The sequence below is a fragment of the Triticum urartu genome, chromosome 5A, assembly GCF_056163025.1.
Source record: "Triticum urartu cultivar PI428250 chromosome 5A, HENAU_Tu73, whole genome shotgun sequence".
Classification (NCBI taxonomy): Eukaryota; Viridiplantae; Streptophyta; class Magnoliopsida; order Poales; family Poaceae; genus Triticum; species Triticum urartu.
The window spans coordinates 72,730,850-72,791,797 of record NC_141877.1 but is presented as its reverse complement, the minus strand read 5'-3'; the positions used below and the strand labels follow the sequence as shown (position 1 = coordinate 72,791,797).

The 60,948-nt window shown below is 45.6% G+C and overlaps 2 protein-coding genes and 1 long non-coding RNA gene across 7 annotated transcripts; 2 read left to right on the top strand and 1 right to left on the bottom strand.

Moving 5' to 3' along the window:
- Positions 1 to 13,166: 13,166 nt before the first annotated feature.
- Positions 13,167 to 17,580, bottom strand: LOC125507923 (uncharacterized). Of its 5 annotated transcripts, none has more exons than XR_007283140.2 (5): positions 17,137 to 17,580; positions 15,398 to 15,501; positions 13,999 to 15,303; positions 13,661 to 13,763; positions 13,167 to 13,508 (listed from the first exon to the last, which is right to left on the bottom strand). It is a non-coding gene; the product is annotated as an uncharacterized LOC125507923 (long non-coding RNA). The 5 variants fall into 5 exon arrangements; XR_007283134.2 differs by having other exon boundaries at positions 15,458 to 15,501; positions 17,137 to 17,577; XR_015604005.1 differs by having other exon boundaries at positions 13,999 to 14,181; positions 15,135 to 15,501; positions 17,137 to 17,574.
- A 1,780-nt stretch (positions 17,581 to 19,360) lies between these two features.
- On the top strand, positions 19,361 to 23,886 carry LOC147970310 (uncharacterized). The gene is made up of 6 exons (XM_087523390.1): positions 19,361 to 19,799; positions 20,100 to 20,165; positions 20,234 to 20,302; positions 20,388 to 21,389; positions 21,477 to 23,765; positions 23,879 to 23,886. The coding sequence occupies exons 1-6, from the start codon at positions 19,361 to 19,363 to the stop codon at positions 23,884 to 23,886; spliced, it is 3,873 nt and encodes a 1,290-aa protein (XP_087379516.1).
- Positions 23,887 to 23,920: 34 nt separating this feature from the next.
- LOC147970309 (uncharacterized) lies at positions 23,921 to 24,856 on the top strand. The gene has a single exon (XM_087523389.1). The coding sequence runs from the start codon at positions 23,921 to 23,923 to the stop codon at positions 24,854 to 24,856; it is 936 nt and encodes a 311-aa protein (XP_087379515.1).
- The last annotated feature ends 36,092 nt before the right edge of the window (positions 24,857 to 60,948 follow it).

The window sequence follows — 60,948 nt, the reverse complement described above, 5'->3', positions numbered from 1 at the left end:
CGAAAATGCTTCAAGACTCCTGACCGCACCGTCAACTTCGAGGACATTGAGCTCCAAGAAGATCTCTCTTATCGTGAGCACCCAGTTGTTATTCCTGAAGAGACTGAACGCAAGCCTCGCAACAAGTCAATCAAATTTCTCAAAGTCAAGTGGTCACACCATTCCGACCGTGAAGCTACCTGGGAATGCGAGGATCACCTCCGTTCTGAGTACCCGGAGTTCTTTCGGTCCTAGATCTCGGGACGAGATCCTTTCGTAATGGTGGAGTGTTGTAACACCCCGGATGTAACTTTCCCAATTTGTACTCCAACTCTTGCCATTTCCGACGTTAAGTTATATTTATTTCTCGGGTTCGGGTCTTTGTCTCCGTGTGTTGTTTTTGTTTTCATGCATCTCATATCATGTCATCATGTGCATTGCATTTGCATACGTGTTCATCTCATGCATTCGAGCATTTTCCCCGTTGTCTGTTTTGCATTCCGGCGCTTCGTTCTCCTCCGGTGGTCATTTCTAGCTTTCTTTCGTGTGTGGGGATTAAACATTTCTGGATTGGACCGAGACTTGCCAAGCGGCCTTGGTTTACTATCGGTAGACCGCCTGTCAAGTTTCGTATCATTTGGACTTCGTTTGATACTCCAACGGTTAACTGAGGGACCGAAAAGGCCTCGTGTGTGTTGCAGCCCAACACCCCTCCATTTTGGCCCAAAACCCACCAAACTCTGCTCCATGTCCTAGAGCGTTCGATCACGATCGCGTGGCCGAAAACCGCACCTCATTTGGACTCTCCTAGCTCCCTCTATGCCTATATATACACCCCCCATTCCAAATTCGCGGATCCTCTCCCCCTAACCCTAAATCTCAGATCCGCCGCCGCCGGACACGTCTGCGCCGCCACCGCCGGCCTACCACGAACCGACACGTGGCCTACGCCACTCCCTCCGCCGCCGGCCCGGGACGGCCCGCATCCGCCCCCCGGCCCACGAGCGCCAGCCGCCGCCCTCCTCCACGCCAACCGCCGCGTGCCGCCGCCCACGCGCCGCCGCCGCCGCCCCATCGCTGGATCCGCCGCCTCCAGCCGCTGCCGCGCCGCCCGCTACCTCCGGCCGCGTCGCCGGACCGCATCGCCGCCGCCGGCGGCGACCTCCCTCCGGCCGCCGTCTTCCTCTCCGGTGAGGTCCGGTGGATCGGGACGAGATCCACCGGGATCTCATCCAAACGCAGCCCCGCGCCGCCCGGATCCCTCCATCCCGGGATATCCTCGTCCCGTTGACTTTTGCACAGGGTATAAATTTCGTCTAAGTCCCAGAATTCCTGATCCAAGTTGCTCTGTTCGAGGCCCCGTAACTTTGCATCCGTAGCTCCGATTCATGCATATAGCATATCAAAATGTTCATCTCAGAGAGTACATCATTTCATTACATTGCATCATTTTCATTTGAGCTCATCTTGATTCCCGAAATGCTGTTAGAAGAGGGCTACTTGAGTTAATCGTCAGATCTGCTAGTTCATCTTAGACTTTTGTCATTTTTGCCATAATTGTTGTGTGCATGATATGCCTATGAGTCCTTCATATGTTTTGTTAAGGATTTTGTCTTCTTTCCAGAGGTGCAACCCATGCATTTTTGTGATGTGTGTGGTGACTTGTGCAAGCTTGCAAAGTGAGGCAACCGGTAAATCTGTTTTCAGGGACTTATAGTTTTCACTAAGTCTGGGATTATTTAGTTCATGATGCCATATGTTCGTGCTGTTTCCTAGTGATCCGTGCCTCTTTTGAGGATGATCAGTAAAGGAGTTTTGTTAATCTTGTTATTCTCTATCCATCCATGTCTTTGTTTGCAATTATGGAGCACCCTAGCTTGAGTCAATCGAGCTCTATTTTTGCTTCGTTGTGAATCTGGGCAGATCGTCAACTCGTTTGCGATTTTTCCGATGTTATTGTAGTTGATCCGTGCACGCTATGCCATTGTTCTTGCCATGTCTAGCTAGAATTTTGTGCCTTATTAATGGATGTATGCTTTCCTTGCCATGACTTGCACCGTAGTGAGTGCATCGAGCTTGTTTACATGCCTTCGTGAGTTATATTTCAGCATGTCTCAGTTTTCACTAAGTCTGAAAACTGATTGTGTTTTAGCTATGTTCGTGTGCCCGTTAGTATAATTTGTGAACCCTTTTGGCCCCAGGTCACTTTGGGTCTTTTGTTAAGCTTGTTAAGTAGCTCCATGCCATGTTCTTACTTGTCTTAATCAGGTCATGTATCATGTTGTTTTGCTGCTCCGAAGAGGGCTTCGTGATCTGAAATTTCAGACAAGTGTTAATTTCACTAAGTCTGAAATCTGTTTTGCATTTGCGTTTTTGCCATGCTTGTTTGAACCACATAATGGATGAATTGGCCGTGGCTCAGTGCTAGTATTTTGTTAAGCATCTTGTGTGCATACCTTCCATGCATTTTGTTGTCATGTTTTGGTGCTGTAGCATGTTCATTTCATTGCATTTAGATGCCTACTTGCTGTAAATCGCAGACCGGTGTCACTTTTTTAAACGCTTGCCATTTCCAAACCGTAACTCCGATTCCAATGAGCTTTATATCATTTTCAAGAGATTTCATCTCATCTTTCCAGTGGCACCCTTGGAATTCCAGGTTGAGGCCAGGTTCATGCATTTCCTGTCATATCTTGCATTTTGCACCCCACATCGCATCCCGCATAGCATGTCATCATTGCATCTTATTGTTTGAGCTTGCACGTGGTTGATTGTATCCTTGTTGCTTGTTTGTATTGTTTGGGTAGAGCCGGGAGACGAGTTCTCTAACGAGGAGCCCGTTGAGTTTGCTTTTGAGGATCCAGTCAACTCTGACAGCTTTGCAGGCAAGATGATCATACCCTCGAAATCACTACTATCTTTGCTATGCTAGTTTGCTCGCTCTTTGCTATGCCATTGCTACGATGCCTACCACTTGCTTGCAAGCCTCCCAAATTGCCATGTCAAACCTCTAACCCACCATTGTCCTAGCAAACCGTTGATTAGCTATGTTACCGCTTTGCTCAGCCCCTCTTATAGCGTTGCTAGTTGCAGGTGAAGTTTGGAGGCCGTTCCTTGTTGGAACATCTTTTGTTTACTTGTTGGGATATCATTATATTATCTTGCTATCTTAAATGCATCTATATACTTGGTAAAGGGTGGAAGGCTCGGCCTCTCGCCTAGTGTTTTGTTCCACTCTTGCCGCCCTAGTTTCCGTCATATCGGTGTTATGTTCCCGGATTTTGTGTTCCTTACGCGGTTGGGTTATAATGGGAACCCCTTGATTTTTCGCCTTGATTCAAGCTTTTCCAGCAATGCCCAACATTGGTTTTACCATTCGCCACCTAGCCCCTTTTTCTTTCCCTTGGGTTCTGCAGACTCAAGGGTCATCTTATTTTAACCCCCCCGGGCCAGTGCTCCTCTGAGTGTTGGTCCCACCGAGCGATGTCCGAGGCTACCAGGGGCAACTCTGGGCTGGCCTACCCGACGTCTGGCTCATCTGAGTGTGCCCTGAGAAAGAGATATGTGCAGCTCCTATCGGGATTTGTCGGCACATTCGGGCGGTGTTGCTGGTCTTGTTTTAACCTGTCGAAGTGTCTTGAGTTACCAAGATACCGAGTCTGATCGGAATGTCTTGGGAGGAGGTCTATTCCTTCGTTGACCATGAGAGCTTGTCATGGGCTAAGTTGGGACTCCCCTGCAGGGATTGAACTTTCGAAAGCCGTGCCCGCGGTTATGGGCAGATGGGAATTTGTTAATGTCCGGTTGTAGATAACTTGTACCTTAATTAATTAAAATGAATCAACTAAGTGTGTTACCGTGATGGCCTCTTCTCGGCGGAGTCCGGGAAGTGGACACGGTGTTGGAGTAATGCTTGCGCAGGTTGTTCCTCTAGTTTTTCACGCTCGCGCTTTGCCTCCTCTTCTCGCTCTCTTTTGCGAATAAGATAGCCACCATATATGCTAGTCGCTTGCTGCAGCTCCACATATATTTGCCTTACCCTTCCTATAAGCTTAAATAGTCTTGATTGCGAGGGTGCGAGATTGCTGAGTCCCTGTGGCTCACAGATACTATAACTCCAGATGCAGGTCCAGGTGATTCCGCTCCAGGTGATGAGTACGAGCTCAAGTGGGAGTTCGACGAAGACTCTCAGCGTTACTACGTGTCTTTTCCTGATGATCAATAGTGGTGCCTAGTTGGGGTTTGATTCGGGGCCTTGTCGCATGTTGGGTTCTTTTCTATTTTGGCGCCGTAGTCGGGCCATGAGTGTTTGTATGATGGATGTTATTTATGTACTTTGATGTGACGTGGCGAGTGTAAGCCAACTATGTATCTCCCCTCTTTTATTATATATTACATGGGATGTTGTGATGATTGCCTAACTTGCGACATTGCTTTCAATGCGGTTATGTCTCTAAGTCATGCCTCGACACGTGGGAGCTATAGCCGCATCGAGGGCGTTACAAGTTGGTATCAGAGGCTTCCCCGACCTTAGGAGCCCCATTGCTTGATCGTTTTTAGCGGCCGAGTTGTGTCTAGAAAAATGTTTTGAGTCACTTAGGAATTATATAGCGGAGAGATTAGGAATTCTTTTTACTTCCCAGTCTCCTCATCGCTCTGGTAAGGCATCCTGACGTAGAGTTTTGACTCTTCTCTTCTCAAATTTCACTAAAAAAAATTTAGGATCACGCGAGTATCTTGGAATCGTTCCGATGGCTTATGATGAGAACATTGACTTGGTGCCTCCTATCAGGGGTTTAGTGGAAGTGTCCCGGGGAGTTGAGCTCTGAGGTGTTGTCATCATAATTTTATCGTTGCAATTCTGGAATACTTGAGATATGTTCGCCGACATCGAAAATCTCTTTTATGCAGTTCGTTGGTGAGATAATAATAAAAGCAAAGTGATAATAAAAGCATTGTATTTCCTTGTTCATGATAATTGTCTTTATTCATGCTATAATTGTGTTATCCGGAAATCATAATACATGTGTAAATACTTAGACACCAACATGTCCCTAGTAAGCCTCTAGTTGACTAGCTCGTTGATCAACGGATAGTCATGGTTTCCTGACTATGGACATTGGATGTCATTGATAACGAGATCACATCATTAGGAGAATGATGTGATGGACAAGACCCAATCCTAAACATAGCACAAGATCGTATAGTTCGTTTGCTAGAGTTTTCCAATGTCAAGTATCTTTTCCTTAGACCATGAGATCGTGTAACTCCCGGATACCGTAGGAGTGCTTTGGGTGTACCAAACGTCACAACGTAACTGGGTGACTATAAAGGTATACTACGGGTATCTCCGAAAGTGTCTGTTGGGTTGACATGGATCAAGACTGGGATTTGTCACTCCGTATGACGGAGAGGTATCACTGGGCCCACTCGGTAATGCATCATCATAATGAGCTCAAAGTGACCAAGTGTCTGGTCACGGGATCATGCATTACGGTACGAGTAAAGTGACTTGCCGGTAACGAGATTGAACAAGGTATTGGGATACCGACGATCAGATCTCGGGCAAGTAACATACCGATTGACAAAGGGAATTGTATACGGGATTGATTGAATCCTTGATGTCGTGGTTCATCCGATGAGATCATCGAGGAACATGTGGGAGCCAACATGGGTATCCAGATCCTGCTATTGGTTATTGGCCGGAGAGCGATCTCGGTCATGTCTACATGTCTCCCGAACCCGTAGGGTCTACACACTTAAGGTTCGGTGACGCTAGGGTTGTAGGGATATGTATATGCAGTAACCCGAATGTTGTTCGGAGTCCCGGACGTCACGAGGAGTTCCGGAATGGTCCGGAGGTAAAGAATTATATATAGGAAGTACTATTTCGGGCATCGGGACAAGTTTCGGGGTCACCGGTATTGTACCGGGACCACCGGAAGGGTCCCGGGGGTCCACCGGGTGGGGCCACCTGCCCCGGGGGGGACACATGGGCTGTAGGGGGTGCGCCTTGGCCTACATGGGCCAAGGGCACCAGCCCCAAGAGGCCCATGCGCCTAGGGTTTCAAGAAGGGAAGAGTCCCAAAGGGGGAAGGCACCTCCTAGGTGCCTTGGGGAGGAGGGATTCCTCCCCTTGGCCGCACCCCCTAGGAGATTGGATCTCCTAGGGCCGGCGCCCCCCCCCTTGGCCCTCCTATATATAGTGGGGAGATGGAGGACTTCTCACCCCACGCCTTTGGTGCCTCCTCTCCCTCTCCAACACCTCCTCCTCCTCCATAGAGCTTGGCGAAGCCCTGCCGGAGTACTGCAGCTCCATCACCACCACGCCGTTGTGCTGCTGTTGGAGCCATCTTCCTCAACCTCTCCTTCTCCCTTGCTGGATCAAGAAGAAGGAGACGTTACGCTGACCGTACGTGTGTTGAACGCGGAGGTGCCGTCCGTTCGGCGCTAGGATCTCCGGTGATTTGGATCACGTGGAGTACGACTCCCTCATCCCCGTTCTTTGAACGCTTCCGCTCGCGATCTACAAGGTACGTAGATGCATCAAATCACTCGTTGCTAGATGAACTCATAGATGGATCTTGGTGAAACCGTAGAATTTTTTTTTGTTTTCTGCAACGTTCCCCAACAAATCCCGCAACCCGCGGCGCGTCGTGACGAGGCGTGGCGAGGCGAGCGCAGGAGGAGGAGTGCGCGAGGGTCTCATCTCTTCTCAAGCTCCAATAGCATGAGGGAGAGAATCCCTTATAAACCACTCCAACTCTCCTTCCACTTCCGGGTTGGGACTAAACTTCCCACCACCTTGTCATGCCACCTACATGGGCCCTTAGAGATCAAATCTGAAATTGTCATATGGGCTCTAGGCCCATCTCATATTTCAACATTATTCATCTTTCAAACCCGCAAATTTCCCCCCTTTTTCGAGCCCTCGCGGATGCATGACAAAGAGCCCAGATCTTGCAAACTTCAGAAGCTATTCACAGATCACTTCACAAGCTTCCTTAATGTGCCCATCTGCAGCCTCCTCTCCTCATCCATCACCAGCTTATTCGTTTCTGACATCGGTAAGGTGGAGCGCTTTTCGAAGGAGCAAGAGGATGCCCCTTCAGCTCCTCACCTCCATCCAGAACCTCGAGTTTAATAAGTGCACCAAGCTACAGTGCCTCCCAGCAGGGATACATAGACTTTCCAGCCTCAGACTAGCCACAGTGGGAGTAACTTCAGTAGTAACATCGAGTCCAACTCAGCATATTTGCTTATGTGGCAATGAATTAATGAGGAGAGAGGTAGTAGTAGTAACTTAGCTAGTTACTGTAACATCACATATCCCAATGCAATATGAGTCTATAACATAATAAATGAAGCTCTGCATGTTACCACACTTATGTTACTACCCACTATGAATGTAGTAACATAGTCTAGGGATATGTGTATGTTACTCTCCATTGTGGCTAGTCTCAAGATGTTACGGATTGCATGTTGTCATGCCTTGCAATCGCTGCCCAAAGACGGCCTCCCAACTTCTCTGCAAGTTTTACAAATCGATTACTGCCATGCTTTCAAATTGCTGCCCAATGACAGCCTCCCATGTTCTCTGCAATGTTTAAGCATCGGGAAATGTGATTTCTTGGAATCGCTGCCCAAGGACAGCCTCCCAAGTTCACTGCAGGAATTATGGATCAGGAATTGTGATGCCCTGAAATTTCTGCCCAAGGATGGCCTCCCATGTTCGCTGAAAACATTAGACATCTCTAGCTACCCTGCTCTGGAATTGCTACCCAAGGATGGCTTGCCATGTTCTCTGGAAAAATTGAAGATATATGATTGTCCTGCTCTGAATTCATTGCCCAATGATGGCCTCCCGGATTCCCTGCTAGTGTTAGATGTCCGTAGTTGCAAAAGCGAGGAGCTAAAGAGGCAGTGCCGCAAGTTTAAAGGAACCATTCCAATCGTGATGGATTAATCCAAGGTAGCAAACACTTCCTTGCTTGTAGCCACCCACCATTTTTCCTTTGCTTTTCCTAACCTCGAAATAAGTCAAAGCAATTGTTCTCTTTTTGTTTGGTTGGTCACAGTTACTGTCATTTCACCTGAATAAACCACTCACTGTGATCTGATGTGCAGGGATCGTCGTCTTCCTTTTGTGCATTCTGCTACAAGTTGAGCATTATCTGCGTAGTGGCAAGTGGCAACAGCACCATAAGGCTGCATGAGGAAATGCTACCATGTCGACCATGAACCAGCTAAAATGTTCTTCGCTGAATTCTGGCACCCACCTTGTTTGCAAAACGGAAGAGATTCAACAAGGCTGCCTCAGTGTTTCCCCATTGATCATTACCATGAAGACCAATTTGTAAGCTAGCCCGGCCTTGATCTCTAGTAATTTGTAATCAGATAGCCATTTCTGTGACTTTAACTAATGATTATGTATTGTCTTTGCAAATGGTCCAACAGGGCTGCAGCCGCCACTAGTAAAACCCGTCCCATCCCCTCCCCGCGTCGCTCCGTGTGGCGACCGGGGGGGGGGGGGGGGGGACCCTAGCCACCGGCTTCGGGCCTCCTCTCGCCCCTTCCCTCCCTCGCCGCTGCCGGACCACGCTGCCGGGCAAAGCCCACCGGCGCCGGTGGCGGCGGGGCTCATCTTCATCCCGCTTGAAGGCTGTTGACGCGGGGCGGTGGCGGACGGCGGGGCGTGGAGGCGCGGCGGCGGGGTAGCGAGGGCGTGGTGGCGGCGCGGTGGGCTGCACGGGGCGGCTCGCGCTCGTAGCTGCGGTGGTGGCCAGATCTGGCGGTCCGGCAGGCGCGGGCGACGTGCGGCGCCTCGCCGGCGGGCGCGGGTGCTTCCGTGCTGCGTGCAGCGCGGTGGTCGGGCTCGCGGCGGGCGCGCGTGCTGGTGGTGCGCGCTGGCCGTCCTCCAGTCGGGGCTCCCCTGTTCCAGCCCCTGGATGGCGGCGAGCGGTGCGGGATGGCTCTCCCGGTGAGTGCTCTTGGCTGCGGGTGCGGGCCGGCTTCGCGCTTCTTGTCGATGGTTGGGCGGGCTGCCGTTGGTGGCCTCGCGTCGAGCTGCGGCGGGCGCCATGGTGAGGCGACACGGGGGTGTGTCCGGTGATGGGAGGCCCCGATGGCCACCCGTCGCCGGTGCAGGGGTGCACCGGTCCGGATGCGTTCGCTCCTCCTCCCCCTTTCCTCGGCTATGTGCTCTTTGTTGGGGCTCTGGCGATGTTCGAGGCAGGGCGGTTGCTGGCATCTTCATAGGCGGGGGCTGCCAGTCAGGCCAAAGCCAAGGCCTTTGGGTATTCACGGAGCTGCTTGGATGCTGGGCGGCGGCCCTGGCGGCGGGAGACGCGGTGTTCATGGGCGGAGCGCGCGTCTTGGGTGCGGTCGGGCAGCCATGGCCGCGTGGGTGGCATGGTTGGTGATGTTTGGCGAAGCATGGTGGTTTGGTAGAGGGTTAACACCGGAGTACATAACTTGCCCGGTCTTCTCCGGCCGACGGTGGCGGCGCCGCGGGCGTCGTTTCCTTCATGAAGGCCCCGTCGCGGTGTTCTCTTCTCTCCTTGTTGCTCCAGGTGAAAACTTGATCTCCGAGATCGGGCGGTGGTGGCTTTCGGTGTCGTGCCCTTCTTGAAGGCACCGCCTTGGAGTCCATGCTTCACCATTGTCCCACTTCACTTCTTCTCGGTGGCTAGGTCTCGGAAGGTCCTCGTCGGCCCTAAGTGTTTGGTAGTGTGCTTGGTGGTCGATTGGGTAGTGTTACGGTGCATCGGCATTCTTGTATCTTGCCTTTGGTGTGTGTGGCGTGTGTGTGTGTGTGGGGGGGGGGGGGGGGGGGGGGTGTTGTGTGTTGTACCCGGATTTGTACTTCTGGTCGTGGCTTTATATATAAAGCGGGGCGAAAGTCTTTTTCGGTAATGGTCTAACAGGTCGTTGTTTCTTTTGTGAGGCCGCTGGCAGCAGAGTTGTGCATCCGTCTTCCGGAGAATACTTCATGTGCGAGACACTTTATATTCCGGATAATATAAAGTGCTGCATCTTCTCTTCGCCGTGCTTGTGCTGTAGTAAGTGTGATTCTCTTGTTCGCTTGGTCGAAGGAGGCTCGCAAAGAGTTTCAGGAACTGTCGATGGTTTAAATACTAAGTTAAAAGCAGGGAGTAATGTTGAGAAGTCGTGGTGATTTACTTGGAATTGTTTCTAACGTGGCAAGCAAGGAGTATTGTTCTTTGTCCACTATGAAGTTACAGCCTTATACGGCAGATATGTCTTGCTGCAATTTTCTGAAGGAATGATAGATTGCCTAAGCATTTGTAGAAAGAGAATGTAGCAGATACATGAGTGGTGGTCTTGAAGGTACTGTCACCCAGTGCCATTATCATCCCAAGATAGTCATAAGATCAGATAAATGTTATCTTGTCCACGTACAACCAGTTTAGGATGGATTTGATTAAAATTATTTTCTTATTGCACGTGGTCACAAAATATTCTGCATGCTGATTTCCTCGCTGCTTGGTAACATTTTTCTATAAATCGTATCCAAACATACCCTTTTTTTTAGTTGATATCCAAACATACCTGCAAACATGAACAATCTGTAACTGTGAGTTAGTGTGGCGTTATTTTTCTCATGTACCAACCTATAATTTTTAGAACGCCACAAAATTTCCGTTGTCTGAAAAACAAGTCCATTTCACATGAAGCACGCAACGAATCCCACAAACCACCAAAACATATATTCAAAATTATCATCTCCTAGACATTAGTTTTTAAATATGTGCCATGAAAAACTGAAATGTTCAATCAGTTCGACAACAAAGATGTACATCCATGAAAACTTAAAACTTCAGAGCAAAACTACTTTGAAAGACAAAAAAGAAAAGAAAATAGGAAAAAGAACTATAAATAGACTACGAACAAAGTACTAGTAGAAATTGTTCTTTTGCAATATTTGGTTTGTTTGTGTCATCGGCAACAATTAGCCTTCGACAGTTTAATCTATAGAAAATATAGAACCTACAATATTCATTGTATTGATGTGACCCTTGTGTAGGGTATATATAGAGTACATGAGAGAGGGGTAGGCTTGGAGTACAAGGCAAAGTTGTGTAAACCTATTTTATCTCTAAATACATAGTTATCTCTAACTCTCAAATATTATCTCTAACATTCCCTCTCAGTCGTAGCGGGAGTGAAACGAACGATGGCGACTGAAATTAAAGTCTTCTGCTTCTGTCGTCTTCTCCGCTGCGCCATCATCAACTGCGTCTCTAATGCCTAATGGGTCTGCACCTAGGGCGGTGACTGCGTCCCCTTCTAGTGCCTTCCCTATCTTCTCCTCTCTTCCCTCCCGCAGTCACAGCGGGAGTGGCGTGGATGCTGGTGACGACACGGACGCTGTTGACTGGAGTTGTTGCCGATGTGTTGCTATAGACGTAGTCATGTGGTCGATGTCGAGATCACCGATCGTGATGTATCCATGGTCGTAGTAGTCATGGTCGATGTAGTAGTCGTCGTGGATAATGAAGCCGCATAAAGCCGGAGGCGCAAAAAAATGCGCTACGACGGAGCTGCAGACGTGGACGATACACCCTGCAGATGTCAGAGGGTGTCGTCGGCGATGAGTCCACCGGTTTTGCCAAGACCGGAGGAAGCCCATCGAGCACACATCGGTTTTGCCATAACCGTGTTGCCGTGTAGGGGTCGTCACTATAGTGACGCCGTGTCGATGCAGTCGTATTATTGTGGATGACGCGGTCGATGCCGTCGTCGTGGTTGCGTCTTGCAGAAAAATCTGTCAGAGGACGCTAGTTGTCCATCTTGTGGACAAGGCGGCGGTGGTGTGTCGACGATGATGTTGGTGAAGACCACGTTGATGAAGACCTTGGCGATGAAGTGCCAGTGATGGTGTTGCAACGACATGTCGATGATGATGCGTCGCTTGAAGGCGTCCCTGTGGCGGCGAAGTGTCGATGTCGTGCCGAGTAGGTGAAGTCGATGAAGAATCGCATCTGGTTGCACACCGGCCTGGCGTGTGAACGATGCATGTCGTGATTGCTTCTTGTAGATGTACTCGACGATGATCTTGACTCGTAATTAGCTTGATGAAGTGGTTCGGCCTGGTGTAGTTCCCCTTGATGCAGTGCAAATCGGTCGGTGTAGTCGGTCGGCTCGATGATGTGGCAAGGGTCGATGCAGATCGCTCGATGCAGCAGCTCGGTGTAGGTCGCTCAGTGCGTTGGTGGCTGATGCCGGCGAAGCGCCCTCCCGTGATCCGAGACACAGGGGCTCGGTGAAGCTTGCATGCACTGCCAAAGGCCGTACGTGTAGTACGTACCGGATATAGGGCACATGGCTAAAAGACATGCACGTTCATACCTTGCATCCAGCCGTGCTGGAGTACATGTGCCGCCGGAGCGGCTGCTGTTTGACAGCGCATGCATGCGAAGCTGCTGCCGGCGAGCATGCGGGTTGTGGGGTCGACGAAGATCGCGCTGGCCGGTTGGATCATGGATGATGTAGATGTAGATGCTGCCCGAACCGTGGAGTCGTACACGCGTACTGCCGAGGCAGCTGAGATGCCGATCTGTTGCCGTGGTGATGCGCCGTCGTGTACGCACGTTGCTGCGCGAGAAACGCCGGATCTCGCGCGAGTCGTTGGAGCTCTGGATGCCGTATTTTGCATTGATTTTCACCGGATTTTGAGGGTTGGTGGATTTATTGGTGGCTGAGAAAATTAAACCTAGATTGGAATTCGAAATTTGTAGCTAAGCTAATCTAAAGAACCCATCTAATATTTGATCGATCGGGTGCCGCGTCCTCGGGGAGAGGAGATGGATCTCCTCGGGGACGGCGTGCTGCGAAAATGGGGAAAGGTCCTAGAATCGGCGTCGTTGGACAAACCGCTCTGATATCATATAGAAAATATAGAACCTACAATATTCATTGTATTGATGTGGCCCTTGTATAGGGTATATATAGAGTACATGAGAGAGGGGTAGGCTTGGAGTACAAGGCAAGGTTGTGTAAACCTATTTTATCTCTAAATACATAGTTATCTCTAACTTTCAAATATTATCTCTAACATAATCGATAAGAGAACTTCCAATTTCACATCACCTGACAAAATGGGCGAACACCCAACAACTCAATCGTAACACAAATGATTCCTCTAAGCTCTGGGGCTCCAAGGATAAAAGTGATTCCAGCCACATGATAGCTTTAACAACAGAAACTAAATCCACAAGTTCATTAAGCTACCACAGCAAATCAGATTACATTTCAACAAATAGAATAAATCAACAACTACGCTAGGCTGCAAATAAGTCATGGCAGTTCAAAGACAGAAACTAAATCAACAAGCACACTAGGCTGCGATAACAAGTCAGATGGTTAGTTTAATAATAGCAACCAAACTGAAACCTACATTAGGCTGCAACAACAGTCAACTCCACCGTGTGTGCAGCTGCCTGTGGATGTACTCTGATATTTTCCATCTGCTGTTAAGGTGAAGGCATGAGGCGCTATCTCCTGTACTGCACAGTAGTCAACTCTTGGGATTAAGGATCGGTTGCAACAAGTAACAAACTGTAACAAGTAAAGTTTTCCCCTATCAAACACTACATGCATTAAGATTGTCACCCGAAAAGAAAACTGTACATTGAAAATTTGTTCAAGTAGTACTTACAGCCTGCTGCTCCTAGACGGGCGGGACTGGTCCTTTGGGCAGAATTGGGACTTCACGGGGAATTGGGTTTCCGTTCAGTACATACGAAACACTACCCAATGCACTACAGAAAAGAAAATAAGGAAAGATGTAAGCAAAAGCTGTTGCCACATTTATTGGAACCAATAGTAGAATTAATCTATAGTACTATAACTAGGTATAGAGTGCAGATTATGTACATGAAACCGTTGAAGGCATGGCCATAGCAACCAATTTGAATTTCAGTATTGTGGGTAAGTGGTACAACACATTGCAACACTATATATATTAATGTACACAAATGGTGGATCACATAGTACCTGCTGATCTCTGCTTCCCTAAGGACAGCTTGTTGCAGGAACATCACGGACCATGCCTCGTAATCTTGATAAGATATCCCAACAAGATGACCGCTTTGGTTGAATATAGGTGATCCGAAACGACCAAATGAATGAAAAGGAATACCATGCCTCCAATTTGCCAATGGGCCTGTTCCTCCATCGCTGCTCACAACAAACAAACACAAAAAAAATACAAACAGCACATTAGAGCTATATTATTATTGTTCTAGAAAGGGAGCATCATGCCCCCAATTTCATATCTCATGAAACTGACAAGTGGCACATAATCATTCGCATCAAGGGGACGCCCTACCCCGGATTTCAGCCCAACGCAACCTTCCAGCTATCCTAACAAAAACACACGCCATACTAACTTCAAACATCCTCGAACCGAACGAAATCAACCAAACACAACATCACGACCATCTACGGATTATCCATATCCAAATACTTGCAGCTATATATTACAGAGCCAAGAAGACAATAGAGCTATCTAATCTAATCCAACCCAAATGTAACATGTTAAGAACAAGTTTGACAATAGACACTTTCTCCTCTCGCCGAACAGGCCAGTCTCAAATGTCAACGGTTGCACATAACCATTTGGTTGCACCTGAAGAACCAACGCACAGAAGCCATGTACGAAAAACTGCATTGATGGAGGAATCCCCTATCTCTACTACCTAAAAGAAACGTAAGGTTCCGTTTCCCCTCTTCGTCCAACCCCTTCGTACGATCCCCCCTCCCCTCGAGCGATTTTTTTCCCTCCCTCCAACGGTTTTCTCCCACAGCCGATTTTCTTTTCTCCCTCCAATCGACTTTATCTTTGCTAAAGAAATAATTCACATAAGGCAACCAAGCGCAATCAATCAACAATCAATCCAAACGCAATCAATTCATGCATGGCAATTAATTCATTCATGACGGTGATCAATCTCCTTCCTTCTTTCAATCAAACGGCGATCAATCTCCTTCCTTCTTTCAGTCACTTCCTTTCTTCTATCACCATGGTTTTACTTGGTGCCAATGAAAATGAAAATAGTCAAATCAGTTAAAATACGTCCTTTTAACTGGCGCTAATACAAATTCCAGCACTTCTATTTCCTGCCATATACCATGCTATAAAAATCATTCTGCGTTCTGAACCATGAGTCATGTTGAAGAGAAATCGGGTCTTGGCACTCATGGCGATGGGACCCAGGATGGGCCGTCCTGGCCTGTGAACTTCGTTCCCGCTCCCATTGGCCCTCCCCCGCCGATCACCAGGCAACATTTTATCCATTCCTGCTTTTAGTTATTTGCATAAGTAAATATACAGAATTGTTCTCTTTGTCAACCAATTGCAGACATGTAAGGTTCAGCGAAATAGAAAACCTACATATATACAGTATAGGTTGGACGCAACAGCAAAGGTTTTGTATGCTCGCATCAAACATACCTGGAGTGGAGCAGCCATCTTTCACGCCATCCTCATCGACCAAACTATAAGTATTCAAAGAAGATATGCTATCAAGTGAGCTGCTGATAATACTGCTAATGTATGCAATAAATTTCCAGGGGGTCAAAATGGATGCAATTGCATTTGATCCATTTCAACCGATCGCATATCGCTTCAGCGACAACCTACGTGCCGGCTCAGTATACTTATTCAAAAAAGTTGGTTTTGAACCAGTAGCATCTGCCAGTTGCATTGTCGGTGCCATGTGACTTTTACATCGTCCTCCACTCGCGCACTGAAGTACTTCTTGCCAGGGCCAGCATTAACACCCCTTCGTTGCCGCCACGATTCATTGATTTTATAGATGTCTACAGCCTCAGAAGCAGGATGCTTGCAGGTGCTTTGTATCATTTCACAATGAATTTTGCTGACATGTAGTTGAGCCAGAGTTCTTAACAAATTCACATGATTTTTTCCCATATGTCCTTGGCATAGTGATGCATGTCAGCAAAATAATGTTACACAGGTCAGACGACCGTACCATGCCATACCTACATGTGGTCCTAATGAACACTTGGTAAGAACTCTGCTTAATGTTTAGTACATTTTATTGGCAGTGGGCTAACATTTTATTGCTCAACCAGGAGGGAGTTTATCTACCTACGCGTCTGGGACCAACATGTGTCACGCCACTTGATGCGGTGGGGACTAGCAAAGCAGGGGCTTTGGACTTTAGGTGCCATACTGCTTGAGGTCAACAGAGCACAACGTGAGTGCTTGTGTAATCGAAGAACGTCTAACACGACCATCTTATATAAAAATGTATTGTATGTTGTTTAATTAAACCTATTTTGTAGGGTTCTTGAAAACGACACACATGAGCCAGCTTGTCTTCTAACCAGACAACCAGCAGTCCTACGAGCTGGCAGCCTGCCGTGCGGCACTAGGAGATGCTCTAGGGTCCTTGCAGAACCGGGCCAGCTTGATTGTTCAACGAATGAGCCATGTTCATGTTCAACGAATGAGGAGGGTTCAAGTCTGATGCAAAATTCACTTCGATGCTCTATAATGATGTTCCAATGTTATTATGTTCGCACAGCCACTTAGTGTTCGTCGCCTCTAAAACAGCTTCACAAGGATCTATTTTTATGCGTGTTGTCATCATTATAAATCCAGCTGGATGAAAGAAATCAATGACAGATGAGATTCTGTCCGGGGTCAACTGCTATATCTATGTTCTTTCCATTTTTTTGTTTCCCCACTAATTCCTTGTGTAATAATGCGCATTAACTCTAATTAATTAATACAGGATCTCTTTCCTATCCATGGTTGCATATAAGTCTGATTCCACGCAAACAATGTTGGATAACTTGGCATACGAACCTCACGCACTCTTCGTGGCATTGGTTTCTTGCTGATCTTTCCCCGCCTCCAATTCAATCAGCTCGACTATCAACCCGGGTGCCACGCCGCTAAGATAAACGCACGCAGACTCCTATCTAATTTGGTTCGGTAAGACCTATGGTTTATTTATGTTTACCATGTATAATTAGCCCCATGTTTGTGAGCATCGACTCTATGCAAAGCGCATCCTGTTTACTATTTGGGCTTCGAGCATAAGCTGCATAATAGAATAGTATGCTTCAGACTAATACGTGAGGTTGCAGAAATACACGTACCCACGTATAATCGGTGACTGGCTGGGAAAAGGGGGCCTCCATCCCTTTGCGATGCGCCGGTTGCTGCTCCACGCCGCCGGAGCAAACTCCAGCACACAGAAACCGCTCAGCCGCCGTCTCCCGGCCCGCCGTCACCGTACCGCGCGCAGCCGCCGTTTCGCGGCCACCGCGCCTGCCATCAATGGCGACGGCCCACGCAGCCCCCATCACCATGGCCAGGACGTCTGCCTTCAAGGACGGCAGCACCACATCCTCAACGAGCACAGCGGGGTAGATCGACGCCGGACGCGGCATCGCCGTCGAGCATCCTGAATTGGAGGCGCGGCCACGCCGGCAAGGAATTCGGCGCCGACGCAGCCGCTATCTCCTTCCTTTCCGTGAATGACGGCGAAAATTGGAGGATAATTTTGGTAGGGTTTCCACCGGTGCTGATTTTGTGATCGTGTTGTTGATCTGTGCCGTCCAGAGGATCGGACGGTGCGCATAGTGGCACAGCGGTGCTGGCAGGCCCAAGTTGGGCCAATTTAGAATGGATGTGGTGGCACTTGATGTAATAGGCCGTTGACCAGATTAGTTCTTGTGGGTGGGCCAAATGTTATACGACGCTGTGTTTTTCTCTTGTACAACGATGCCTCCATTTCTTACATTTTCTCATGTGGACAATATCTAATGTACGGTAAACGATCCTAAAAAAAGAGTCTGATGAAATCTTGTGACTCAAGAGAATGCAAGATATTTGTAGTACCATGTGCTATTAATTTTATGGATATAAAATATGTATCATTTTAATTTGCATCAACAAATTATAATTTATTATGCTCTTGAGGTAATGTCAACTGAATTTCACTGTATGAATAATTTTTAAATCATCATCATTAGTGATTTTAATTCTTAGTATAATAAGCAGGAGTGCATAAGTCGAATATGAATTGTAATGAGGTAGAATAAGCGTGCACTCTACAATCTTACCACGGTGGCCACGTAACAGAAACTTTTTTGACACTATCTTCCTTGCAGATGAAGTCTCCGACATGATCGAGTGATCGTACTCCCTTCAAAGACATGTCGAACTCTACGAACCAAAGTAATATTTAATGATCTAATGCTGTCTAATTGTACAATCTGATGCACAAGAAATAACTAAATTATTATTCTGTTTTTTAGGTGTCATCGATATTAATAATGGAGGGGAACCTATAGATGCGAAAGAGCGCAAGCGGCAACGTGCTAGGGAACGATATGCTCAGATGGATGCAGAGAAAAAAGATGAGCTACTTAAAAAGCGTCGTGAAGCCTATCAACAAAAGAAAGCTCGACTATTGGTTCATTCCCAAGAGACACAATCAAGTCAAGATACGTCAGTTGTTAAAGGTGCTTAATAGTAGGCATATTATTACTTGCAAATATAGCAATTGCGTTGTTCCATGTTTCTAAGCAACTATACCTGACGTGCCATGGTTAGAACAAGAAGACAGTTCTTGCAACAAGGAAAATATGGTTCCTCTTGAAGATAATGACTGGCTCAGCAGAAATGACACATACCGGAGGCAATTAATTGATTTGCCGGTTCTAAACGAACAGAACCACCAGAATGGTATATAGACAACCAATAAATCTTGCTATGCTAATTATTCATTACTCATTGTTCTACATATGTGATGATTCTCTATTCTGTAGATATTATTGGCTTCAACACTTGCAATACTGTTAGTCCCACATCATCCCATATTCATCCACAACCCATAGATCCCAAAGAGCGAAGGAGGCAACGAGATAGGGAACGATATGCGAGCATGGATAGCAATCAGAAAGAAGCGCTATTAAAAAGACAACGTGGAGCCTATCAAAAAATGAAATCATCAACAGGTAAAATTTGCATCAAACCAGTCAAAATTGTTCATTTGTTGCATGTAACAAACAAGCACTCCGACAATGTTGCCACTTTCGTGTCATTGAACAGAGAAAATCAAGAGTACACCTGCTAATGATAGGGAACGGTATGCTCGCATGGATATCATTAAGAAAGATGCACTGCTAAAAAGTAAGCGTGAAGCCTATCAACAGACAAAATCATCGATAGGTAATAATTACTCAACACCAATCAGAATTGTTCATTAGCCGAGATCACGCAATCAGTACTCTTATGTTGTTGTGCACTTATCATGTGATTTCAACAGAGAAGATGGAAAGTAAACGTGTTAATGATAGGGAGCGGTATGCCAGTATGACTCATGAGAAAAAGCATGCAAAGAGCGCTCGCCGCACGTCAAGGCGCAACACTCTCAGCCAAGATTCCTTGGCCATGGAGAACCCATTTTACACCCCGAAGATAGTTCGCGAAAATGCAAGTTTATTTGGTCCCGATGGTTCCGTAGTCAGACGTGATTGGTCTATTCCCGAGCTCATTGGTTCCCCTATTTATATCCAAACTGCTTCTGAGGATATATCGTGTGCGGAGACACCAGATATGGATGTCAGTACTGAACCACGGAGAAAACATGTGACACCTGGAGAAAGGCAAGCTTTGATGGATCGTCGAAACCAAGCTTTCCATGCAAGTGGTAGGAAGAACAGACCCACATCGATGGATGAAAACTACTCGATTACCCCAGACAACATAAATGGATTTGAACATCCACCACAATCGGTCATCATTAACAACGGTAATGTTCTTAACTTCGTATTCTGATTCTCTAGATTTAGTCACTGAAATTTTTATGTTGTATGAACAATAAGTACATCGCGAATGTGCGATCCAGGCGAAATACATCTAGCACACAATGACGGCATGAATGCATCGTTAGATCAAAATCCATCGATGACTGTGGAAGGTGTCAATGATTTTGAACTTCCTTCACAATCTGTCCTTGTCACTAATGATAATGTTTTCTCTTAATTGTTCTGACATTCTAGGATAAGTCATTGATAATCATATTGATTATACGTTTATGTTGTATTCATAGAAAATACATCTCCAATTCCCGATACTATCCAAGAACATACAACACACTCGCAAGTCAATGACGATTGTAAACTTTTTTTTATATTCGTGCACGACCTATTGGATACATGAGCCTCATAGATAATTATCCGATAGGTGATGAAGAGGGTGTCATATTGGAGGAAGACTCGGAAGACGAGGAAGGCTACATGTTTGCTGGGATAGGTATTTTAATCATGTTCCACGACGTCGCGTGTATATCATGTGCATGTTTTTTGTACTCATATTGCCAGTGCGTTGAACATTTCAGATGAGGACAATGACGAGGATGTTGAAATGGAGGAGGTTGACGATGATGACGACTCTGCTTCAATTTCAAACGTTCCAGATCCCTATGATATGGTTTATAGCAAACTCCCAACAGGAACACACAAGCTGAAGTCGATGGAGGACTGCAAACACTGCTGTGCAAAGAAGTTTGAGCGTGAGTCCAAGGGTTTTTGCTGCCGGAAGGGGAAGATCAAACTGGCCAACCCAGATACGCCACCCGAGCTCATGAGGCTATGGACAAGTGCAGACTCTGATGCCAGGCATTTCCGTGACAATATCAGGTTTTTCAATGGCCACTTCTCATTCACCTCACTATATTGTCACCTTGATAGTGATACCACTAACATATCAAAGCATCCTATCTATACATTTCGTGCCCATGGCCAAATGTACCACAACATACGGTCATTCGGCAAACAAGATGGATTGGATCGTAGTCACTTGGAGCTCTACTTCTATGATGATGACCCCAGTTTAGAACATAGATATCGCAGTTGCCGTAAAGAGCAGTGCCAGAAAGACAAAGAAGTAATCACACAATTGGTCAACATACTTCGTGGCAACCCATACTCTGAACACCTCCGGAGTATGGGCCACGTTGATGATGTTGATGACTATCGCATAACACTTAACCTTGACCAGCAGATGGATCAAAGAACACATAACGCACCGACCACTTCAGAAGTAGCCGCTGTGTGGGTGGAGGGTAGTGAACGTCGAAGACAATTCGACAATAGCGTCATCCTACAAGGGAAGAATAGAGATATATACGGCATCAAGTCCTACCATGGATGCTATGATGCGTTGTCGTACCCTCTTTTCTTCCCTAGAGGTGAACTTGGGTGGCATACTGATATCCCGAAGGAAGGTGTGCCCTATGAAACTGTGATGGCAGCTCGTGCAGCTCGTCTAGCTCGTGGCCTTAACAATAGGTCCTCCAATCCCACAATCAGTGAGAACGCTGCTGATGACGATGATGCAGGTTAGTGTTGCAATAAGTTGTTACATCACCGTCCATTTGAGGTGTGCTACCAATCGACATCACCATCGTTTTCAATTTTCTATGCAGGTTCTGGAGGTAGGCTATGTGTGTCTGTGAGGGACTACTACTGCTACAAATTCCAGATGCGTCCTGGGATATTCAACCCGATTCTCTTTGGCAAACGTCTTTTCCAGCAGTTCGCGGTCGACACATACATCAAGATTGAGAACTCCCGGTTGGACTACATATGGGGTCATCAAGATAAAATAAGGGCGGACCTGTACCAAGGCTTGGTGGATAGCTTACATGCCGGTGAGGGTAGGGCAGATTCCATTCGAAAACACACATTTCTAGCTACGTCATTTATCGGTGGTCCACGAGACATGAGGCGTCGCTACATGGATGCTATGGCCTTAGTTAGGAGGTATGGAAATCCAGACATCTTCCTCACGATGACATGCAACCCAAACTGGGATGAGATTAGGAAGGAACTTTACCCTGGCCAGACACCTCAAGATCGTCCAGATCTCATCGTCCGTGTTTTCAGGGAGAAGTTGGAGGAACTCAAGAATAAGCTATTTAAAAAGGATATCTTGGGTAAGGTGAGGGCTTATGTGTATGTGGTGGAGTTCCAGAAGAGGGGCCTGCCTCATGCGCACTTCCTGCTCATCATGGAGGGCCGATACAAGCTCACTTGCCCCGAGCAGTATGATCTCCTTATCTCAGCTGAGCTCCCCAACAAGAAGAAGTACCCAGAGCTGTACAAGTTGGTCGTGAAACATATGATGCATGGACCTTGTGGTGCTTTGAATCGTGAATGCCCTTGCACAAAGGGTCGTCCTTCTTGCAAGAATCACTATTCGCGACCTTTCAACGCGACTACCTTACAAGCCAAGGACTCCTACCCGCTATATAGACGACGTGAAGACGGATGTAAAGCAATGGTTCGAAAGGAATGGCTAGATAATAGGTGGGTCGTCCCATATAACCCACACCTCTTGCGCTACTTCAATTGTCACATCAATGTTGAGGCATGCGGAAGCATAAAGGCCGTTAAATACCTATTCAAGTACATATACAAGGGCCATGATCGAGCGTCTATTGCTGTAAGTGAGGCTGACAAAAATGGAGACATAGATGAGATCAAACAGTATAGAGACGCTAGGTGGGTCACTCCTCCAGAAGCATTGTGGAGGATATATGGATTTGAATTGAGTAAGAACTCGCCACCTGTGAAGCAGCTACAACTCCATTTGCCAAACATGCACATGGTGTCATTCCAAGCAGCCCAAAATATTGAACGAGTAGTTAACCGTGAAGGTGTTGAGAAGTCGATGCTTACAGAGTACTTTGAGGCAAATAGGTTACATGAGGATGCTCGTTCTATCTTGTACAGGGACTTCCCCGAGTGGTACACCTGGCAGACAAGTCAGAACAATAAATATTGGAGAAGAAGGGTACGAGATACAGGTGGACAAATTGGAAGAATTGTGTCAGCTCATCCTGCCGAGGGGGAACGCTATTACCTGCGGGTCCTCCTAAACCATGTCACTGGCGCCACCTCTTATGAGGACCTAAGGGCGGTTAATGGTGAGATCCTACCATCCTTTCGTGAAGCTGCCGAAAGAAGGGGGTTGATCGAAGGAGACAACACACTGGATGAGTCCCTCAATGAATCCACATTATATGAGATGCCATCATCTCTACGGAGGCTCTTTGCAACGATACTGGTATTCTGTGAGCCAAGCGATGTGCGTGGACTCTGGGAGAAGCACCTACATGCAATGTCAGAAGACTATCGTCGTAGCAATCCATCCAAAGTTGCAGTTGAGCAAATGGTTCTAATAGATATCAGGAATATGCTACAATCAATGGGCAAGGAGATAGAGTCATTCCCTCTTCCCGATATCCAGGAAGAATATGACACTTCATGCAGTGTGACAAGGGAGATCTTCGAGGAATCCACCATAGAGCTCAATGTTGAGGACACATATCTATCAGATTCACTTAATTCAGATCAGAGGGCCGCATACGATGAAATTATGTCTGCTATTGATTGTGATGAGGGTGCTGTGTTCTTTGTGGATGGACCTGGAGGCACCGGAAAGACTTTTTTGTACAGAGCACTGCTTGCAACGGTACGTGGGCAGAACAAGATTGCTATAGCGACAGCTACGTCCGGTGTTGCTGCCTCCATAATGCCCGGAGGGAGAACAGCTCATTCATGGTTCAAGATACCACTAGGCATCGATGATGGTGGGTTTTGTAGCTTCACTAAACAGAGCGGGACTGCCAAGCTCCTACAGTCAGCTTCTCTCATTATTTGGGATGAGGCTTCCATGACAAAGAGACAGGCAGTGGAGGCGTTGGACAATAGTATGCGCGACGTGACGAGCCGACCAGACCTGCCGTTCGGTGGGAAGACAGTTGTGTTCGGTGGAGATTTCAGACATGTCCTCCTTGTTGTCCGTAAGGGGTCTATGGCTCAGATAATTAATTCATCGCTACGTAGGTCTTACCTTTGGGATTCCATGCGCCACCTTAAGTTGGTACGCAATATGAGGGCACATAGTGACCCATGGTTTGCAGAGTATCTACTGCGCATTGGTGATGGTAAGGAGGAGACCAATGGAGATGGCGACGTCCGTCTTCCAGACGAGATATGTGTGTCGTCAACTGGGAAGGACACTGACCTTGATACACTAATAGACAATACTTTTCCTAGCCTCGGTGCTAACACGTCAGACCCAGACTACATCACCTCCAGAGCAATCTTGTCAACACGGAATGATTGCGTGGATATGATTAATCTGAAGATGATCAGTCGATTCCAGGGAGATGAGATGGTGTACCATAGTTTTGATTGTGCGGTGGACAACCCTCATAACTACTATCCTTCAGAATTCCTTAACACATTGACCCCTAATGGGCTGCCCCCGCATGTGTTGAAGCTCAAGATTAACTGCCCTGTCATATTGCTCAGGAACATTGACCCTACGAATGGACTTTGCAATGGCACGAGGCTGGTGGTTCGAGGGTTCCAAAGGAATGTCATCGATGCAGAAATTGTCCTTGGCCAACATGCTGGAAAAAGGATCTTCTTGCCAAGGATCCCCCTTTGCCCCTCTGATGATGAGATGTTTCCTTTTCAGTTCAAGAGGAAGCAATTTCCAATAAGGCTCAGCTTCGCCATGACGGTGAACAAGGCACAGGGGCAAACTATCCCGAATGTTGGTATTTACTTGCCCGAGCCGGTGTTCTCTCACGGACAGTTGTATGTTGCACTATCTAGATCCACCGCTAGAAAGAACGTCAAGATTCTTGCCGCTCCTGATGCTGGTAATAAGAAAAATAACTCAGATGACAGCAAAAAGAAGAGTTCAACTTGCAGCAAAAACAAGAGCTCTGATAGTCCTGTTGGTATGTACACGAAGAACATCGTCTATAAAGAGATCCTTACATCATAGGTGAGAAATTTGGCAGTTATATTTCCACTCTATTTCTTTTATTATATATGGCTATATTTTTATTTCACGATAAAATTAGATAATGAAATAGTTTTTAAATTATCTGATGTTTATTTTGTGCAGGTCACCTCCGTCATATGGAGTCATTTGTGTTTAACATGCATCTTGTTATCATGTGTTACTGAGAGAAACCGGACTAGTGAACCGAAGTGTAAATTCTTGAGTGCATGAATACCAGAACTGAAGTGAAAATTCTGCTTGTCTTTTGATATGTTTTCTCTCGAGTAGAGGAAGATGGTTCATGTCCAAGAAAACCACCTACCTGGAAGCTTCTTGACATCTCACTAATTCGAGATTTTATTGCTCTTCACTCTTTTCTGATATGTAAAATCAAAATAATACTTTCAATGTAGTTGATGTATATACTTTCCCAGGTAGTTTGCTGAAATGATGATGAAGCATTTGTGCATCGTATTTGAGGCCCAGATGCGACTTGTAAATATACTTTACATTACAGGTTATTATGTGCATTAGGTTTTTAGATAATTCGTAACTGTAGGGTGTATCTGGCTTTAAGTTTCTTTAGTAGAAAAAAAAAGTGTGCTTCATTCAAACCAAGATAATGTTCTTACAATCAGCTTTATTTTTATTTTTGTAAACAGAGACGGCCTCTCCGAATTTCATTCATCTTATTATCAGCTTGTAGACTATGCAAAATAAAATGAGGGCTATGGTCCAGCCAACGTGCTTCTGCGCCACTCACACACAGTCATGAGTATCAACATTTGCTGTCCTTCTAGCAAAACGAATATCAAAAGACTCAAAAAATGGACTGCTTTGTGATTCCGTCTTATCCGCCATAGACTTGCCAAATTTGTCGCTGGATGGGGATGTTTCCACTCAGAGTAAAAGTATACAGATGTACGCTACTTCATCTCAACATCAAGTTAGATAATCCTCAACTAAACTTTGTCATTCAATTAGACGGACACGTCTATAATTTGTACATGTATTATTGCCCGTGGCAACGCACGGTCATTTTACTAGTTTTTCTAAAAACATAATTGTTTGGGGAACAACTAGTTAACGAGCGCTCCTTCGGGAGCCTCGCAACGATCAGCGCCACTTGACGCGCTCTCAGCCATTCACCACGTGTCACGCTCTGGACGCTCTCTTCAGATTTTGTTTTATTTTTCCGCACGCGTTTTCGGCTTTTTAAATGGTTTTTTTTCGGGTTTTTTCCACATTTTGGTTTTTCCCCGGTCTTTCTTAGCTTTTCGATCAAAAAAAGTTTCGAAAAAAAAATTTGCGCGAAAAAACGTGTTTTCTTTTTTTCCCTTTCGCAAAAGTCACGGTTTTTCTTCCGCGAGAGGCACGGTTGTGCTTTAGCGAGAGTCACGGCCGTGCCTTTCAGAAATGAAAAAAAAAACACGTTTTCTGTTTTTTTTTTCTTTCGCGAGAGTCACGGTTTTGCTTCCGCGAGAGGCACGGTTGTGCTTTCGCGAGAGTCACGGCCGTGCCTCTCGGAAAGGGAAAAACAAAACGTGTTTTCTGTTTTTTTTCTTTCGTCAGAGTCACGGTTTTGCTTCCGCGAGAGGCACGGTTGTGCTTACGCGAAAGTCACGGCCATGCCTCTCGGAAAGGGAAAAAATATGCGTTTTCTATTTTTTTCTTTCACGAGAGTCACGGTTTTGCTTTCGCGAGAGGCACGGTTGTGCTTTCGCGAGAGTCACGACCGTGCCTCTCGGAAATGGAAAAAAAAAGACGCGTTTTCTGTTTTTTTCCTTCCACGAGAGTCGCGGTTTTGCTTCCACGAGAGGCACGGTTGTGATTTCGCGAGAGGCACGGGCGTGCCTCTTTCGGAAAGGAAAAAAAACCGTGCTCCCAGTTCGGTTTTTTCGCCCGGTTTTTTTCGTCCAGTTTTTTCGTGAAAAAAAGTTCGTTAAAACCTATCAACATGGGATCTAGTTTTAAAGATCTCGACGTGAGGAATCCAATGGTGAAAACGGTTCGAGATTTGGACGTGCGGTTTAAGAGATAAAACGTTTTGAATAAACGAATCTACGTAAAAAGGGAAAACTCCCAGGTTGCGACAAGTGGCGCGCTGCATGTGCGCCACTTGTCGCGACCTGGGAAAGTGGAGTGTAAAGGAAATATGCCCTAGAGGCAATAATAAAGTTATTATTTATTTCCTTATTTCATGATAAATGTTTATTATTCATGCTAGAATTGTATTAACCAGAAACATAATACACGTGTGAATACATAGACAAACAGAGTGTCACTAGTATGTCTCTACTTGACTAGCTCGTTAATCAAAGATGATTATGTTTCCTAGCTCGTTAATCAAAGATCGATATATTGGACGACTATATCCGGACATCGGAAAGGTTCCGAGTGATTCGGGTATTTTTCGGAGTACCAGAGAGTTATGGGAATACGTATTGGGCCTTATTGGGCCATACGGGAAAGAAGAAAAAGGGCCTCAAGGGTGGCCGCACCCCTCCCCTTGGTCTGGTCCAAATTGGACTAGGGAAGGGGGGCACCCCCTTCCTTCCTTCTCTTTTTCCCTTCCTCTTTTCCTATTCCATATGGGAGGTGGATGTTGGGGAACGTTGCCAAAAACAAAAAAATTTCCTACGGTTTCACCAAGATCCATCTATGAGTTCATCTAGCAACGAGTGATCGGATGCATCTACATACCTTTGTCGATCGCGAGCGGAAGCCTTCACTAGAACGTGGATGAGGGAGTCGTACTCGTCGTGATCCAAATCACCGATGACCAAGCGCCGAACGGACGACACCTCCGCGTTCAACACACGTACGGAGCGGATGACGTCTCCTCCTTCTTGATCCAGTAAGGGGGAAGGAGAGGTTGATGAAGATCCAGCAGCACGACGGTGTGGTGGTGGATGCAGTTGTCACCGCAGCAGGGCTTCGCCGAGCGTCTGCGCGAGAGGGAGAGGTGTAGCAGGGTAGAGGGAGGCGCCAAGATGCAAGGGTGCGGCTGCCCCCTCCCTCCCCCCCTTTATATAGGCCCCCTGGGGGGGGGGGGCGCCGGCCCTGGGAGATCCAATCTCCCAAGGGGGCGGCGGCCAAGGGGGGTGGAGTGCCCCCCAAGGCAAGTGGGCGCCCCCCCACCCTAGGGTTTCAACCCTAGGCGCATGGGGGGTGGGCCAAGGGGGGCGCACCAGCCCACTATGGGCTAGTTCCCCCTCCCACTTCAGCCCATGGGGCCCTCCGGGATGGGTGGCCCCACCCGGTGGACCCCCGGGACCCATCCGGTGGTCCCGGTACAATACCGGTGACCCCGAAATTTTCCCGTTGGCCGAAACAGCACTTCCTATATATAATTCTTTACCTCCGGACCATTCCAGAACTCCTCGTGACGTCCGGGATCTCATCCGGGACTCCGAACAACTTTCGGATTACTGCATATTCATATCTTTACAACCCTAGCGTCACCGAACCTTAAGTGTGTAGACCCTACGGGTTCGGGAGACATGCAGACATGACCGAGACGCCTCTCCGGCCAATAACCAACAGCGGGATCTGGATACCCATGTTGGCTCCCACATGCTCCTCGATGATCTCATCGGATGAACCACGATGTCGAGGACTTAATCAATCCTGTATTCAATTCCCTTTGTCAATCGGTACGTTACTTGCCCGAGACTCGATCGTCGGTATCCCAATACCTTGTTCAATCTCGTTACCGGCAAGTCACTTTACTCGTACCGTAATGCATGATCCCGTGAACAACGCCTTGATCACATTGAGCTCATTATGATGATGCATTACCGAGTGGGCCCAAGAGATACCTCTCCGTCATACGGAGTGACAAATCCCAGTCTCGGTTCATGCCAACCCAACAGACACTTTCGGAGATACCCGTAGTGTACCTTTATAGCCACCCAGTTACGTTGTGGCTTTTGGCACACCCAAAGTACTCATACGGTATCCGGGAGTTGCACAACCTCATGGTCTAAGGAAATGATACTTGACATTGCAAAAGCTCTAGCAAACGAACTACACGATCTTTATGCTATGCTTAGGTTTGGGTCTTGTCCATCACATCATTCTCCTAATGATGTGATCCCGTTATCAATGACATCCCCATGTCCATAGCCAGGAAACCATGACTATCTGTTGATCAACGAGCTAGTCAACTAGAGGCTCACTAGGGACACATTGTGGTCTATGTATTCACACATGTATTACGATTTCCGGACAATACAATTATAGCATGAACAATAGACAATTATCATGAACAAGGAAATATAATAATCTTTTATTATTGCCTCTAGGGCATATTTCCAACAGTCTCCCACTTGCACTAGAGACAATAGTCTAGTTACATTGTGATGAATCAAACACCCATGGAATTTTGGTGTTGATCATGTTTTGCTCTAGGGAGAGGTTTAGTCAACGGATCTGCCACATTCAGGTCCGTATGTACTTTACAAATCTCTATGTCTCCATTTTGAACACTTTCACGAATGGAGTTGAAGCGACGCTTGATATGCCTGGTCTTCCTGTGAAACCTGGGCTCCTTCGCAAGGGCAATAGCTCCAGTGTTGTCACAGAAGAGAGTCATCGGGTCCGACACATTGGGTATGACTCCTAGGTCGGTATTGAACTCCTTCATCCAGATGGCTTCTTGTGCTACCTCCGAGGCTGCCATATATTCCGCTTCACATGTAGATCCCGCCACGACGCTTTGCTTGCAACTGCACCAGCTTACTGCCCCACCATTCAAAATATGCACGTATCCGGTTTGTGACTTAGAGTCATCCAGATCTGTGTCAAAGCTAGCGTCGACGTAACCCTTTACGACGAGCTCTTCGGCACCTCCATAAACGAGAAACATATCCTTGGTCCTCTTCAGGTACTTCAGGATGTTTTTGACCGCTGTCCAGTGTTCCTTGCCGGGATTACTTTGGTACCTACCTACCAAACTTACGGCAAGGTTTACATCAGGTCTGGTACACAGCATGGCATACATAATAGATCCTATGGCTGAGGCATAGGGGATGACACTCATCTCTTCTATATCTTCTGCCGTGGTCGGGCATTGAGCCGTGCTCAATCGCACACCTTGCAATACAGGCAAGAACCCCTTCTTGGACTGATCCATATTAAACTTCTTCAATATCTTGTCAAGGTACGTACTTTGTGAAAGACCGATGAGGCGTCTCGATCTATCTCTATAGATCTTGATGCCTAATATATAAGCAGCTTCTCCAAGGTCCTTCATTGAAAAACTCTTATTCAAGTAGGCCTTAACGCTGTCCAAAAGTTCTATATCATTTCCCATCAAAAGGATGTCATCTACATATAATATGAGAAATGCTACAGAGCTCCCACTCACTTTCTTGTAAACGCAGGCTTCTCCATAAGTCTGCATAAACCCAAACGCCTTGATCATCTCATCAAAGCGAATGTTCCAACTCTGAGATGCTTGCACCAGCCCATAAATGGATCGCTGGAGCTTGCATACCTTGTTAGCATTCTTAGGGTCGACAAAACCTTCCGGCTGCATCATATACAGTTCTTCCTTAATATAGCCGTTAAGGAATGCCGTTTTGACGTCCATTTGCCATATCTCATAATCATAGTATGCGGCAATTGCTAACATGATTCGGACGGACTTCAGCTTCGCTACGGGAGAGAAAGTCTCATCGTAGTCAACCCCTTGAACTTGCCGATAACCCTTAGCGACAAGTCGAGCTTTATAGATGGTGACATTATCATCCGCGTCCGTCTTCTTCTTAAAGATCCATTTATTTTCTATCACTCGCCGATCATCGGGCAAGTCTGTCAAAGTCCATACTTTGTTTTCATACATGGATCCTATCTCGGACTGCATGGCCTCTAGCCATTTGTTGGAATCCGGGCCCGCCATCGCTTCTTCATAGTTCGAAGGCTCACCATTGTCTAACAACATGATTTCCAGGACGGGGTTGCCGTACCACTCTGGTGCGAAACGTGTCCTTGTGGACCTACGAAGTTCAGTAGGAGCTTGATCCAAAGTATCTTGATCATCATCATTAACCTCCTCTCTAATCGGTGCAGGCACCACAGGAACATTTTCCTGAGCTGCGCTACTTTCCGTTTCAAGAGGCAGTACTTCATCAAGCTCCACTTTCCTCCCACTTACTTCTTTCGAGAGAAACTCTTTCTCTAGAAAGGATCCATTCCTGGCAACAAAGATCTTGCCTTCGGATCTGAGGTAGAAGGTATACCCAATGGTTTCCTTAGGGTATCCTATGAAGACACATTTTTCCGACTTGGGTTCGAGCTTTTCAGGTTGAAGTTTCTTGACATAAGCATCGCATCCCCAAACTTTTAGAAACGACAGCTTAGGTTTCTTCCCAAACCATAATTCATACGGTGTCGTCTCAACGGATTTAGACGGTGCCCTATTTAAAGTGAATGCGGCTGTCTCTAGAGCGTATCCCCAAAATGACAGCGGTAAATCAGTAAGAGACATCATAGATCGCACCATATCCAATAGAGTGCGATTACGACGTTCGGACACACCGTTACGTTGAGGCGTTCCAGGCGGCGTGAGTTGTGAAACGATTCCACATTTCCTTAAGTGTGTGCCAAATTCGTGACTTAAATATTCTCCTCCACGATCTGATCGTAAGAACTTTATTTTTCGGTCACGTTGATTCTCTACCTCATTCTGAAATTCCTTGAACTTTTCAAAGGTCTCAGACTTGTGTTTCATCAAGTAGACATACCCATATCTACTCAAGTCATCAGTGAGAGTGAGAACATAACGATATCCTCCACGAGCCTCGACACTCATTGGACCGCACACATCAGTATGTATGATTTCCAATAAGTTGGTTGCTCGCTCCATTGTTCCGGAGAACGGAGTCTTGGTCATTTTTCCCATGAGGCATGGTTCGCATGTGTCAAATGATTCATAATCGAGAGACTCTAAAAGTCCATCAGCATGGAGCTTCTTCATGCGCTTGACACCAATGTGACCAAGGCGGCAGTGCCACAAGTATGTGGGACTATCATTATCAACTTTAATTCTTTTGGTATTCACACTATGAATATGTGTATTATCATGCATGAGATTCATTAAGAATAAACCATTGACCATCGGAGCATTACCATAAAACATATCACTCATATAAATAGAACAACCATTATTCTCAGATTTAAATGAGTAGCCATCTCGAATTAAACGAGATCCTGATACAATGTTCATACTCAAACTTGGCACTAAATAACAATTATTGAGGTTCAAAACTAATCCCGTGGGTAAATGTAGAGGTAGCGTGCCGACGGCGATCACATCGACCTTGGAACCATTCCCGACGCGCATCGTCACCTCGTCCTTCGCCAGTCTCCACTTATTCCGCAGCTCCTGCTTTGAGTTACAAATATGAGCAACACCACCGGTATCAAATACCTAGGAGCTACTACGAGCACTGGTAAGGTACACATCAATTACATGTATATCACATATACCTTTAGTGTTGCCGGCCTTCTTGTCCGCTAAGTATTTGGGGCAGTTCCGCTTCCAGCGACCCTTCCCTTTGCAATAAAAGCACTCAGTCTCAGGCTTGGGTCCATACTTTGACTTCTTCCCGGCAACTTGCTTACCGGGCGCGGCAACATCCTTGCCGTCTTTCTTGAAGTTCTTCTTTCCCTTGCCTTTCTTGAACTTGGTGGTTTTATTGACCATCAACACTTGATGTTCCTTTTTGATCTCCACCTCCGCTGATTTCAGCATTGAATATACCTCGGGAATGGTCTTTTCCATCCCCTGCATATTGAAGTTCATCACAAAGCTCTTGTAGCTTGGTGGAAGCGACTGAAGGATTCTGTCAATGACCGCGTCATCCGGGAGATTAACTCCCACCTGAGTCAAGCGGTTGTGCAACCCAGACATCTTGAGTATGTGTTCACTGACAGAGCTATTTTCCTCCATCTTACAACTAAAGAACTTGTCGGAGACTTCATATCTCTCGACCCGGGCATGAGCTTGGAAAACCATTTTCAGCTCCTCGAACATCTCATATGCTCCGTGTTGCTCAAAACGCTTTTGGAGCCCCGGTTCTAAGCTGTAAAGCATGCCGCACTGAACGAGGGAGTAATCATCAACACGTGACTGATAGGCGTTCATAACGTCTTGGTTTGCTGGGAATGGTGCTTCACCTAGCGGTGCTTCTAGGACATAATCTTTCTTGGCAGCTATGAGGATGATCCTCAGGTTCCGGACCCAGTCCGTATAGTTGCTGCCATCATCTTTCAACTTGGTTTTCTCTAGGAACGCGTTGAAGTTGAGGGCAACATTAGCGTGGGCCATTTGATCTACAAGACACATCGTAAAGATTTTAGACTAAGTTCATGATAATTAAGTTCATCTAATCAAATTATTAATGAACTCCCACTTAGACAAACATCCCTCTAGTCATCTAAGTGAAACATGATCCGAGGCAACTAGGCCGTGTCCGATCATCACGTGAGACGGACTAGTTAACATCGGTGAACATCTCCATGTTGATCGTATCTTCTATACGACTCATGCTCGACCTTTCGGTCCTCCGTGTTCCGAGGCCATGTCTGTACATGCTAGGCTCATCAATATAACCTAAGTGTTTGCATGTGTAAATCTGTCTTACACCCGTTGTATGTGAACGTTGGAATCTATCACACCCGATCAACACGTGGTGCTTCGAAACAACGAATTGTCGCAACGGTGCACAGTTAGGGGGAACACTTTCTTGAAATTATTATGAGGGATCATCTTATTTACTACTGTCGTTCTAAGTAAACAAGATGCAAAACATGATAAACATCACATGCAATCAAATAATAATAGTGACATGATACGACCAATATCATATAGCTTCTTTGATCTCCATCTTGGGGCTCCATGATCATCTTGTCACCGGCATGACACCATGATCTCCATCATCATGATCTCCATCATCGTGTCTCCATGAAGTTGCTCGCCAACTATTACTTCTACTACTATGGCTAACACGTTTAGCAATAAAGTAAAGTAATTTACATGGCGTTTTCATTGACACGCAGGTCATAAAAGAATAATGACAACTCCTACGGCTCCTGCCGGTTGTCATACTCATCGACATGCAAGTCGTGATTCCTATTACATGAACATGATCTCATACATCACATATATATCATTCATCATTCATCACAACTTTGGCCATATCATATCACAAAGCACTTGCTGCAAAAACAAGTTAGACGTCCTCTAATTGTTGTTGCAAGTTTTTACGTGGCTGCAATAGGGTTCTAGCAAGAACGTTTTCTTACCTACGTAAAAGCCACAACATGATTTGTCAACTTCTATTTACCCTTCATAAGGACCCTTTTCGTCGAATCCGCTCCAACTAAAGTGGGAGAGACAGACACCCGCCAGCCACCTTATGCAACTAGTGCATGTCAATCGGTGGAACCGGTCTCACGTAAGCGTACGTGTAAGGTTGGTCCGGGCCGCTTCATCCCACAATACCGCTGAAGCAAAATAAGACTAGTAACGGTAAGAAAGTTGACAACATCTACGCCCACAACAATTGTGTTCTACTCGTGCAAAGAGAACTACGCATAAACCTGGCTCTGATACCACTGTTGGGGAACGTTGCAGAAAACAAAAAAATTTCCTACGGTTTCACCAAGATCCATCTATGAGTTCATCTAGCAATGAGTGATCGGATGCATCTACATACCTTTGTAGATCGCGAGCGAAAGTGTTCACTAGAACGTGGAAGAGGGAGTCGTACTCGTCGTGATCCAAATCACCGATAACCAAGCACCGAACGGACGACACCTCCGCGTTCAACACACGTACGGAGCGGATGACGTCTCCTCCTTCTTGATCCAGCAAGGGGGAAGGAGAGGTTGATGAAGATCTAGCAGCACGACGGTGTGGTGGTGGATGCAGTTGTCACCGTAGCAGGGCTTCGCCGAGCGTCTGCGCGAAAGGGAGAGGTGTAGCAGGGGAGAGGGAGGCGCCAAGATGCAAGGGTGCGGCTGCCCCCTCCCTCCCCCCTTTATATAGGCCCCCTGGGGGGCGCCGGCCCTGGGAGATCCAATCTCCCAAGGGGGCGGCGGCCAAGGGGGGTGGAGTGCCCCCCAAGGCAAGTGGGCGCCCCCCACCCTAGGGTTTCAACCCTAGGCGCATGGGGGGTGGGCCAAGGGGGGCGCACCAGCCCACTATGGGCTGGTTCCCCCTCCCACTTCAGCCCATGGGGCCCTCCGGGATGGGTGGCCCCACCCGGTGGACCCCCGGGACCCATCCGGTGGTCCCGGTACAATACCGGTGACCCCGAAACCTTCCCGTTGGCCGAAACAGCACTTCCTATATATAATTCTTTACCTCCGGACCATTCCAGAACTCCTCGTGACGTCCGGGATCTCATCCGGGACTCCGAACAACTTTCGGATTACTGCATATTCATATCTTTACAACCCTAGCGTCACCGAACCTTAAGTGTGTAGACCCTACGGGTTCGGGAGACATGCAGACATGACCGAGACGCCTCTCCGGCCAATAACCAACAGCGGGATCTGGATACCCATGTTGGCTCCCACATGCTCCTCGATGATCTCATCGGATGAACCACGATGTCGAGGACTTAATCAATCCCGTATTCAATTCCCTTTGTCAATCGGTACATTACTTGCCCGAGACTCGATCGTCGGTATCCCAATACCTTGTTCAATCTCGTTACCGGCAAGTCACTTTACTCGTACTGTAATGCATGGTCCCATGAACAACCCCTTGATCACATTGAGCTCATTATGATGATGCATTACCGAGTGGGCCCAAGAGATACCTCTCCGTCATACGGAGTGACAAATCCCAGTCTTGGTTCGTGCCAACCCAACAGACACTTTCGGAGATTCCCGTAGTGTACCTTTATAGCCACCCAGTTACGTTGTGACGTTTGGCACACCCAAAGTACTCATACGGTATCCGGGAGTTGCACAACCTCATGGTCTAAGGAAATGATACTTGACATTGCAAAAGCTCTAGCAAACGAACTACACGATCTTTATGATATGCTTAGGTTTGGGTCTTGTCCATCACATCATTCTCCTAATGATGTGATCCCGTTATCAATGACATCCCCATGTCCATAGCCAGGAAACCATGACTATCTATTGATCAACGAGCTAGTCAACTAGAGGCTCACTAGGGACACATTGTGGTCTATGTATTCACACATGTATTACGATTTCCGGACAATACAATTATAGCATGAACAATAGACAATTATCATGAACAAGGAAATATAATAATCTTTTATTATTGCCTCTAGGGCATATTTCCAACAGTGGAATCCTACTAGGACTAGGGAGTCCTAGTAGGACTCCACACTTGGCGCGGCCCCTCCTAGGGCCAGCCTCCTCCTCCCTTGCTCATTTATATACGGGGGCAGGGGGGCACCCCAAAGACGTACAAGTTGATCAAGTTGATCGTCTCTTAGCCGTGTGCGGTGCTCCCCTCCACCATAGCCCACCTCGATAATATTGTAGCGGTGCTTAGGCGAAGCCCTGCGTCGGTAGAACATCATCATCGTCACCACACCGTCGTGCTGACGAAACTCTCCCTCAACACTCGGCTGGATCGGAGTTCGAGGGACGTCATCGGGCTGAACGTGTGCAGAACTCGGAGGTGCCGTACGTTTGGTACTTGGATCGGTCGGATCGTGAAGACGTACGACTACATCAACCGCGTTGTCATAACGCTTCCGCTTTCGGTCTACGAGGGTACGTAGACAACACTCTCCCCTCTCGTTGCTATGCTTCACCATGATCTTGCGTGTGCGTAGGAAATTTTTTGAAATTACTACGTTCCCCAATAGTGGTATCAGGGCCAGATTTTATGCGTAGATGTCATATGCATGAGTTGAACACAAGTGAGTTGTGGGCGATATAAGTCATACTGCTTACCAGCATATCATACTTTGGTTCAGCGGTATTATTGGATGAAGCGGCCCGGGCCGACATTACACGTACGCTTACGCGAGACTGGTTCTACCGACGTGCTTTGCACACAGGTGGCTGGCGGGTGTCAGTTTCTCCAACTTTATTTGAACCGAGTGTGGCTACGCCCGGTCCTTGCGATGGTTAAAACAACACCAACTTGACAAACTATCGTTGTGGTTTTTGATGCGTAGGTAAGAGTGGTTCTTGCTAAGCCCGTAGCAGCCACGTAAAACTTGCAACAACAAAGTAGAGGACGTCTAACTTGTTTTTGCAGGGCATGTTGTGATGTGATATGGTCAAGACATGATGCTATATTTTATTGTATGAGATGATCATGTTTTGTAACTGAGTTATCGGCAACTGGCAGGAGCCATATGGTTGTCGCTTTATTGTATGCAATGCAATCGCCCTGTAATGCTTTACTTTATCATTAAGTGGTAGTGATAGTCGTAGAAGCATAATATTGGCGAGACGACAACGATGCTACGATGGAGATCAAGGTGTCGCGCCGGTGATGATGGTGATCATGATGGTGCTTCGAAGATGGAGATCACAAGCACAAAATGATGATGGCCATATCATATCACTTATATTGATTGCATGTGATGTTTATCTTTTATGCATCTTATCTTGCTTTGATTGACGGTAGCATTATAAGATGATCCATCACTTAATTATCAAAGTATAAGTGTTCTCCCTGAGTATGCACCGTTGCGAAAGTTCTTCGTGCTGAGACACCACGTGATGATCGGGTGTGATAGGCTCTACGTTCAAATACAACGGGTGCAAAACAGTTGCACACGCGGAATACTCAGGTTAAACTTGACGAGCCTAGCATATAACAGATATGGTCTCGGAACACGGAGACCGAAAGGTCGAGCGTGAATCATATAGTAGATATGATCAACATAGTGATGTTCACCGTTGAAACTACTCCATCTCACGTGATGATCGGACATGGTTTAGTTGATATGGATCACGTGATCACTTAGAGGATTAGAGGGATGTCTATCTAAGTGGGAGTTCTTAAGTAATATGATTAAATTGAACTTAAATTTATCATGAACTTAGTCCTGATAGTATTTTGCAAATTATGTTGTAGATCAATAGCTCGCGTTGTTGCTTCCCTGTGTTTATTTTGATATGTTCCTAGAGAAAACTAAGTTGAAAGATGTTAGTAGCAATGATGCGGATTGGATCCGTGATCTGAGGTTTATCCTCATTGCTGCATAGAAAAATTATGTCCTTGATGCACCGCTAGGTGACAGACCTATTGCAGGAGCAGATGTAGACGTTATGAACGTTTGGCTAGCTCAATATGATGACTACTTGATAGTTTAGTGCACCATGCTTAACGGCTTAGAATCAGGACTTCAAAGACGTTTTGAACGTCATGGACCATATGAGATGTTCCAGGAGTTGAAGTTAATATTTCAAGCAAATACCCGAGTTGAGAGATATGAAGTCTCCAACAAGTTCTATAGCTAAATGATGGAGGAGAATAGCTCAAGTAGTGAGCATGTGCTCAGATTGTCTGGGTACTACAATCACTTGAATCAAGTGGGAGTTAATCTTCCAGATAAGATAGTGATTGACAGAATTCTCTAGTCACCATCACCAAGTTAGTAGAACTTCGTGATGAACTATAATATGCAAGGGATAAAGGAAACGATTCCCAAGCTCTTCGTGATGCTAAAATCGACGAAGGTAGAAATCAAGAAAAACATCAAGTGTTGATGGTTGACAAGACCACTAGTTTCAAGAAAAGGGGCAAAGGGAAGAAGGGGAACTTCAAGAAGAACGGCAAGCAAGTTGTTGCTCGAGTGAAGAAGCCCAAGTCTGGACCTAAGCCTGAGACTAAGTGCTTCTACTGCAAAAGGACTGGTCACTGGAAGCGGAATTACGCCAAGTATTTGGCGGATAAGAAGGATGGCAAAGTGAACAAAGGTATATTAGATATACATGTTATTGATGTGTACTTTACTAGTGTTTATAGCAACCCCTCGGCATTTGATACTGGTTCAGTTGCTAAGAGTAGTAACTCGAAACGGGAGTTGCAGAATAAACAGAAACTAGTAAAAGTTGAGGTGACGATGTGTGTTGGAAGTAGTTCCAAGATTGATATGATCATCATCGCACTCTATCTATACTTTCGGGATTAGTGTTGAAACTAAATAAGTGTTATTTGGTGTTTGCGTTGAGCATGAATATGATTTGATCATGTTTATTGCAATACGGTTATTCATTTAAGTTAGAGAATAATTGTTGTTCTGTTTACATGAATAAAACCTTATATGGTTACACACCCAATGAAAATGGTTCATTGGATCTCGATCGTAGTGATACACATATTCATAATATTGAAGCCAAAAGATGCAAAGTTAATAATGATAGTGCAACTTATTTGTGGCACTGCCGTTTAGGTCATATTGGTGTAAAGCGCATGAAGAAAATCCATGCTGATGGGATTTTGGAATCACTTGATGCTTGCGAACCATGCCTTATGGGCAAGATGACTAAAGACTCCGTTCTCCGGAACAATGGAGCGAGCAATTGACTTATTGGAAATAATACATACTGATGTATGCGATCCGATGAGTGTTGAAGCTCGCAGCGGGTATCGTTATTTTCTGACCTTCACAGATGATTTGAGCAGATATGGGTATATCTACTTAATGAAACATAAGTCTGATACATTTGAAAAGTTCAAAGAATTTCAAGAGTGAAGTGGAAAATCATCGTGACAAGAAAATAAGGTTTCTACGATCTGATCGCGGAGACAAATATTTGAGTTACGAGTTTGGTCTTCAATTAAAACAATGTGGAATAGCTTCACAAATTCGTGCCACCTGGAACACCACAGCATAATGGTGTGTCCGAACGTCATAACCGTACTTTATTGGATATAGACAATCTATGATGTTTCTTACCAATTTACCACTATTGTTTTGGGGTCATGCATTAGAGACAGCTGCATTCACGTTAAAAAGGGGCACCATCTAAGTCCGTTGAGATGACACAATATGAACTATGGTTTGGCAAGAAACCAAAGTTGCCGTTTCTTAAAGTTTGGGGTTGCGATGCTTATAAGAAAAAGTTTCATCATGATAAGCTCAAACCCAAATCAGAGAAATGTGTCTTCATAGGATACCCAAAGGAGACAGTTGGGTACACCTTCTATCACAGATCCGAAGGCAAGACATTCGTTGCTGAGAATGGATACTTTCTAGAGAAGGAGTTTCTCTCGAAAGAAGTGAGTGGGAGGAAAGTAGAACTTGATAAGGTAATTGTACCTTCTCCCTTATTGGAAAGTAGTACATCACAGAAATCTGTTCCTGTGACTACTACACCAATTAGTGAGGAAGCTAATGATGATGATCATGTAACTTCAGATCAAGTTACTACCGAATCTCGTAGGTAAACCAGAATGAGATCCGCACCAGAGTGGTATGGTAATCCTGTTCTAGAAGTCATGTTACTAGACCGTGACGAACTTGCAAACTATGAGGAAGCGACGATGAGCCCAGATTCCGCAAAATGGTTTGAGGCCATGAAATCTGAGATATGATCCATGTATGAGAACAAAGTATGGACTTTGGTTGACTTGCCCGATGATCGGGAAGCCATAGAAAATAAATGGATCTTCAAGAGGAAGACGGACGCTGATAGTAGTGTTACTATCTACAAAGCTAGACTTGTCGAAAAAGGTTTTTGACAAAGTTCAAGGTGTTGACTACGATGAGATTTTCTCACTCGTATCGATGCTTAAAGTCTGTCCAAATCATGTTAGCAATTGCCGCATTTTATGAAATCTGGCAAATGGATAACAAAACTGCAATCCTTAATGGATTTCTTAAAGAAGAGTTGTATATGATGCAACCAGAAGGTTTTGTCAATCCTAAAGGTGTTAACAAAATGTGCAAGCTCCAGCGATCCATCTATGGACTGGTGCAAGCATCTCGGAGTTGGAATATACGCTTTGATAAGTTGATCAAACCATATAGTTTTATACAGACTTGCGGTGAAGCCTGTATTTACAATAAAGTGAGTGGGAGCACTACAACATTTCTGATAAGTATATGTGAATGACATATTGTTGATCAGAAATAATGTAGAATTATTCTGCAAAGCATAAAGGAGTGTTTGAAAGGAGTTTTTTCAAAGAAAGACCTCGGTGAAGCTGCTTATGTATTGAGCATCAAGATCTATAGAGATAGATCAGGACGCTTGATAAGTTTTTTCAATAAATACATACCTTGACAAGATTTTGAAGTAGTTCAAAATGGAACAGTCAAAGAAAGAGTTCTTGCCTGTGTTACAAGGTGTGAAGTTGAGTGAAGACTCAAAACCCGACCACGGCAGAAAATAGAAAGAGAATGAAAAGTCATTCCCTATGCCTCAGTCATAGGTTCTATAAAGTATGCTATGCTGTGTACCAGACCTATTGTGTACACCAAGAGTTTGGCAAGAGGGTACAATGGTGATCTAGGAGTAGATCACTGGACATCGGTCAAAATTATCCTTAGTGGAATAAGGATATGTTTCTCGATTATGGAGGTGACAAAAAGGTTCGCCGTAAAGGGTTACGTCGATGCAAGTTTTGACACTGATCCAGATGACTCTAAGTCTCAATCTGGATACATATGGAAAGTGGGAGCAATTAGCTAAAGTAGCTCCGTGCAGAGCATTGTTGACATAGAAATTTGCAAAATACATACGGATCTGAATGTGGCAGACCCGTTGACTAAACTTCTCTCACAAACAAAACATGATCACACCTTAGTACTATTTGGGTGTTAATCACATAGCGATGTGAACTAGATTATTGACTCTAGTAAACCCTTTGGGTGTTGGTCACATGATGATGTGAACTATGGGTGTTAATCACATGGTGATGTGAACTATTGGTGTTAAATCACATGGCAATGTGAACTAGATTATTGACTCTAGTGCAAGTGGGAGACTGAAGGAAATATGCCCTAGAGGCAATAATAAAGTTATTATTTATTTCCTTATTTCATGATAAATTTTTATTATTCATGCTAGAATTGTATTAACCGAAAACATAATACATGTGTGAATACATAGACAAATAGAGTGTCACTAGTATACCTCTACTTGACTAGCTCGTTGATCAAAGATGGTTAAGTTTCCTAGCCATAGACATGAGTTGTCATTTGATTAATGGGATCACATAATTAGGAGAATGATGTGATTGACATGACCCATTCCGTTAGCTTAGCACACGATCGTTTAGTATGTTGCTATTACTTTCTTCATGACTTATACATGTTCCTATGACTATGAGATTATGCAACTCCCGTTTACCGGAGGAACACTTTGTGTGCTACCAAACGTCACAATGTAACTGGGTGATTATAAAGGAGCTCTACAGGTGTCTCCAAAGGTACATGTTGGGTTGGCGTATTTCGAGATTAGGATTTGTCACTCCGATTGTCGGAGAGGTATCTCTGGGTCCTCTCGGTAATGCACATCACTTAAGCCTTGCAAGCAATACAACTAATGAGTTAGTTGCGAGATGATGTATTACGGAACGAGTAAACAGACTTGCCGGTAACGAGATTGAACTAGGTATTGAGATACCGACGATCGAATCTCGGGCAAGTAACATACCGATGACAAAGGGAACAACGTATGTTGTTATGCGGTCTGACCGATAAAGATCTTCGTAGAATATGTGGGAGCCAATATGAGAATCCAGGTTCCGCTATTGGTTATTGACCGAAGACGTGTCTCGGTCATGTCTACATAGTTCTCGAACCCGTAGGGTCCGCACGCTTAAAGTTTCGATGACAGTTATATTATGAGTTTATGAGTTTTGATGTACCGAAGGAGTTCGGAGTCCCGGATGAGATCGGGGACATGACGAGGAGTCTTGAAATGGCCGAGACGTAAAGATCGATATATTGGACAACTATATCCGGACATCGGAAAGGTTCCGAGTGATTCGGGTATTTTTCGGAGTACCGGAGAGTTACGGGAATACGTATTGGGCCTTATTGGGCCGTACGGGAAAGAAGAAAAAGGGCCTCAAGGGTGGCCGCACCCCCCCTTGGTTTGGTCCGAATTGGACTAGGGAAGGGGGGCACCCCCTTACTTCCTTCTCTTTTTCCCTTCCTCTTTTCCTATTCCATATGGGAGGTGGAATCCTACTAGGACTAGGGAGTCCTAGTAGGACTCCACACTTGACGCGCCACCTCCTAGGGCCGGCCTCCTCCTCCCTTGCTCCTTTTATATACGGGGGCAGGGGGGCACCCCAAAGACACACAAGTTGATCAAGTTGATCGTCTCTTAGCCGTGTGCAGTGCCCCCCTCCACCATAGTCCACCTCGATAATACTGTAGCGGTGCTTAGGCGAAGCCCTGCGTCGGTATAACATCATCATCGTCAGCACGCCGTCGTGCTGACGAAACTCTCCCTCAACACTCAGCTGGATTGGAGTTCGAGGGACGTCATCGGGCTGAACGTGTGCAGAACTCGGAGGTGCCATACGTTCGGTACTTGGATCGGTCGGATCATGAAGACGTACGACTACATCAACCGCATTGTCATAACACTTGCGCTTTCGGTCTACGAGGGTACGTAGACAACACTCTTCCCTCTCGTTGCTATGCATCACCATGAACTTGCGTGTGCGTAGGAATTTTTTTTAAATTACTACGTTCCCCAACAGAGTGTTCTTTGCAACGAGTACTCCTTAATTAGTTTGTTTGTACTTCTAGCTGGGCTGGTGCCGGTCAGAAAAGAGCCCATGCCCGCAGAAACCATGTAACTCGTAACATTTAATGCAAAGGCTATATCTTGCTTATAGCGAGGCAGATGGAATACTCGGCTAAATAGTCTACAGTAACGGGGCGGCCCATTAGTGGAGCCCATGCCCGTAGAAACCATGTAAAGCGGTAACATTTAATGCAAAGGTTATATCTTGCTTATAGCGAGTCCGATAATTAGTGCATATTTAAAACAAATAGAGAAAAAGGGCGTACTCGCGAGATTCGTTCACGGGATGGTTATGTTGCAGTGTAGAACTGCTAGCCAGTCGACCATCTTCCAATTCATGTTATGTTGGTAGGCTGTTTTCTTCATTTCTTTCTCCGTTTTATCAGTCTTCTTATTTTAGTTCTTTTTTCTTTCCTTCTTTTTCTTTTTCATTAGCTTTTCTCCCCTTTCTTTTGGGTTCGTTTGCTTCTTTTCTCCATTTTCATTGGTTTTCTTTTGTTTTCTCTCAGTTTTCATTGTTTTTATATGCACATTTTTTGGTATATATCTAATACATATTTTGTAATACACGTTTAATAATTTTCAAATACAAGTTAACATTTATTGAATACAAGGTCAACATTTTGTCTTTACACTTCTAACATTTTTCAAATGCTTGATTAACATTTTTCAAATACTAGGTTAAAAAATTTCTATGCACATTTAACCTTTGTTTTTGAAATCCTTACATAACATTTTTCAAATATAAGTTTAATATTTTTTAAATACATGGTCAACATTTCTTCTATACCATATTTTATAATATACTTTTTTGAAATCCTTGATTAACACTTTTCAAATACAAGTTTAACAGTTTAACAATACATGGTCAACATTTTTTTCTATACACATTTAACAATTTTTTTAAAAAGCTTGATTAATATTTTTCAATTACTACCTTAACATTTTTTGAATACATGGTCAATATTTGTTCTATACACATTTAACATCTTTTCAAATGCTTGATTAACATCTTTCAAATACAAGTTTAACATTTTTTAATACATGGTAACATTTTTTCTATACATATTTAACATTTTTCAAATGTTTGTGTTGGTGCAATATCTGCCTACCTTGTGTTTTGGAGATTGTTGACAGAAACAGGTATGGACTAACTTGTTTGCTAGTGCATACAGAGAGAAACGGTCCATACACAACCGAAGAATATGCTGTTTCCGGTGTTGAGTTCGAGGAACTTCACCGAAGCACATCTGTGTTGCAGAGAAGAATGAGCTATAGTTGTTGAAGTGATAGAGTCGAGAAGATTGATGAGAAGAAATCGACCCCTCAAAAGTTTAGTGTGGAAGTAAAGCTTTTTGATTCGGTACAGTCGTCTGAAGAAATTGACTGTAGTGATGGAAGTCAAAGACTATATGAACACGTAGCATTCATTTAGTTTTTCTTCTTTCATACTTTTGAGCCATAGGACCTCCGTACTATTAAGAGAGAGATATAGGTTCTCGATGCTTAGATCCACTGTGATGCTTAGCCAGAAACTATGAAAGCTGCGAGAGAAATCTCTTTGATCTCCGAGCAAATACTTGCCAGCAAGAGACCTTGATCTTCTTCGCTGCAAGAGATTTTCTATGGACCGAGGAGTTAGCATTTCTTGCTCAGCAAGAATGTTACCGTTGTGCTCAAATCCGACCGTTGGAATCATGTCGTTCGGCCATTGGCTGAGCCCAATGTCTAATTTGGTTATTTCCCATAAGGGAAGGTTGCGGCTATAAATAGCCACCCCGCTCCAACATTGTCTGTTGGCTGCTCCGCTTGAGATTTCTGAGAAGATTGATTTGAGCAACCCCTCTCCGAGTGATTTGAGTTTAAGATCCACCGAGAGAAAAATTAAGAGCCCAAACTTAGATAGTGGTTTAGCATCACAATAGTTCTGAGTGAGAGTTCTTGCACCTATTACTCTTGAGAGCTGCGCACTCTCTAGACAGATAGGTTTCGGCTTAGAGTGTTGAAGAGTTGTTGTCTTCACCGAGCCTGATCTTCAGCAACCAAGAGTGATTGTGGTTTGCGATGATCGACTGAAGGTTTGGAGATCGCCGACAAGGATCTACCAAGAGTGAAATCAACCTGAGTCTGATCAGCTCTATGTTGAAGGAGAATACGGTGAAGAGAGTTTATCTTCCGTGTCAAGTCACAGCCCCTCCAACCAGACGTAGCCCTTTGGCAGAAGGGTGAACTGGTCTACCAAATCCCTCTGTCGCCATCGAGCACCACTGGTTATTTCTATTCGACCGCATTTCCTTCAGTAGTACTTATCTGTGCTCTATGCCGATAGATTTCCTGGACTGTCTGTACCGTTTATACCTCATATCGTGTATTTGTTATTCAACATCATCTATATTTTTTCATTACCATCATGTGCATCTGTTTTACTCGTGTAATCTGTGTGTAGCTATTCATTTAGTTTATGTTATGTTGTGTCTTGTCCTGCTACATCTGTTTGCCTGTTGCATAACCCTCATTGTTGTTAAACCTGTGATTTATCAAGCTAGTACCCTAATTAATGCTTTTCTCGAAGAATATGCTTCTGACAAAGAAGACTGATTCAGTATATTTCCTTCAATACTATATTCTGCTGTAGTGATTGGGTTAAGTTTCAAAGCTTTCGAAAGAAAATTCGAATATCCCATTCACCCCCCTCTGGTCGATATACTCTTTGTCCTAACAACTGGTATCAGAGCAGGTTCTCCTTGTCTCTTTTTATTAAAGGTCTAACGTCCTTGGAGTTTTGAGTATGTCGCTTGCAGGTAGATCCTTGCACTCTGAAAGGTTTCCCATCTTTGATGGAAATAACTATCTATACTGGAAGGAACGAATGATAATTAGAATTCAAACTGTCAACTATGATCCGTGGCAGATTGTGAAAGATGGCAACACCATTCAGCAACAAAATGACCTGACTTCCGATGATAAAGCAAATCTGCAGTTGGATGCTCAAGCAAAAGATATCATCTGTGGCAGTTTATCAAAAGACATTTTTCTTCAGTTTCACACGCAAAACACAATAAAGCAAATTTGGGATGCTCTCAACAGTGCTCATGAAGAATTTGTCGCTCGATCAGATCCTCACACTAAAATGCTTCGAGCTATGTTCACCGAATTCAAAGGCCTTTGTAAAGAAAGTGCTATGGAACTCACTGATTGATTAACAAACATTGTCGAAAGATTACATCAGCGAGGAGTAACTGATATCACCGATTGAGATGTAGTCAACAAGCTTCTGAGCGCACTTGATGAATCCTTCGATCCTATTGTGTCTGAAATCAAACAAAGACCTGACTATGAAGAGGTTCACTATATTGAGGTAATGACACTTCTGTCTATTTATGAAGAAAAGATGGAGTTGGAAAATGTCAATCATGAATCTTCTTCAGAAAGTGAAGAAGAAATTCTCTCACACTATGGTAGTTCAGAAGAAGAAGAAGATGTCGAAAATCAACACACCATCGCCACAGAACTAGAGATGCTCACTCAAAGGCTAAGTGATCTAAAAAGGCACAGTCTTTATCTCACAAACAATGATGAGCCTGAATCGTCTAGAAGAAGATCTCCTCCGAAAGACATGAATTGCTTCAAGTGCAAGTTATTTGGCCATGTCATCGTTGATTGCCCTGTTCGGGAAGAAAAACCTAGCAGCAGATGGAAATACCTTCACTGTAGTGGTTTTACTCGAATGGGTCGTCATACTAAGCTCTCGAACAAAATTGCTACATCATCTTCTTCATCGAGAACAGTCACTGACATGAAAGCCAGAGCAGTCATTGAATAGAATATGAAGAGGATGTCTCAGCTAAACAGAGCATATGCGGATTTAACAGTGGAGTGTGAAGAAGAAGCTACTGACACCGAATCAGATGATGAAGAATTCTACAAAAGGATTGGGAGAAGCAATGCCTATGTTGCTATTGAATCATCAAAGAACTTCAGCAAATCAGACACTGATAGTGCTTCAAGTAATGATGATTCAAGCGATGATAAACCAATCACCTTATGTCTCATGGCAAAATCCTCAAAGGATCAGGTATCTGCCAAACACCTAAGATCCATGAACAAATATTCTCCAGAATATATATCTTATGCCAAGCTAGTCAAGATTGCTAAATCTCAACATGATGAACTTGAAATGCTTGAAAGAAATCTCAGGAAACCTGAAGGATTACTGGTTAAAGAGATGGAGAAAAATCAAAAGTTGGTTGAAGAGCAAGATGCTTTTTCGTCAACTATTGATGATCTCACCATTTGATATAACTCACTCTCAGCTGACTATGAGGATTTATCAAATGAACTCCTGAACAGGAATCAGGAACTCGTGTCACTGAAAGAGTCTCATAACGAGCTGGGTTTAGAGAAAGCTTCTCTCTTCGCTGAGCAATCTGTTCAAATTCCTGATGGCTTTGAACCCCCATGCTTGAAATGTCTAGAAAGCAGCAATGCCAATTCGCATGCTGAATCTTCTAATAATGGTACTGAGAATATTGCTACTAATCCCTCGTCCGAGGATTGTGCTGCTATTGCTAAAGAAAATTGCAGGTTAAAGAGCTTACTTGAGATTGGAATGCTGAGGAGCATAAAAGGGCATCAAACCTTATGTTATGTGCTTAAGAAGTCCATTCTTCACAAAAATCCTCAAAAGGAAGGATTGGGCTTCGAAAAGAAACTCAATGTGGATGTACACGTGCCTGTCCGTCGAATGTGGAACGTCCTGAGTTTTTCATCCGTAGATTTCAAAGTGGATGGTTTCTCCCTCAGGCTATTTATACCCCCTCTCTAGGTCTCTTCTTCCTCAGTTTCCTCTCTGTTCGACCTCTCCTCTCGCACTCCGTCCGAGCCCGAGCTCGAAGCAGCATCAACGTCAAGCCTTGCCGTGCAACTCCGGCAGAGCACCGTCACTGTTGATCGCGCCAATGTGGTAACTCTTCTCTCCCGCGCTGCCGTAGTCGATCTGTCTCGCCAAATTAGGGCATTCAGATCTAGAACTTGCTCTATTCTCTTCCTGTTCTAGGGCAGTTAATTCCGTCGCTTTTACCCTATGTTATTTTCTTGCGGTAGATCTTCAAGACTCACTAAGTTATGACATGTACTGTTTGCAGTTGTTCCTCGTACTAGTCTCTTGAATCTGGGTGAAAGTGCAATCATGCCCTTACATCATGTTTTGATGTTGATGACAATCTACATGTGGGGGACAAACTATGTTTGTCAAGTAAATCTCAGCTATTAGTCCACGGTTCATCAAAATGTGTGGATCAAGAGCATACGAAGTGATTTTACTCAAGGATGAAGTATCAAAATTGATTACATATTTGTTTTCTTAAGTATAGGATCCCACACTATTAAGAGGGGATCGGTAGGGTCAGTTTAAGGCTTGCTCTTGCCACAAACCTCTGTTCCAATTATGCTTTTGTTCCTTCTTTATATTCTTTTATATTCTCTGGGATGTTTCTGTCTCTGGCCTGCCGGATGTCCGGGCTCCACCCTAGATGTCCGAGCCTCACGCCGGATATCCGGCCAGCAGGCCGGATATCCGGACCTAGCTATCCAGAAAGCATTTGTGATGGTGCTATTTGCCGGATGTCCGGCCCTCTATGCCGGATGTCCGGGCTCTCCTTGCACCCCGGATTTTCAGGCTTCCCTGCCGGATGTCCGGCCTGTGCTATCTAGAGGCCGTTTTAATTTGGTACGGATGTCCGGCCATGTGCCGGATGTCTGGGCTTGGCCCCCGGATGTCCGGCCCCTCTGTTTTCTGCTCTGCTTCTGCCTTGTTCTTCGAATGCCTCACCAGGCCAGATGTTTGGCCCCTAGCCCGGATGTCCGGCCTGCCCGTTCACTTACACTACAACGGCCACATTTGTGCTCACACTCTATATAGCCCTTCTCCCCCACGGGAGAGGGTTGACCATTCACTTTGAACAAAGCCTAGAACACATTTCACTCTCTCTCTCTCTCTCACTCCTCCACACCAAATCTTAGATCCCCAAGGGTTTTGAGAGCATTTGAGAGAAGTTGTCCGATCAAGTGATAGATCCACTCCTTCCCCTTCTTTGCACCAAAGGAATTTGTGATTTGAGCAAGTCTTGAGATTTTCCCATCGTTCGTGTTACTCTTGGAGGTTGGATACTCCTAGGCGGTAGGAGTCTTTCGAAGAGGAATCGATCATTGTGATTACCCTCGGAAAAGTTTGTGAGGGTTTGGAGACCACCCCAAGGTCTACCACTAGTGGTTGAGAAACACCTTCGTGGTGTTGTCTCAAAGAGAGAATAGGGTGAGCCTTCGTGGCGTTGGTGTGCCTTCGTGGTAACATCCACCTCTCTAAACGGTGACGTAGCTTCCCTCCAAGGAAGTGAACATCGGCATACATCCTAGTCTCTCGGAGTTGCGGTTATTCCTAACCCTAACTCCCTACTTGTGGTTACTTGTCTCTTAGCACTTACATATATCATATTGTGCTTTCTTACTCATATATTTGTGCCACTTGTTTATCTTGCTTAGCTCTTAGCTTCATACTTGCAATTGTTAGGATCACTTTCATATTCTGCATTATTGCCTAAAATTGCTAAGTAATAATTAAAATTTGTAATTGTACCTATTCACCCCCTCTAGGTCCATCTCGATCCTTTCAATTGGTATCAGAGCCTTGTGCTCTATTCTTGTGGCTTAACCGCCCTAGAGTGAGATGATCCCCGATGGGACTCCCCTTGTTGTAGATCCGAAGAATACGGGTGCGGCTTCCACGGAAGCCAAGTCCTTCACTTCAGAGGATCTGGAATGAGCTCTTAATAAGCAAAAGGAGGAGCATGATGCCTCTCTTGAGGACTTGGTCCAAATGAGGATAGCCACACTAACCATGATGCTTGCACCACTTTCTGGTGGTGCGACCTTGAGGCCAGCTGTGCCTACTCCTTCACTTGGTCAACAATATCCTAGTAATGAACACTCCAGTGTTCCTTGGCTTTATGCAATACATCAAATAGAGAAACCTAAGTATAACCCTCAAGGCAAACCTCCTTTACTTGATGACACTACCGATTCTCCTTTGCGGAGAGTTGCTATGCAGGATCATCTTCGATATGGAAATGATGAGATGTTGGAGATCTTGGAGTATGGCTACCAAGCTGTTGACCCGAAGAATCTTACTCCAAGAGAGATATATGACAAAAATCTCAACCACACAGCAACCATGTGCATAAGAAGAGGTATGATTGACAAGCAATGGAGACCATACATACATATCACAAGTGCCAAGGAATTATGGGATAGCATTGTGAGGACCAAGACCGGTACCTCCACACTCCGGCTTGCTCAATATGAAATTGCCAAGGGTCAATTGCAAAAATTTTGTATGGAGAAAGGTGAATCTCCCAAGCAACTACTTGAGCATCTCATGACTCTCACCGCCGACATTGAGTCATGTGAATGTGACAAGAATCAAGATGGACTCAACTTGACTAAGCGATTTCTCATGGATAAGTTGCTTCATGCTCTTGCTCCATATCATCCCCAAATGGTGTGGGACATAAGAAAACACCATGGATTCAAGGAAATGACTCCAGATGACATCATATCCACTTTCCAACTATTTGAAGAGTCAAAGGCAAATGCCACAAAACATCTTGCCGTGCATGGTACCTCAACATCAAAGATCAATCTTGCATTGAAGGCCAAGCATGTATGTGAAGAAGAGCAACGTGAAGATGAAGAAGATGATGATGATGAGAATGATGATGAGATTGACTCAGATGAGAGCCCGTCATATGAAGACATTGCTCTCTTTGTCAAGAAGTTTAGTGCGGGAAAATTCAAGGGAAGATTCCAGAAGAAGAAAGTGAGGAAATGCTACAACTGTGAAGAAACCAATCACTTCTCCAATGAGTTCCCTTATGAGAAGAGAGAAGATAAACCAAGGTTTCCCAAGACCTTTCCCAAGAAGAAGTTTCCAAATCCTTTGAGCTCCAAGCTCAAGAAGAGAGATGGGAAAACAATGGTTGCTCATGAAGAATCCGATCTGGATGATGTTAGTGGTGTTGCCGAAGTTGCTCAAGATTCTCAAAACATGTTGAGGCTAGTCAACAAGAGTGGTGATGTTGTCACCTACAACTATATGAAAGACTACAAGGGCAACGCTCACAAGTGCCTGATAGCAAAGGCCGTCGTAGAAGATGGAGAGGACCAAAGCTCTTCTGACAAGGTCAAGGTAACCCCACGATCAAACCCTCCTCTTTTCACTCCTCCTACTCCTAGTGATGAGTATGTTGATGCAGAGGATAGTTATGAGGATGATGATATAGATGATCCTATGCTTGCTAAACTAAATAAATTCATGTTCTCCCTCAAAGGAAAGAAGCTCACTATGTTTCGTATGCTTATGGAGATGGTCAGTAAGCACACCATCACCATTAAGGAACTTGAAACCATCATCACCGAGGAAAAGGAGAAATATGAAATCCTTGAGCGGAAAGTCCAATATGAGGAAGCACGAAATGATGAACTATGCTTGAAAAGTGGTGCAAACATTGATGTTCATACTAAAGATCTTACCTCCTTGAAAAAGGCTAATGACTGTTGCAAAGACTTGATGAATGATAAAAGTAAACTTGTGAAGTCTCACGCTTCTCTCTCTAAGGATTGTGAGCTCCTATCTGTGTCCCTAAAGACTAAGGAAGAAGAGTTCACCCTTCTTACAAAGAGTTTTGAGACGCTCAAGCTTACTTATCTCGAAACTCTAGCCAAGGCGCACTCTTCTCCTATTATCAATGTTGATGCTTGTACTACTAACTCTAGTAGTGATCTAGCATCTATTCTTGAGGAGAATCTATTTCTCAAGGCTCAAATCAAGAAAGGTCTCATGACATGTGCTCAAGGACAAAAGAACCTTAATGAGGTATTGAGCCAACACAATGAGGTGTTTGCCAAAGAGGGGCTTGGGTTTGACCCAAGCACAATCAAGAAGAAGACGTCTTCTCAAAAGTGCACCACCCCTCTAAAATAAACATTTGTTCGAGAAGGGCAAAAGGAGAAAGGTAAGGTTGTTAATCGGAAGGCCACAAGGGGCATGCCCATTCTCAACAAGCCAAAAGAGTTCATGCCTCCATCCTATGTACTTCGTAAGACTAAGGATGGAGAAGTTTATGCAAAATTTGTTGGCCCTCGAAATGCATTCCGATTCTATGCTATTTGGGTCCCCAAGACCCTTGTGACTAACTTGAGAGGTCCCATTGCAAAATGGGTTCCTCTAACCAAGTCATAATTGTGTGTAGGTTGCCTTCTCCGGTGGAGTAAAATGGGTGATTGATAGTGGATGTACCAATCATATGACCGGAGATAGGAAATTGCTCTACGATTTCATTGAAGCTATTCAACCATTTATGAGCATTATGTTTGGTGGAGGATCAAAAGGACAGGTACTCGGGTTGGGCAAGGTGGCTATCACAAATGACATGTCTCTAGCAAATGTCATGCTTGTTCAAACCCTTAAATATCATTTGCTTTCTGTTCGCCAATTGGCTTCTATTGGTTATGATACACTCTTTGGACTAACGGATGTGAAAGTCTTTAAGAGAGATATTCTCGTAGTGGCCTTTGTTGGATAGTTGGATGGCAACCTTTACACGGTTGATTTCTCGAAAGAGAGCACATTCCATGCAACTTGTCTAATTGCCAAGGCCGACAAGGGGTGGCTATGGCATTGCCGGCTAGCCCATGTCGACATGAGAAATCTTCAAGATCTCTTAAAGGGTAATCACATCCTTGGACTAACCAATGTCTCTTTTGAGAAAGATCGTGTGTGTAGTGCATGCATAGCCGGGAAGCAACATCAATCAAAGCACCCAATGTTGGGGATATGACTATCAGATATGATCCGCCTAGGAGGGGTCGGGTCATCCCTATGGTGGTTCATCTAAATGAAGCCCAAGAGTATATTAAAGATGGCGGTTCAATAGACTGGCTTGTTAAAGGGCCCAAACCCGAAGGCGGCTTAAGGCCCATAAGTGTATACCGCCATGTATATGTAAACTTGTATTGTAAGGCATGAAAGATAAGTCACCGAGCCGGACACATTTGTATGAGCCGGCCGGGACTATGTAGGCCGCAGGGCGTCAACCCATATATATAAGGGGGCGACCTGGCAGCGGCTTAGGGCAAGAAACAACAGACCGAAAGCCAGGCAAAGCGTATTCGCTCCCTAGTAATCGAAACCCTAGCAATACCACCTCAAACTGGATTAGGCCTTTACCTTCACCGCTAGGGGCCGAACCAGTATAAACTCCTCGTGTCCTTTGTCCCGTTTAACCCCTTTAAGCTAACTCCGTCGCAATGGATCCACAACTAAGTCCTTCCATGAGGACATCTGCCGTGACACTTCCACGACAGTTGGCGCTCACCATGGGGCCAGCGCACAGTGGTTTCGAGTTCTTAAAGGGCAGCTTCGAAGGGATCAAGGGGTACGTTGCGGGCCGGATGACCAAGAGTCATCGCGGCAAGCTCTACATCGACGATGCAGGCTAGGGCCCCGAGGCCGGCTCAATTGAGTGCGGGTACCGGGTCCCCTTCGGCGGGATCCACGTCTTCATCGGCAAGATCGGCGAACCGGGCCCTGAGCTGGACATCTGCACCGACATCATCGAGATGGCTCAGCATGCACGTCCTGCCCGGATTCAACCCGCCATGAAGCATGCCCTTGTTGGATGTATCCATGGGGCTGAATTGGAAGGCTCTGTGTCTGGCAGTGAGACGGCCATCTACTCTGATGGTGAGTCGTCGGCGGGCGAGACCGACTCAATGTATCAACTACAAGACGGGCGGCTTGGGGTCTGTTCTGATGGCGAAAGTATTCTGGACCCCCATGAGCCGCCAAACAGAGTGGCGATCTTCATGGCTGGCACCCAGCCGGTTCTCGGTTCAACAGCCGCTGCGGCCATGACTTCCAGTGCGGCGGCGGTAACAGCGGTTGGTGCTGGCGGGTCAACTCGCCCGCCGGCTCAAGTTTTAATAGATCTGTTAGACGATCTAGCGACTCTGATGGGAGTGGAGGTAACTGCAGACAACCAGGAATAGCATAAAGTGGATGTGGCTAAGTTGCGTGATGAGATAGCGCAAGCTAAAGAGGAATTGGCAGCAGAAACCGCTAGGATGGCTGCAGAGCGGGCCGTCTTAAACGCCCAGGCACAGCGGATTCAAGCAGATTCATACCGGCTTATGGTGGATCAGAACGCTTCTAACGAAGTCTTGAGGAGAAAACGCCAGAGTCATCTGCCCTCGATTTATGAGTCAAGGAACCTCTTCAACACACCCGGAGCGGGGGCTAGTAACCCGCCAGTGATAAACCAGACGGTTGAGGCGCCAGGGGGTGGAGCGTCGGGTCAGCCGCACATAGCAGGATCTCCGCATATGAATAATACCCCGTCTCAGCACGTAGTGACGCCGCCGGGTCATTACTCCACCCCTCTAGACAACATGATTGATGCGGCAACGCGATTGGCGGCTCTACCGGTCGAGGGCGAGACTTCGACGGTGGTTGAAACTCGAAGGGCCAGGGAGCTTCTTCAAACGGCTTTGGTACAACAGCAGGCTTACTCCTATAGTCATGACCGGATTCATTCGACCCCTCGTCCAAGCCGGAGCTACAGTAGGCACATTAACCCGCCAGTAGTTTCGAGTACGGAGCGGCATCGCAACCAACCTCATGGTCATAACCCGGCGCGTAATGGTGCCAATGCGCAGGATTTGGTGGAAAAGGGAAGAGCACGCCAGGAGGCCGAGCTGGCGGCTCAGCCGGCGGCTCACCAGCACGTGCCGGTTTACCCGACGGCTTCAGTTGAGGCGGGTGTAACTTCTAGAGCTTTCGGTGTGCCATGTCTAACGGCGGCTCTACGGAACGAGCGTTTGCCCAAGGACTTCAAAGGCCCTCGCAAGGTGCCCAATTACACAGCAGATCAGCTCCCCGAGGCTTGGGTGGAGAGTTATGAGATGGCTATGGAGATGTTGGATGTTAGCGAGGCTGCATACGCTAAGTATTTCACCATGATGCTGGAAGGGACGGCTCATACTTGGGTGAAGGGGTTGCCAGCTAACTCCATCGGGTCATGGGCAGAGCTGAAAGCCCGGTTTATCCAGAATTTCAAAGATACATGCAAGCAGCCTATGTCGATCGTGGATTTGGTTTCTTGTGTCCAGGCCGAGGGTGAGTCAACAACCAGCTGGGTGCACCGGGTCTCGACCATCATACATTCTTCAGATAACATCAACGTCGGCTTAGTGGTTCTAATGTTGGAGAAAAATTGTCGTTTTATTCCACTCAAGCAGAAGCTTGGGCGGCTTAAGCGTCATTGCAACGACATGGGGGACCTTATGGCGGCTCTTGTTAAGTATGCCGACTCTGATGGTACCAAGGACCCCGACTATGAGGATGAAAGATTGGGAAAGGGAAAGAAGAGTAGCGGCATGAAGGGACATCAGTACAACCCTGCCAATCAGGGCGGCAATGGTAATCGCAAGGCTGATGATTTTGTGGCTAACAGCGGTGCGTGCAATTATAACCAGCGTCGTAAGGGACCGCCGGCTCAAGGGACCAGGTTTGACCTTGATGCAATATTAAATCAGCCATGTCCAAAACACGAAACGGATCAGAAGCCGGCTACCCATCTGTGGAAAGATTGCATCATAATGAGAAGCTCTGGGGAGTCCGTCCAACACAACCATGGCCCGAACGACGGTTCAGGGTCCGGCTCTCGTGGTCTGGGTCAAGGAGGCGACGGTTCAAATTCCAGGTTTCAAGGCCACGGTAACCAGGGTGGCTACAACCAGCAGAATAATCAGGGAAATCAGCAGCAGCAGTCTGGTTATTAGAGCAACCCGAAGCAGTTGAATAGTGGACAATACCATGTTTTCACCACTAGCTTATGTAAGCGGGATCAAAAGCTTCATAAGAGGGCAGTCAATGCTGTTGAGCCGGCAGTGCCACGTTACTTGTGGTGGTCGGAGCAGCCTATTGTGTGGAGTCGTGAGGATCACCCGCTGCGGGTTGATAATCTAGGTCAGCTGGCTCTAGTGGTGGCGCCTCAGGTTGGGGGCTATAAATTCACTAAGGTGCTCATGGATGGGGGCAGCAACATTAACATACTTTATTATGAGACCTTCCGTCGCATGGGACTGACTAATAAAAATCTTAAGCCATCAAACACTGTTTTCCATGGCGTGGTGCCGGGTAAGTCAGCCTATCCACTGGGTAAGATATCTTTGGAAGTTGCTTTTGGAGATGAGCATGACTCCAGGTCTGAGACTTTAAACTTCGAAGTGGTCAAGATCAAGAGCCCTTATCATGCTCTGTTTGGGCGGCCGACTTATGCTAAGTTCATGGCAAGGCCTTGTTATGTTTACTTACAGCTTAAGATGCCAGGTTACAAGGGCACCATCACAGTGCATGGGAGTCGCAAGGTGGCCTTGGAGTGTGAAGAAGGTGATGCTGCCTATGCTGAATCAGTTTGTGCGGCGGAGGAGCTGAAATTTTACAAGGATAATGTTGACCCGGCAGACATGACGTCCTTGAAAAAGCCAACCACAGAGCATGATCCTTCGCTCAAGTTTAAGTCAGCGGACGACACTAAAATGGTTGATTTTGTCCCTGGCGACTCATCTAAGCAGTTCAGCATCAGTGCTAATCTGGATCCGAAATAGGAAAGCGCGCTCATTGAGTTCATCCGTGAGAACCGGGACATTTTTGCATGGAAGCCTTCAGACATGCCAAGTGTACCGAGGGAACTCGCTGAGCACACTCTTAATATTGATCCAAAGTTTAAGTCGGTCAAGCAATTCCTTCGTCATTTTAATGAGGAGAGACGGAAGGCCATTGGTGAAGAAGTGGCCCGGCTCTTAGCGGCCGGGTTTATCGTTGAAGTTTTTCATCCTGAGTGGTTGCCTAACCCGGTGCTGGTGCTTAAGAAGAATGGCACTTGGCGCATGTGTGTGGATTACACGGACTTAAATAAGGCTTGTCCGGTTGATCCGTTTGCTCTCCCCCGTATTGATCAAATCATTGATGCTACGACGGGTTGTGAGCATCCAAGTTTTTTGGATCCTTATTCTGGTTATCATCAGATCAAGATGGTAGTTAAGGACCAGGAGAAGACGGCTTTCATTACTCCGCTTGGAGCCTTCTGCTATGTGTCTATGCCTTTTGGGCTCAAGAGTGCCCAAGCGACTTACCAGCGGTGTGTGCAGAATTGCCTTCACAATCAGATTGGGCGCAATGTTCACGCTTATGTAGATGACATTGTGGTGAAGTCCATGAAGAAGGAGACCTTGATTGATGATTTGAAGGAGACGTTTGACAATCTCCAAATCTACAAGATGACGCTTAACCCGGCCAAGTGTGTTTTTGGTGTGCCAGCAGGCAAGCTCCTGGGTTTCCTGGTTTCTAACAGAGGCATTGAAGCTAACCCGGAGAAGATCAAAGCTATTACTTCTTTGGCTAAGCCGGCGTGTATCAATGATGTCCAGCGATTGGCGGGTTGTATTGCGGCCTTAAGCCGGTTGGGAGACAAGGCTATCCCTCTGTATCATATGATGAAGAAGATAGATAATTTCGTCTAGAGTGATGCTGCTAATGAGGCATTTGAGGCACTTAAAAAGCAGCTGTCTGAGCCGCCGATTTTTGCTGCTCCTATTGATAAAGAGCCTCTATTGTTATATGTGGCTGCTAACAGTCGGGCCGTCAATGTGGCTATTATGGTGGGAAGAAAGGAACGGCCGGTTTACTACATCAGTGAGGTGCTTATTGAGTCCAAGCAGAGATATCCACACTAGTAGAAGCTTGTGTATGGGGTTTTCATGGTAAGCCGGAAGCTCAAGCAATATTTTCAGGGTCATCCCATTACTGTGGTTAGCTCTGCTCCCTTAGGAGACATCATCGAGAATAGAGAAGCCACAGACCGGGTTGCCAAATGGGCCATTGAGCTTGGACCTCATGGTTTAAAGTATGTGCCTCGTACGGCCATCAAGTCCCAAGCACTTGTGGAGTTCATCAATGATTGGACAGAGTTGCAGGCACGTGAGGAAAAGCCGGATAACATGTGGCACCCCGGCTCAGAGCGACCGGTTTACCATGCATTGCCAGTCCAGAGACCATGTCTTCTGGCAACACACAACATCTTGGTACAGAAAAGCAACCGCTTTATTGATGCTAGCGGAACAGAGTTTACATTACAACAGTTGTCGAGGCCAAGCGGCACACTCGGTGCGGCTGAACAATATGTACATTATTTAGTGAACATAAAGGGGCCCCGATCCGAACAACTACGTGGCAGTGGAATAACGTCGTGGCGGAAGTCCATATCACAGGGACACCGATGTGGACACGATCTAGACTCGAACAACGCTCCTCTCCAATGATACTTTCCTGAAATCTGGCATGACATGCCAGGTCAGTACATTGAATGTACTTGCAAGCTCACAACAGGCACAATCATAATGGCAAAAAACATCATGATATTTAACCAATTATTAATAATGCAACACTATATGTCAACATGCTGTGATCATGCTCGAACGTCCCTCAGGACAGCTTACCAACTGTGATCACCTCTGGATCACAAACACACCACCAAAGTGGTCTTTCTCAAGAACAACTCGTGACCCTTACGACGATCACAACCACGACCATCATTTGGTCCCAAATGCCTCGATGGCCTTTCTGCCATCCATCAACAATGCAAAGTTCATAGTTTAGTGTGCAATTTTTATTAGACGTTGACTCATGGTGGGACCTACTACGAGGTGTCCGTGACCGTGGACTCGGCTATAGATAGATTACTCACTCTGCAGAGATAGCACACTGTACCCACACCACGGAACCCATGGCCTCGCACTCCCATGCGGGTGGACCAACGGCATTCCGACAAAACCCTTCCATTGCCACAACACTCTCCCGGCCACTCCGACCCAAATCCCCAACGGGCTGGTCCTGGGTGGCCCCGTGTCTACCAAAGACACCCCGACCACCGTCGTGGTCAAAACACTCCCACTCGAGGACTCGGTACCATAATCTCATCAACGAGGACACAAGATTATGCCTGCTTACCGGGCCAGGGCAAGCACGACATAACCTTCCCTAGTTGGAGGCATCGACCAGAGGCCGTGTCAATGGACCGAATCAAGGCCTTCCCACAAAGGCAAATGTGGTTGCACTAGAAAGAAACTCGATTCAGCGGCACCATGACCCAGTCAACGGTATATTCAAGTTGAGTTATATTCAGGTTCAACTTTAAACTAAAAATGACCGGTGTCATAGCATGCCATGAAATGCAAAACAACACATGCATCATATAATGATAAAAATGACCGATGTCATCCATATACACACCAAGCATAAACGTCAACAACTCATATTACTCTACTTGCTCAAAATGACTCACAACTTAACCAAAATATTTTGCAACAAGTTTTATTAATTTCTTACGCAAGAAAGTAACTCCCATAAATTTCTCATATGCTTGACAAAAAGATTTCACTATCAACAACTCTTAATTTCTTTATCACTAAGTTGGGTTCAAACATTCTGTAAGACAAGTAATATGATTAAACAAGTATTTAACAGAATATTTTCTAACAAAATTTTATCAATCTATGAAGGCAAAAACATAGCTTTAAATAATTACTAACATGCATAACAAAATTATTTCTAACATCACCTGAAATAAATCTTAACTTGCTTTATCCACTAAACTAGTTTCAACCATTCTGTAAATCAAGCATAACAACTAACCAATATTTAACAGAATATAACTAACTCAATAATTATTTAAATGCATGGATTAATCATTTCATTCAAGTAAGAAAATCACAAATATTGAAATGGCACTATGAAAATGTTGTTGTGGCTTGCCTTAGTGCAGATGAGGTTCACAAGCCTCCTGGTGATCCTCAAGACAAGCCTCACCCTCTGAAAATGAATTTAAACACAAAAACCAAATATCAAGAACACTTCTGAAAATCACCAGAAATTCTAAACAGCTCAGAAAAATCTCATCTTTTGTGAGTTGCTAGATTTCTTATCAAAGAACACAATGCAAAAAGAATCAATTCATTTGGACTTATGGTTGAAGAGTTATAACTGTTTGAAGTGTTCTGTAAATTCAAATGAATTTGAATAAAAAGAAATAGACTGGGGGTGACGTCGAAGGCGTAAAGCCCAGGGGCGCCACCAATCGTACCACTTCGCGCGCGTACAGAGTGGCTGACTAGCGGACCCCGCTACTCAGGTGGGGGAAGAGGGAGAAAGAAACAGAGGAGGCCGCGGCTTCGCCGAAGCTCTCGCC

Coding starts and splice junctions, on each gene's coding strand:
- LOC147970310 (XM_087523390.1), top strand. CDS start 19,361: ATGACTCATGAGAAAAAGCATGCAAAGAGCGCTCGCCGCACGTCAAGG. Junction 19,800..20,099: donor ATCGGTCATCATTAACAACG/GTAATGTTCTTA, acceptor TTGTATTCATAG/AAAATACATCTCCAATTCCC. Junction 20,303..20,387: donor CTACATGTTTGCTGGGATAG/GTATTTTAATCA, acceptor TGAACATTTCAG/ATGAGGACAATGACGAGGAT.
- LOC147970309 (XM_087523389.1), top strand. CDS start 23,921: ATGCGCCACCTTAAGTTGGTACGCAATATGAGGGCACATAGTGACCCA.